The following is a 72089-nucleotide window of genomic DNA, read 5'->3' as shown; positions in this document are numbered from 1 at the left end:
CTTTTGCTGTGCAGAAGCTCTTTAGTTTAATTAGATCCCATTTCTCAATTTTGGCTTTTGTTGCTATTGCTTTTTGTGTTTTAGACATGAAGTCCTTGCCCATGCCTAGGTCCTGAATGGTATTACCTAGGTTTTCTTCTAGGGTTTTTATGGTTTTAGGTCTAACATTTAAATCTTTAATGCATCTTGAATTAATTTTAGTATAAGGTGTAAGGAAGGGATGCACTTTCAGCCTTCTACATTATGGCTAGCCAGTTTTCCCAGCACCATTTATTAAATAGGGAATCCTTTCTCCATTTCTTGTTTTTGTCAGGTTTGTCAAAGATCAGATAGTTGTAGACATGTGGCATTATTTCTAAGGGCTCTGTTCTGTTCCATTGGTCTATATCTCTGTTTTGGTACCAGTACCATGCTGTTTTGGTTACTGTAGCCTTGTAGTATAGTTTGAAATCAGGTAGCATGATGCCTCCAGCTTTGTTCTTTTGGCTTAGGATTGTCTTGGCAATGCAGGCTCTTTTTTGGTTCCATATGAACTTTAAAGTAATTTTTTCCAATTCTGTGAAGAAAGTCCTTGGTAGCTTGATGGGGATGGCATTGAATCTATAAATTACTTTGGGCAGTGTGGCCATTTTCATGATATTGATTCTTCCTACCCATGAGCATGGAATGTTCTTCCATTTGTTTGTGTCTTCTTTTATTTTGTTGAGCAGTGGTTTGTAGTTCTCCTTGAAGAGGTCCTTCACATCCCTTGTTAGTTGGATTCCTAGGTATTTTATTCTCTTTGAAGCAATTGTGAATGGGAGTTCACTCATGATTTGGCTCTCTGTTTGTCTGTTATTGGTGTATAAGAATGCTTGTGATATTTGCACAATGATTTTGTATCCTGAGACTTTGCTGAAGTTGCTTATCAGCTTAAGGAGATTTTGGGCTGAGACAATGGGGTTTTCTAGATATACAATCATGTCATCTGCAAACAGGGACAATTTGACTTCCTCTTTTCCTAATTGAATACCCTTTATTTCCTTCTCCTGCCTAATTGCCCTGGCCAGAACTTCCAACACTATGTTGAATAGGAGTGGTGAGAGAGGGCATCCCTGTCTTGTGCCAGTTTTCAAAGGGAATGCTTCCAGTTTTTGCCCATTCAGTATGATATTGGCTGTGGGTATGTCATAAATACCTCTTATGATTTTGAGATAGGTCCCATCAATACCTAATTTATTGAGAGTTTTTAGCATGAAGGGCTGTTGAATTTTGTCAAAGGTGTTTTCTGCATGTATTGAGATAATCATGTGGTTTTTGTCTTTGGTTCTGTTTATACGCTGGATTATGTTTATTGATTTTCATATGTTGAACCAGCCTTGCATCCCAGGGATGAAGCCCACTTGATCATGGTGGATAAGCTTTTTGATGTGCTGCTGGATTCGGTTTGCCAGTATTTTATTGAGGATTTTTGCATCAATGTTCATCAAGGATATTGGTCTAAAATTCTCTTTTTTTTTGTTGTGTCTCTACCAGGCTTTGGTATCAGGATGATGCTGGCCTCATAAAATGAGTTAGGGAGGATTCCCTCTTTTTCTATTGATTGGAATAGTTTCAGAAGGAATGGTACCAGCTCCTCCTTGTATCTCTGGTAGAATTCGGCTGTGAATCCATCCGGTCCTGGACTTTTTTTGGTTGGTAAGCTATTAATTATTGCCTCAATTTCAGAGCCTGTTATTGGTCTATTCAGAGATTCAACTTCTTCCTGGTTTAGTTTTGGGAGAGTGTATGTGTCGAGGAGTTTATCCATTTCTTCCAGATTTTCTAGTTTATTTGCGTAGAGGTGTTTATAGTATTCTCTGATGCTAGTTTGTATTTCTGTGGGATCGGTGGTGATATCCCCTTTGTCATTTTTCATTGCGTCTATTTGATTCTTCTGTCTTTTCTTCTTTATTAGTCTTGCTAGTGGTCTATCAATTTTGTTGATCTTTTAAAAAAAACCAGCTCCTGGATTCACTGATTTTTTGAAGGGTTTTTTGTGTCTCTATTTCCTTTAGTTCTGCTCTGATCTTAGTTATTTCTTGCCGTCTGCTAGTTTTTGAATGTGTTTGCTCTTGCTTCTCTAGTTCTTTTAATTGTGATGTTAGGGTGTCAATTTTAGACTTTCCTGCTTTCTCTTGCGGGCATTTAGTGCTATAAATGTCCCTCTATGCACTGCTTTGAATGTGTCCCAGAGATTCTGGTATGTTGTGTCTTTGTTCTCGTTGGTTTCAAAGAACATCTTTATTTCTGCCTTCATTTCGTTATGTAGCCAGTAGTCATTCAGGAGCAGGTTGTTCAGTTTCCATGTAGTTGAGTGGTTTTGAGTGAGTTTCTTAATCCTGAGTTCTAGTTTGATTGCACTGTGGTCTGAGAGACTGTTTGTTATAATTTCTGTTCTTTTAATTTGCTGAGGAGTGCTTTACTTCCAACTATGTGGTCAATTTTGGAATATGTGTGGTGTGGTGCTGAAAAGAATGTATATTCTGTTGATTTGGGGTGGAGAGTTCTGTAGATGTCTATTAGGTCCACTTGGTGCAGAGCTGAGTTCAATTCCTGGATATCCTTGTGAACTTTCTGTCTCGTTGATCTGTCTAATGTTGACAGTGGGGTGTTAAAGTCTCCCATTATTATTATGTGGGAGTCTAAGTCTCTTTGTAGGTTTCTAAGGGCTTGCTTTATGAATCTGGGTGCTCCTGTATTGGGTGCATATATATTTAGGATAGTTATCTCTTCTTTTTGAATTGATCCCTTTACCATTATGTAATGGCCTTCTTTGTCTCTTTTGATCTTTGTTGGTTTAAAGTCTGTTTTATCAGAGACTAGGATTGCAACCCCTGCCTGTTTTTGTTTTCCATTTGCTTGGTAGATCTTCCTCCATCCCTTTATTTTGAGCCTATGTGTGTCTCTGCACGTGAGATGGGTGTCCTGAATACAGCACACTGATGGGTCTTGCCTCTTTATCCAATTTGCCAGTCTGTGTCTTTTACTTGGAGCATTTAGCCCATTTACATTTAAGGTTAGTATTGTTATGTGTGAATTTGATCCTGTCATTATGATGTTAGCTGATTCTTTTGCTCGTTAGTTGATGCAGTTTCTTCCTAGCCTTGATGGTCTTTACAATTTGGCATGTTTTTGCAGTGGCTGGTACTGGTTGTTCCTTTCCATGTTTAGTGCTTCCTTCAGGAGCTCTTTTAGGGCAGGCCTGGTGGTGACAAAATCGCTCAGCATTTGCTTGTCTGTAAAGGATTTGTTTTCTCCTTCACTTATGAATCTTAGTTTGGCTGGACATGAAATTCTGGGTTAAAAATTCTTTTCTTTAAGAATGTTGAATATTGGCCCCAACTCTCTTCTGGCTTGTAGAGTTTCTGCCAAGAGATCAGCTGTTAGTCTGATGGGCTTCCCTTTGTGGGTAACGCAACCTTTCTCTCTGGCTGCCGTTAACATTTTTCCCTTCATTTCAACTTTGGTGAATCTGATAATTATGTGTCTTGGAGTTGCTCTTCTCGAGGAGTATCTTTGTGGCATTCTCTTTATTTCTTGAATTTGAATGTTGGCCTGCCTTGCTAGATTGAGGAAGTTCTCCTGGATGATATCCTGCAGAGTGTTTTCCAACTTGGTTCCATTCCCCCCATCACTTTCAGGTACACCAATCTGACGTGGATTTGTTCTTTTCACATAGTCCCATATTTCTTGGAGGCTTTGTTCATTTCTTTTTATTCTTTTTTCTCTGAACTTCTCCTCTCGCTTCATTTCATTCATTTCGTCTTCCATCGCTGATAACCTTTCTTCCAGTAGATCGCATCGGCTACTGAGACTTGTGCATTCATCACGTAGTTCTCGTGCCATGGTTTTCAGCTCCATCAGGTCCTTTAAGGACTTCTCTGCATTGGTTATTCTAGTTAGCCATTTGTCTAAGCTTTTTTCAAGGTTTTTAACTTCTTTGCCATGGGTTCGAACTTCCTCCTTTAGCTCATAGTAGTTTGATTGTCTGAAGTCATTCTCTGTCCAGCTTTGTTCCATTGCTGGTGAGGAGCTGCGTTCCTTTGGAGGAGGAGAGGCACTCTGATTTTTAGAATTTTCAGTTTTTCTGCTCTGTTTTTTCCCCATCTTTGTGGTTTTATCTACCTTTGGTCTTTGATGATGGTGATGTACAGATGGGGTTTTGGTGTGGTTGTCCTTTCTGTTTGCTGGTTTTCCTTCTAACAGTCAGGACCCTCAGCTGCAGGTCTGTTGGAGTTTGGTGGAGGTCCACTCCAGACCCTGTTTGCCTGGGTATCAGCAGCGGAGGCTGCAGATCAGTGGATATTGGTGAACAGCAAATGTTGTTGCCTAATCGTTCCTCTGGAAGTTTTGTCTCAGAGGAGTACCTGGCCATGTGAGGTGTCACTCTGCCCCTACTGGGGGGTGCCTCCCAGTTAGGCTACTTGGGGGTCTGGGACCCACTTGATCAGGCAGTCTGTCCGTTCTCAGATCTCAAGCTGCATGCTGGGAGAACCACTACTCTCTTCCAAGCTGTCAGACAGGGACATTTAAGTCTGCAGAGGTTTCTGCTGCCTTTTGTTTGGCTATGCCCTGCCCCCAGAGGTGGAGTCTACAGAGGCAGGCAGGCCTCCTTGAACTGCGGTTGGCTCCACCCAGTTCGAGGTTCCAGGCCGCTTTGTTTACCTACTGAAGCCTCAGCAATGGCGGGCGCCCCGCCCCCAGCCTCACTGCCACCTTGCAGTTCGATCTCAGACTGCTGTGCTAGCAATGAGTGAGGCTCTGTGGGCGTAGGACCCTCCTAGCCAGGCACGGGACATAATCTCCTGGTGTGCTGCTTGCTCAGTTGGAAATGCAGAAATCATTCGTCTTCTGCGTCGCTCACCCTGGGAGCTGTAGACTGGAGCTGTTCCTATTCGGGCATCTTGGCTCCACCAAAAATAAATTTTCTTTAACAGTTAGGTATCGCAGAAGTAGCTGCATATTGTATACCTTTCAGTGGTGTGTTGCAGATTAGTTACTAGCACTCTTACATTTAACTATAGGGAACAATGGTCTGGTTTATGTACAATGGCTGATATTTTAAAATAGGCAGTAATGATTTGTATATAAACAGATATTTTCAATATAGTCATACAGAATCATTGTCTGAATTGTCTTTCTGTTCTGTAATATTTAGAGAATAGTAAATAAGTCCATTTTCCGTTTTTAAAACTCACTTGAATCTAGAGTAGAAAACAAAACAATTAAAGTGACGATAATGAAGCCTTCACTCAAATAAAAAATGGTTACTATAGTAACAAAATTAGAGCATTACAATAAAAATGGAATGAAAAGATAATTTCAAATGCTATATTAATCTTTTGAAATATGGAAAGAAGAGTTGCTGTTTGATATTTAGAAGACAGTCGGCTGCTGTTGAACCTTCCAAGGTGACTGATTTTTCTTTGTTTCTTCTTTTTAAAAAAATTTTTTTTTTTGAGACAGTGCTCACTATGTTGCCCGGATTGGTCTTGAACTCCTGGCCTCAAGCAATCCTCCCGCCTCAGCCTCCCAAAGTTCTGGGAAAAAAGATGTGAGCCACCAAACCCGGCCTCTCTCCTCTCTTACATATAAATGTGAAAGCCTCTGACTGCAGATATTAACTAGAAGAGAAGGGAACTGTTAGTTTTGTTTGTATTAATCTTCCTAAGACTGATTACAATCACTTTATTAAAGCAACTTATGGAATGGAGGGCAGATTGAATGAAGCGATGCATTTACAAATGACCTAAAGAATCTCATTTTCGTGTTTATTTTCTACTTTCTCCATCTCATGGAGATGGCTCATCTCATGCAGTCATAATATAATAGATTTTACTAAAGAGGGAAAAAGGGGAAAATCTAGAGTTTGGGATGAGTACGGAACTGCATATTCAGTAGGTTCCATATTAAAACCACTGAGATTATATTATATTGAGGTCACTTTAAAATTTTATGCTAGTGGTATAGTGATTGTCAGAAAGCGATTGGTATTAGCACATCTTCTTGGATCTGGAAACTGAAGATACAAGTTTTTAGTCATAAAGGGAGTGAATTTTAAAAAAGAAATTAAGACTATATGATATTTAGATATTTTAATTCTTTAAGCTTTGCTCCTATTGTATTATTTTTAATATGATAATTGGAATACATGTGGTCAGATATTTTAATAAAATATGAAAAAATTACAATTGACATAATTAACCATCCCAGGGTTATGAGACAATAACCAATACACTATTGTCTAACAAATAGTATCTCAGCTCTAATTGCAGCTAAACTGTCCAGCATAAAGAAAGCATTTTAGAAATTCTAGCCCTGCAAAGCCATATTATACAGAGGAATCTTGGACCCTCATCTGAATTCCTATAGCTGTTACTATCTGTTACGTTCATTTGACACAGAGGTACCATCATATGTTGAGCATTTTGTGTGTATATATCTCATCTTGTCCACTAGACCACAAGTCCTTTAAGAGAAAGGCCTTAGACTTTATATCTCCAACAATTCTTTGTGTAGATGGTGCTAATTTAGTCTTATTACAAGGTGCATAACATGCAGATTTTTTTTTTTTTTTGAGATGGAGTCTTGCTCTGTTACCAGGCTGGAGTACAGTGGCACAATCTCGGCTCACTGCAACCTCCGCCTCCTGGGTTCAAGCGATTCTCCTGCCTCAGCCTCCCGAGTACCTGGGATTACAGGCATGTGCCACCACGCCCAGTTAATTTTTGTATTTTTAGTAGAGACAGGCTTTCACCATGTTGGCCAGGATGGTCTTGATCTCTTGACATGTTGATCCGCCCACCTCGGCCTCCCAAAGTGCTGGAATTACAGGCGTGAGCCACTGCACCCGGCCAACATGCAGATTTTATATTAAATTTTTTTTGCTTGTAATGCCTAACAATAATGAAGAGTACCTGGGTAATAGTACTCTATGAACCTAAGAATAGTTTAAAATTAAAGCTACTAAAAACGAAATAGAAATGACTATTTTAGCTTTGGCATGGGACATTTTTGGTGTGTAATTTTGATAACAATGTGTTGTTGATAATCTCACACTGGAAAGGCTAAATATAATGCATGTGCCATAATATATAAGTATGCTTAAAGTTCTTGTATCTGTTACCAAGGTTTTTGTTTATAATCCTTGAAATACTGTCATAGTCAAATTGCATTGGAAGAGAAAAGTCATGGAAACATTTTCATTTTAATCTGTTTACTGAATTTTAGAGTTGCTTTTTGTTGGCCCAGGTTTTCAAAGAAATGACATTTGGTACTGTAGTCAGTGCTTGCTATTTGTTTTTTAACTACAGTAATACAAGATCATCTTATTTCTCTATATAAAGGGAATTCTGCTCTGTATAATTCCTGAAGAATTAATTCAGCCATTATTTGAGACAATGTGAAAGAAACAATCACTGTAAAGTGACACAAAAATAATTTCAATTAGATTCACAGTGTTCAGTTTGCAGGCTCTATCATGACATTTAGATGCTAGAGTTAAACTATGTGATCCATTAACAATTAGACATTAACACCCTTTTCTTCTGTCTCTCTTCATGCAAATGGAGTGTCAGGAGTATAAATGCTGTCTGAACCTCAAGGAATTATAGAGGTAACTTTCTGCCCTCATTGTATGTCAAATTACTAGACTATTAGATTAACAAAAGAAATACTTATGACCTGCTGGCCAGATTTTTGGCATCCCCTCAGCCTTCCAAATCCTGTGGTGATATTCAGTGCCTCTTAATTTACACGACAAAGCAAATGTTGTATGAAAGCAAGGTGGTTATTGAGCCTTGGAGGTTGCTAATAGCTTTGCAATTATCCCTTGCACTTTCATGGTGGCGGAGTATAGATGGCATCTTTGGTTCCTTCCAATTCTAATATTTGAATAATTTTAACAGTTATGAGAAATAGTTGAGCTGCTCTCAGTGGCTACTGTGGTCAAATGCCAGGATTCCCGCTAAATATGTACACGTGTAGCTATGCACAAAACGAAAAACACTTGGTCCATGCAAATTAATTTTCAAAAATAAGCATAGTGACCCTCTGTGTCTTTGTGCATACCCTCTGCTCTAATCTGAAATGTCCTTTGGACCCTCTCTCAGGTCATGAGTCAAAGGTCACTTCCACTGTAAGATCATTTTCGGCTGCTCCAGAAGGATTAGGAACTTTGTCCATGATTCCCGTTTCTCCAGGCCTCACCAGCCTTTGAGTTTCACGTAAATAATAATACCTCAAATAAGTTGTACATGCCCCCATCTGTTTGACCATGACTACAGGTTTCTTTAAAGATCCTTCCCCCAAGAATTTCTGGAACGTTTCAAGGGTTCCCTTATGTGTATTTGTTACAGGTAGTTAGACAGATATGAGTGGGGCAGGAGAGGGCTCTTCCCCCACCCACCAGTTAATGTCAGGTGATGGTTCAACAATTATCACATTGCCTCTCTAAAAATGATAATTCGGCAACCGTGCCAGGGAGAGACAATCTCCTGATGGTCCACAGCTGTTACATTAGAGTGTTAATTGAATGCAGGCACCAGGGAGAAGCAAAAAGAGCTTCCAATAAAATCGCAGGTACTGGGTGAGTGAGCCTGGGCATGTACATTAAGAGACAAAATGGTGGAGTATGACCTTCTGGGGGCACTCCACTGGAAAAGGGAAGAAACCCTCAGATGGGCATGCATGCAACTTCTAAACACACTGCGCGTGCTCACCTCCCAAGCGTAAGGAGGGCACTGCGCATGTGGGCAGCCCACACTAAGGGAAGAAGCATGGGAAAGGGGTGCAATACATCAGAAGTGGGTCAGCCTATAAAGTCCTAAGATCAAAGTTAAATGCCACACTTGACCTTGGTGCCCACCTGGGTCTCTTCCAAGTGTACTTTCCTTTCTTTCCTGCTCTAAAGCTTTTTAATACAATTTCACTCCTGCTCTGAAACTTGCCTTGGTCTTTTTTTCTGCCTTATTCCCCTCAGTTGGATTGTTTCTTCTGAGGAGGCAAGAACTAAGGTTGCTGCAGACGCATGTGATTCTCTGCCAGTAACTCAGATACTTTCTACCAGTAACATATTTATGAACAAATCAGTCCACTGAGTGCAACAGCACCTTTACCAGGCTGTCTACTTCTTTTACTTGCTCTTGTTTGTCTCTAGTATTACCCTCTATTGATGAGGGATCCCATGGAATGATGCCTATAACCCCAAGTACTTTGTAACTGCCCATCGGGTTTACCTCACCTGCTGCCTAGACAAAGCCAATTTATCAAGACAAGGGAATTGCAATGGAGAAAGAGTACTTCATAGAGCTGGCTGTGTGGGAGACTGCAGTTTTATTACTCAAATCCGTCTCATGGAGAATTTGGGGATTGGCGTTTTAAACAGATATTTTGGCGGCTAGGGGCTAGGAAAGTGGGAAGTGCTGATTGGTCAGGTTGGAGGTGGAATCATAGGGGATCGAAGTGAGGTTTTCTTGCTGTCTTCTGTTCCTGGGTGGGAAGGCAGAACTGGTTGAGCCAGATTACCAGTCTGGGTTATGTCAGCTGATCTATCCAGTGCAGGATCTGCAAATATCTCAAGCACTGATCTCAGGTTTTACAATAGTGATGTTATCCCCAAGCAATTTGGGAAGTTCAGACTTTTGCAGACAGAGGCTGCATGACCCCTAAACCATAATTTCTAATCTTGTAGCTAATTTGTCAGTCCTACAAAGGCAGACTGGTCCCCAGGCAAGAAGGGGTCTTTTCAGCAAAGGGCTATTATCAATTTTGTTTCAGAGTGAAACCATAAACTGCACTTCTTCCCAAGGTTACTTCGGCCTATGCTCAGGAATGAACAAGTACAGCTTAAAACTTAGACGCAAGATGGAGTCAATTAGGTCTAATCTCTTTCACTGTCATAATTTCCTCAGTTTAAAATTTTTGCAAAGGCTGTTTCAACTTAAGAGTTTAGGACTTATTTGAGGCTGGATCAAGAGGCTAATACAAATGACATACATCATGCTCTACCCAATATCACTGCACCCCTAGAGGACTGACTGTACTCCTGGACCCTTCTTTTCTCAGGAAGAGTGATTCCAAGATGCTCCTTAGCACATGGACTTTAACTGGGTTTATTCAACCAGTTTGCAAGATATGTCTATTCTTGTCTGATCATGCACAGACTCAAATTGAGACTCCCATAATTTTATTTTAAAATGATAAGCTGCATCTTTAAGATGATTTGATGTAAGACCTGGTAGGTGTAAGATCCACTGAAAGAGAGAAAATCATTTTCTGCAATTAGATAACCCAGTGATTCCCATCCTTAGTTATCTCGGTTGTTTCTCTTAGTTTGTGTACACTGATTCCCCCATCCTCACCTCATCCCACTACTTGTACTAACTCGGTTCATGGCAACTCCCAGAAATCTTTCCATACAAACCTTGATTATTGTCTTCTGTGACCCTGACTCATGGATGAGATAGGAACCCTGAATACCTTTTTCTCAATCTTCCTATCCAGCCTCATCTTATTGGATACAGCTAGTATAGCCCTTCTCCCACTCTACTGTAATAATTCAATATTGCCAACTCTGTCCCAAGTTCAGATAATTTTGGTAATGGGTATTGCCAGGTGCTCTTTTCATGAGCAGTTTTCCCAGGCCTATATCCAGCTTCTCTGCTTTCTGTATTAGGATGGTAGGCACAAACAGGCTGGCAAGTGTTGTCAGAGAAATGGCTGTCAAATATGCTGATGAAAAGTCTGTTTTGCTTGAGAGATATTAAGAAAATAGAAAAATCTATATAAACCTCATTTTTATATTTTTTAAGAAATTAGATTGTTTTAAATTAACAGCTTAAGATATAATTCACATATAACACATTTCACCCTTTTAAAGTGTACATGTTAATATTGTTTAGCATATTTACACATATGTGCAATCATTATCACAGTCAATTTTACAACATTTTCATCACCTCAAAAACAAAACAAAACAAAACAAAACTGTGCACCCTTTAACTATCACCTTCATCCCATAAACCTTCCCAGACCTAAGTAAACACTATCTACTGTCTCTATGGATTTGCTTATTCCGGATATTTCATATAAATAAAATCATCTAGTATGTGATCTGTTGTGACTGTCTTCTTTCAATTAGCATAATGTTTTCAAAGTTCATCTCTCTGGTAGCATGCATCAGTATCTCGTTCTTTTCTATGACTAAATAATGTTTCATTGTACAGTTATGCCATAATTTGTTTATCCAGTCATTCGTTGATGGACATAGGACTGTTTCCATTCTTTGGCTATTGTGAATAGTGCTGCAGTGAGTCACATGCGTACACGTACTTCTTTGAATACTTGTTTTCAATCTTTTGGGTATATACCTAAGAGTGAACTTGCAGGGTAATAAGGTAATTCTATGCTTTTTATTTTTATTTTTATTTAGGCAGGATCTCACTATATCACCCAGGCTAGAGTGAATTGGCATGATCACGGCTCACTGCAGCCTCGACCTCCCAGGCTCAAGTGATCTTTCCACCTCAGCCTCCAGAGTAGCTGGGACTACAGGCATGTGCCATCATGCCCAGCTAATTTTTAAATTTTTTTTAGAGACGAGGTCTCATTACGTTGCCCAAGCTTGTCTTGAACTTTTGGGCTCAAATGATTCTTCCACCTCAGCCTCCCAAAGTGCTAGCATTACAGGTGTGAGGCACTGTGTCTGGTCTTATGTTTGACTTTTTGAGAAACCCCCAAACTGTTTTCCATAGTGGCTGAACCATTTTCCATTCCTACCAGCAATGTTTAAGGATTCCAATTTCTCCATGTCTTTACAAACACTTGTTCTTTTCTGTATTTTCAATGATAGCCATCCTAGTGGTTGTGCATTGTTGCAGTTGTGATTTGCATTTCCCTAGTATCTAACGATGTTAAATATCTTTTCCTGTGCTTATTGGCCATTTATATACTTTCTCTGGAGAAATCTCTAAGTGATTTGCTCATTTTAAATTGGGTTATATGTCTCTTTGTTGTTGAGTTGTAAGAGTTCTATATATAGTCTGGATAGTAGGCCATTTTCAGATACATGATTTTTAAATATTTTCTTCCCTTCTGTAGGTCATCATAACTTTCTTGATAATGTTCCTTCATGCAGAAAATATTTAAGAAATTTTTGATGATGTCTAACTTATCCATTTTTTCCATTCTTATCCATTGTTGAACATTCTTATCCATTGTTCATGCTTCGAGTGTCATATCTAAGAATCCACTGCCAAATCCTAGGTCATCAAGATTTACCTTTATGTTTTCTTCTAAGAGTTCTATGGTTTTGGCTCTTATTTTTAGGTTGATCATCCATTTTGAATTAATTTTTGAATATGGTATGAGGTAGGGGTCCAACTTTATTCTTTGCATGTGGATATCCAGTTGTCCTAGCACAATCTGTATAATAGACTATGTTCCCCCATTAAATGGTCTTGGCTCCCTTGTTGAAAATCAGTTGACTATAGACACATAGATGTATTTCTGGACTCTCAATTCCATTCCAGTGATCTATTATGTCTCTCCTTATGCCAGTACAACACTGTTTTGATTACTGTCATTTTGTAGTAAGTTTTAAAATCAGGAATTGTGAGTCCTCCAACTTTTGTTCTTTTTCAAGATAGTTTTGGCTATTCTGAGTTTCTTGCAATTCCATATGAATTTTAGAATCATCTTGTGAATTTCTACAAATAAGCCAGCTGGAGTTCTGATAGAGATTGTGTTGAATGTGTCAATTAATTTGGGGAATATTGCATCTTAACAATATTAGATCTTCTGATACATAAAAAAAGATATTTTTCCAATTGTGTAATCTTCTTTAGTTTCTTTCAACAGTTTTATAGATTTCAAAGTATACGTTTTGAACTTATTTTGTTAAATTAACAAAATTGTCTTGTTTAATTGCCCTGGCTAGAACCTCCAGTACTCTGTTATGAACAAATGGCAAGAATGGAATCCTTGTCTTGCTCTTAATCTCAGGGAAAATGCATCCAGTCTTTCACCATTAAGTATGACATTAGATGTGAGTTTTTCATAGATGTCCATTACCAGTTTAAGAAAATTTCTTTCTATTCCTAGTAAGAAATTATGTCTTTTAAATCAAAACATATGCAATTAAATTTAGGCATTAAAAATTATTATTTTTCCATTACTAAAGGGTTTCATTTTTCTGACAAATATTTCAGAGTTTAGGAATCTCCTGGTCTTTAAAAAGCAATATTTCATTAAACATTACCCTGTAGCTAAACTCTGGCCAAATTTATATTTTTGTCTCCAAATCTTTCAATCTCCCTCTCCCTATGTTACCTACTGGTTTTATTACACAAAAAATGTACTCAAATGTCAAGTGTTGTAATTAGATATTGCAGAGAGTGGGGATTTAAAATACTAAGTGATGTTCTTTACTACTCCCAAACTATAGAATAGATTAGAATGAAACCAATACTCTTGATACAATCTGTCCCTAAAATAGAAGCACACAGGAGCTAATCTTTATTCCTGGGTCTTTTCTCTTGCACCTTCACCTTCACTGTGTTGTGTACCTTGTGTCCAAGGTCTCTGGTGCCATGCCTTTGGCAATGCCTTGGAATTGTTTCTGAGTCAACCCTCTTGAGACAAGCAGCTTCTCTACTTAACCTGATGCAGCAGTAATGCAAAGGAAGACTTTCTAAATACTACACCGATGGAAATGAGTAGAATTACTGCTCAATAACTAGTAATTTAAGATTCGTATTCTAGAAATTAAATCATGGGAAATATTTCAAAACTAGATAGATTTTATGCAGTCTGAGGGTTGCTTAGCATTGCTTCAATACGTGGAGAAGCATAACCCTCATGGATCAGCAAGGGAAAAGCCACAGGACTTTGAAGTATGAATTATCTCTGTCTCCACACAAGAAGAGACTCAACTCAAATAGATAAATAGCTTTTTTTTTTTTTTGCCACAATCATTAAGTGGAAGCATGGATGTTTTGAATACCAAGGAATACTCAAGAATATATTATGCTGCATCTATCAGGAATGCTTTTAGTTGCAAATAACAGAAAATCTGAGTAAGAGTGGATTAAACAAATAAGAATTTATTTTTCTCACTTAAGTCTAAATGTGGTTTTCAAAGTGTGATCCACGGACCCCTGTGGGTCCTCAAGATCTTTTTAACAATAATTATAAGATTTTATTTGCCTTTTTTCCTGTTAACATTTGTATAGATGATGCTAAAGCAACAGAGGCTAAAACTGCTGGCATCTTAGCAAAGGGGTGACACCAAACTGTGCTGGCAGTAGTCATTGGTATCCTTCACTGCCATGAATTTGTGGAAAAAAAAAAAAAGCAAGTTCTACTTTAGAACATTCTTGAAGAAACAGTAAAATGTTAATTTTATTAAATCTCAACCCTCGAGTACACACTTTCTTAACATTCTGTGGGATAAAATGGAAAGTTTTAATAAGGTACTTCTGCTGCACCCTGGAGTTTGATGGTTGTCTCAAGGAAAGAACTTGCAGAATTGAGTAACGAGCTGAATTGTCTGCTTTCCTCATGAAACATCATTTTTACTGTGGTGATACAGACTTGGGTATTTGGCAGATATTTTCTTGAAAATGAACAAAATAAGTCTGTCATTTTTAAGGAAAACAATTTAAAGTATTTGTTGCTGATAATAACATTCAAGCTTTCAAGTGAAAATTAGAGTTCTGGAAAAACTTACATCTGCCACCATGAGCTTGTCAGCTTCCCAACTTAAAGACTTGGTGGAATCAATGGTGGTATTAACAAATGTGATTTTTCGATATTTCATTATAAAATGGGTCATTAATTAGAAGTCCTGCATCACTCAGTGGACCAGTATTTTCCAAATAATAAATTAATACCTCATGGTATGAACTAATAAGTGGATAGAAGACCCATTCAAAATGAAAGATTGACAAATAGCTTTTAATATAATACAATATGAAAAGCTCATTGATATGACTTCAGCTTCCATATTGCAATTGATCTTTTAAAAAAACTATCGCTTGTTAAATTTCAGTGTAGTATCAAGCAGAAATATCTACGTTATCTGAAAAGGCCATTAACATACTCCTTTTTCAAACTAAATACCTGTGTAAGGCTAGAATTTCTTCATATAATTGAACCAGAACAACATATTACAACAGATTGAATTCAGAAGGAGATGAGTCCAGCTGTCTTCTATTATTCCAGACTTTGAAGAAATTTGCAGAAATGTCAAACAGTACTACTCCTTTCCCTAAATTTATTTTTTGAAAATATGATTTTCATGAAAATGTTTCTTATGTTAACATGTAATAGATATTCTTTTTATGTTTAAATAAATTAATAAATAAAATTTTTAAAAATCTCTCCATTTTTAATTATACTATGGTAAACATCAGTGGATATGTTCCATATTAGAGAAAGGTTTTAGGCAATCCTCAATAATTTTAAAAAACTCTTTACTTTGAAATAATTTTAGATTTACAGAAGAGTTACAGAGATAACAGCTTCTACATATCCTTTATTCAGCTTCCTCTGTTAACGTTTTATATAAACATTACACATTTATCAAAGCTGAGAAATTAATATTCCTCAATAATAAGTGTGATTATAAAGAGTTCTGAGACCAAAAAGTTTGAGATCTGCTGTTCTACAGGTAAGCAGTTGCTAATATTGGTTCAGCTGCTCAACAGCACCATCAAAGACCCAGAAATTATGTCTTTTATTTCCTTTCTATTGTCTTTTTGTCTTATGATTATCATCTCATGGTTGTAAGATGGCTCAGAGGTCCAAATTTCTCTTCTTAGTCTAAGGCTGAAATAAGAGGGAAGACAGTGTCAGCAAGCTCTCCTTTTATGCCCTGTCCCTTTTACCAGGAAGCAAAATGTTTTCTAGCAAGAGCCCACCACGCTCTCTTTAATATCTTATTGGTCAGAACTCACCAAGCTATAGCTTGGCCTAGAGGCCCAACCCTAGATAAATTGCTAGGGGAAGAAAATGGAACTAAAATGACTAGAACAATTAGCTTACCAACTGGGGCTGGGTTAGAGCTCTGTCCACCCTGAGATTAAGGGATATCTACCTACTCCTTGAAAAAAGTCAGGTTCTAGTATTAAGGAAGAAGAGTGGAGACAATTGCTTTTAGGTGGAGAATTGGTATTTTAACTGTCAGGCTGGAATTTCTATAAGAGATTATAGGATTGAAAAGTGAACGGGCTACTGAATACATCCTGATTTTACAAGTGTGGAGGGAGTGGTGGCATTATTTGGGACTACATCTAGCCACTTGAAACACCTGGCACACAAATACTAGCACTAGACCTTGAATTGCTATTTATCAGCAACTCCCTCTACACATTTCATAGTAATGTATAAGAAGATGGCAAATAAGAGAGTAACTCTCAATTCCAATTTATTCCATTGACAATAATTCCAGGAAATCTCAAAATGTGAATGAAAATGACTTTCATTTGAAGGGCTTGCCAGGATGTAGGGTAGAAGGTGAGGTTGAAGAGGAAATTTAGGGCTAGGACTTAGGTGTTTCTCTATTCACATAACATGTGGAGTGAGCACAAAAGGAGCAGCACATCATAAAACTGAATGACTCAAAGCCATTCTGGGAATAATGTAGGAGGAAAACTGTGCCAGAGACCCATAAAGAAAGAACTCTTAGAGAATAGAATTGTCATTAAACCCCACTGTCAATATGCTTGTAATCATAGTAGTACAAAATCTGGAAAGATTCCAATACATATAGATTAATATGCTTTTAACCTGCACACTAAGAGTATACAGAACCTTAAATATAAAGTGCTTTGCACTGTTTGGTAAGCAGCCAGTATTTTATCATACTAAATTTATAAAAGAATATTATTAAGTTGGTGCAAAAATAATTGCGGTTTTTGCCATTTGGCAAAACCAGACAGGAATAGTAGCAACTATTTGGCAAATGTCACGGGCCAGCAAACAGGAATAGTAGCAATCATTTGGCAAAAACTGCAATTACTTTTGCACAAATCTAATATCGTATATCTGACTCATGAGCATAACAAAGTATGTATGTATACAAGGAAGTAACTCAAGGGAAATTCACTTTATCTTGGTCTATGTCATTTCCTAATGTAGTGACCTGGACATTGGATTTCTTTTACCTAAGTCTCAATGCAAGCAGCTGTTCTATACCTCTTATTCCTTGGAATCTTCTTACAAAGTATGAAGAGTAGTATAAGCCTCTTCTTCTAGCTTAGTATATGTAGTGTTAAATCCAGATGTAAATTTTGTGATTGCTACATATTATAAGCAAGGACAATCCTTTCAACTTGGTCACTGTATAACAGAAAGCATTCATAGCAGCAACTCCCACCCCACCCAGAGACAGAATGCATAAATCTGCCTTTGGGATTCCAGTGTATTAAAACACTGGAACTGATTATTTAACCTACTATCCCAGGTGTATTCTACAGTTGGAATTCATGTGTTTTCTTGAATCTTATTGGGAATCACTTCTATGTATAGGTTACTCTATTCCCTCTAATTAGCAGGGTAGCCCACAGTAGTAACAGACCACTTTCAAAATAGTCTATTACCTTGTATGGTGATAATCCCCAGCTTTCTTTATGTATCTCTCCCAAGATCCCAAGGTATTTTTATCCATAGGACACAAAAGCTACTGATTCCTGTTCTGGAATTCTACGCTAACAACTGATTTATTTACACTGACTGGTTACTACAGAAATGGGAGAAACGTAAGCACATAGGCTAGGTTTGTCATATTATACAATAACTAAAACACCCCTCCCCTTTGAAAATGTTCCTCATTACCCAATATTCTGTCCAGTAGTTCCTCTGGTGCTGTCCCACAGTGTTATCCATCCAAGATCATAGTAGGCCTGTATTTCTGGGTGCTAGAGAGGACACCCCCAACTCTGGGGTCAGAATGTTCCTAAGGCAACAGTTAAGAGTTAGGGAACTGCCTATACTTCTGCTGTGTTTAGGGGAATGACTGCATTTAATGGTGGAATTTTACAGAATTTTAAATGGGATTTTTTCATCACAATTTCTGCTAAACTCCTAAAGCTGAAGAGAGTAAGTGTGAAGTACCCACCCCTCATTCTAAAATAAGCAACAAGTAGCTGTAAGACACCCACTCTAAGCCTTTCTACCAAATATTTAAACTGGTTCTGTTAACCACACTCCCATATGCTTCCCAGCCAAGCTATATAGGAAGAGAAGTGTGTTGAATTAAATTAATTCATAACGATAAGTAAGTGAGTGGTGGAGAGAATGGGATATTTCCTACAGTCTTGATATTTCCTTTAGATTGGAGAAGGAAGAAATAGAAAGAAATATGTAGATCATAAGAACAAAGAAGACAAGGATCCTTCACCCTGAAGCTTTGCAGTGCAGATGGTGAGATCTCATGACCCCAGACAGGAAATGGCTGTGGTATGTGTTGTCTAAGATGGGACCAAAAGAAACCTAATAAATTATACCCATGTCCCAAATGTGGCACTGAACAATAAAAAGATTACCATGGTCTAAGTAGGCACTGAACAGTAGCTCTCTGCTGGACCCCATGGGACACCAGACAGCAATAGTAGTAACTACCGCTGGCAACCTACGTGAACTGATAGGCAGGAACTAGAGGCAGGAACTAGATAGCTCCACCTTTTTCCCCCATGCCTTAGCATTGTATAAGACTTACATGAAGGACTGTCAATTTCTCCGTCTTTCTAAGAAGGGCTCATTATAGGATAGCCTTAGACTCTTAAAAAACACAACAAAAGTTGTATTCAGGGGTGATGGAGCTGGAAGGAATATGGCAGGCCTGTCAGGCACATTTTGAGCATTTTCAGGAGAATTGGTGGGATTAGAAAGCAAGGGATCCATGTGTATTGCACTAGAGGCTAATGTTTCTTCTAGAAAAGAATTTAGGGGAAGAATCAAGATGAATGAATTCCACTCTGGAAAAAGACCAGTGCTTAAGGACAGAAGGGAAGTGGACTCTAAGTATAATATGGTGTATATCAGATTGTATTCTAGGCCAGGCTCAACAAACTCAAGTCTGGATCCTTTAGCAAGGAGCCTGCAGCAAAAAGGGTAAATCTAATTGAGACATTCAAAGCCAAATAACCTGCAGCATTGGCACCAACAGTTTTGGCACTAATATGATACGGTATCTATGGTGCCATATGTGTTTAGCTTCCTAAGTAGGTACTAAATGATAGCTCTCTGCTAGACCCCATGGGCCATCACACATGGATAGTAACAAATTCCTGTGATAATAACAAATTACCAAAATCTTGGTGGCTATTCCAGCTTCTGGTGGCTCTTGGCATTCCTTGGTTTATGGCAGCATAACTCCAATTTCTACTTCTGTCTTCACATGGCCTTCTCCTCTGTGTGACACTGTGTGTTCTTTTTTGTCTCTTATAAAGATACTTCTATCAGATTTAGAGTCTACCCTAATCATAGTATGATCTCATCTCAACTCTTAATTACATCTTTAAAGGCCCTATTTCAAGTAAGGTCACATTTTGAGGTTCCAGGTGGATATGAATTTTGGGGGAGGTATTATTTAACCCATTAAAATCAGCAATCTCAGTGCAGGCATCTGCAGCATTATCACAGGAGGGAGTCAGCATCTGTAATATTGCCTTGGTGCAGCAAAGATATTAGGCATTGATGTTCTTGCTAAAGGTATTCGCATCCTGAAGCCATCTGTGTAGAGCGGCAATGGAACATGTTTTAGCAGTAGATGGGGACAAGAAATGACTGAGATCTTATAGAAGGAGACTGCTGTAAGGGCTGCAAGCTGGGTAAATTAGTCAAAAAGCTCATATTGGCCAGGCTCCATGGCTCATGCTTGTAATCCCAGCACTTTGAAGCGGTGGATCACTTGAGGCCAGGAGTTTGAGATCAGCCTGGCCAACATGGTGAAACACCATCTCTACTAAAAATACAAAAGTTAACCAGGTGTGGTGGCACTCTCCTGTAGTCCAGCTACTCGGGAGGCTGAGGCACAAGAATTGCTTGAACCTGGGAGGCAGAGGTTGCAGTGAGCTGAGATTGCGCCACTGCACTCCAGCCTGGGTGACAAAGTGAGACTCCATCTCGGGGAAAAAAAAAAAAAAAAAAAAAGCTCATATTAAGAACCTGCTTAGCTGAATCCCAGTGCATTACAACTAAATCTCATCATATTAGTCAGGGCAAGCAAAAGTGGAACAAAGATGATAAAATGGTTATTGACTGGACAATTGCAAGGAAGTTTCAAGTACCAAGAGAGAAGGATGGACTTAGCAGTGACAGGAAAAGCAAAGAGGGCTTAGCTAGATGTAATAAACTTTATATGAGATTCTAAAGTTGACTGCAGAATTTCTTCAAATTTATGGATGGGACTGGTTGTGTATGCAGTTTGCTGGGGTTCTGGCCACCAACATGGGGAGATAAACATTAACTCCATATGTTACCCCTGGTTAACAGGAAGGAAGACAGAGAAAAGTAATCAAGAAAGCCAACCAATCAATGAGCATAAATGATGTCAGCTATGACAGTGTCACAGTTAAAGAGCAGGAACACTGGAAAACTTAAAGGACAATAAGAAGGGAGTTGGCCAAGGGATATTTTTACTACTTCTATGAGGAAAGAGAGACCAAGAAAATGATATGCTTCCTATCATTACCATGTTGTCTAGTATTACCTTAAGTTGGGTGTAACTGCAGAAAATATTCAGAAACACTGATCAATTTCCACTTCAGAAAGGGAGTCTATGGACAAATAACAACTGTGCTTATTTTCCAGGTTGATGGTACCTTCAGTTCCACAAGCCTAAAATTTATTAGAAATAATACTAGCAAGAATCAGAAACCTACATCGACACTGCTTTACATGAGTGATAAAGTCTCTATTCTTTCCCATCTCTAGTAACCACTTTGATCATAACACATAGTATACATGTATTGAGATATTACACTGTGCTCCACAAATATGTACAATCCGCATGTGTCAATTGAAAATAATAATTAAAAAAATTAGAAAGTCTCAAAGGGTCTTTTTCTCAGGCACTGTTTTTATTGACATTATTGCAACACAACAAAACAAAAGTGTACTTTTTATGGTCTGGCCAAAGACATAGAGATATTTCCATCCAAATAAAAAATTGGGATAGTCTGTCAACACTATTTTTTTTTATGATTTGCTTGTTTACTTCTACAGAAGAATTAGAATTAAAACACCTTTAGCCGCACATTTTAATTTTTTAGTAGAAAATAAAATAGTATATAATTGGACTGTCCCAGAAATTCTGGGGTGTATTTTTGTCTTATTTGTACAGTTAACATTTTGCTAACTATTTCAACTTCATGCCACCTAACGTCTAGAATCTCTCATCCTCTTGACCTTACATTCCACCTACTTTGCTGATATACAGCAATGGATAAACCCAAACATCTATTTTGTTTGCTTGTGCTGAGTTCTGCTACAGAAAGTTGTAGAAAAGTGCCAATTGGCTCCACTACAAATTTATGCCATTTAATCTCAATTGGGCCTTCAATACCGCTTGGCAATTCTTCATTCATCCCTGTGATGTTGCCCCCAGCAGCTGTTCGAAATCTTTTTTACTTTCTCCAGGCTCTCAATCTCCAAAGAAGAAAATCGTAGGAAGGAAACAAAACCGTTTCTAAAAAGTATAATACAATATAAACTTCCCTGAAACAGGATTTGAAACTGCATATTAAAAGAGCACAACCAAATACCTGCGGAAATGGACGTAGGTCAATAGAGAGATATATTCTAGTAAAATACTGGACTTTAAAGGGGATGAAAAATCACTCACAAAGGAGAGGAAATAAGATTATCATTAGACCGACAGCAAAGCTTTATGCTAGCAGAAAAAGAAGTAGCATATTAATACAGCCAAGGAACGAAAATGTGAGCCACGGATTTTATATCTAGCCTGACTTTCAAATAAAAAGCCACAGGACAATTTATCAACAATTTGTTGATTCAAGAACTCAGGGAATATTGTTCCCATGAGGCCTTTCTCTTTTTAGAGAATATGCTTCTGACAACTAAAATGTCTGGAGAGACACCCTCAACCTCAAGCCTGATGGCACTGATTACTAAAAGCAGTTATCATAGGAACAGATGCAGCCAAATATTTTCTACATCCAGACAGAAGAACATACCACCACCCGGGAAGGCAAAAGAAGGCAAATCAACTAAAATCTGATCAAGCCTGTAGAACCAACCCAATTTACAGGAAATGCAAGACAGGAAAATCAAGACTGGGGAAAATTAGAAGACAAAACACACAGTTCTTCAACAAATAAATTGCAAGAAAAAAAAGGAATGGAGGGGAATCTCTAGATTAAAAGAGACTTAAGAATAATGAGGGGAGACCTAACTAGTGTTCACGAATGAACACTTGGGTAATAAATTTGTAAAGGAAGTAAAGAATTGATCACCATAAAGGTCAGGGTAGAGATTACGTGTGAGGAGATGGAGAGAGCTGTGATTAGGATGGCGCTTTGGGGTGGCTGGCAAAATTCTGATTTTTAACTTTGGTGGTTGTTTATAAGGATGTTTGTTTCAAAATAATCGCTTAAGCTATCCATTTGTTTTATTTAGTTTTCTGTTATATTTTACAATAAAAATGTTTAAGCTGGGTGTGGTGGCATGCCCCTGCAGTCCCAACTACTCGGGAGGCTGTGGCAGGAGGATCACTTGAGTCCAGGACTTCAAGGCTGCAATGTGCTATAATCATGCTTATGAATAGCCACTGGACTCCAGTCTGGGCAACATAGTGAGATTCCATTTCTAAAAAAAGAAAAAAAAAAAAAAGTAACTCCCCTCCCCTCCCCTCCCTTCCTCTTCTTTTCAGACAAGTTCTTGCTCTGTAGCCCAGGCTGGAGTGTAGTGGTGTGATCACAGCTCACCGCAGCTTCAAACTCCTGGGCTCAAGTGATCCTCCTGCCTCAGCCCCCTGAGTAACTGGGACTACAGGCATGAACAACCATGCCTGACTAATTTTTAAAAAAATTATTTTCTAGAGGTGTGGTCTTGCTTTGTTGCCCAGGCTGGTCTTGAATTTCTGGCCTCAAGTGATACTCCTGCTTTAGCCTCCCAAAGTGTTGGGATTACAGGCATGAGCCACCACATCTGGCCTAAAAAGCTTAAATAAAAAGAAAAAACATTATATGTTGTTTTGCAGCAGTGAGGCATTAACACCTCTGCTTTTGTCCACTACAAGTCTCACCACTTTCATTATTTATTTTATCAATGTGGGTTCCTCCCTAGTAATTAAAGTTGTGAATAAAAATGACAGTAAATTTTATACTCATAGATCAATGAGTAAAAATGGAAACTGGAATTTTCACATAAAATCTGCAATTTCCTCTCACTTTAACTCAGATCAGAAAGGTACTTATTATATTTATCACTATTTCTTCAATTTCATACACAAGTCACCAAAATAAGTCTAAGTATGTTCACATATACTAAAATAGAAGAAAGACAATGGAGAAGAAGGTAAAACCTACCAGATGCATCACTTGCCCTTAGCTTTGTTACTTCATTATTATCTAGCATCTGTTACCTATCAGCCTTGTCTAAGTAATAATTTTATATTTATACTTTTGATAATGGTCAGTTTTAGGGCATATACAGAAGTAGTTATAGTAGTATAATGAACCTCCATGTACTCATCATGCAGCCTCAACAATTATCAACAGATGACCAATCTTGTTTTATCCATACACATATCCAATATCCCTTGTCACTGGATTACTTGAAGCAAATCCTAGACATGTTATTTTCATCCCACAACATGCTTTCTCAGAAAGTAAGCAACAAGAGAACTCGTTAAGAAAACAGCATGCCCAAAGACTTAGCCAAATACTACCAGTTAACATCAGTGCCTACGAGAGACCGAAGCTAACAAAATCCTGCAGCTCCACCCAGAAAATTTCCAATATTTTGCTAAAGTTTAAGTTTTCAACTTTGTAGTTGTAGTTTTACTACCGGTTATCACCCATGCTTGCAGGATACTAAAGCCAACAAAAGCAACAGTGCTATTCAGGAAATTCTTAGTATTTTGCTTAAGTGTAAGTTTGCAATGTTTTAGTCATAAAGTTCAATCAGCATGGATAATGAAAAGAGAATTAATCTGGAATAGAGATTTGAGTTAGTCTCAGCTCTGCTAATTTACTTTACCACATCCTTAAGCAAACCACTTAAAACTTTTGGTCTGTTCCTTTAGAGGATGAGTGATAGCTCAATTTTCTTCAAGCTCTCTATATATCTCTAAATCTTTAACAAATTGATTTTGAGTAGCATGATCTCTTTTTGGAGTTAGATGATCAGGCTTAAATGCTCTTCACAAAGAGTTAACTGTAGTTGAAAAATTCTCTAAGAATGAGGTTAAAATCATGTAGCCCTCTAAGAAATACTTTAAAATATAAATTTTAAAGCCAGGCATGGTGGCTTACATCTGTAATCCTAGCACTTTGGGAGGCCAAGGCTAGAGGATTGCTTAAGGCCAGGAGTTTGAGACCAGCCTGGGAAATGTAGTGAGACTCTGTCTCTACAAAAAATTTTTAAAAAATTAGCTGGGCATGGTGGTGCGCACTTGTAGTCTTGGCTACTCAGGAGGATGAGGCAGGAGGATGGCTTGAGCCTAGGAGTTCGAGATTACAGTGAACCATGATTGCACCACTGCATTCCAGCCTGAGTGACAGAGCGAGACTGTGTCTCTTAAAAAAATTACATATATATATACACATATATATATATGCTAAACATATATATATGCTAAACATATATATGCTAAACATATATATATGCTAAACATATATATATGCTAAACATATATATATATATGCTAAACATACAATCACTGCTATTCCAAGAAATTTCTGTCCATGAGATATTTTTCTAGCATAGGTGTGTAGACAAAGAAGAGATTGCTCTCTAAAGAACCGGGAAAGCATTAACTTACTGTATAATGAAATGCTCAACTAAGAAGTGGGTTAAACCAGAATTCACTTTCAGATAGATTTCAGGACCAGATTTTCACCCTGGTTTTAACAAGGCACCTTAGGAAATAATAATGTTTACATTCAAAATACGCTTAGCAATGCAATGTCATTTCTAAAAAAATTATAGAATGCAAAAACGCATCCTAGTAAGAAAAAAATTCTATGGATTGAAGATGCTTACTAACTGTTAGTTTGCATTAGTAATGTTCTAAACTCCAACTTCCTACCACCATGAGAAAAGCCTAGTGAATGGTATGATTGAGCTGCATATTGCAACTGCCATCTTACAGGGAGCATGCTGCTCAGAACAATGAAACGCAATTCTTAATTCCCTCCAACTACTAACTAAGATCACTGGAATAAAAGCAACTTACATTTTGGTGTCTTGTTCATCTGCACAGTCTTCAGCTTTCACTTTGGCTTCCGATCCTGTTGCTGTTTTCACCTGGCTTTTGGAGGTTCCAAAAGTTGAAAGTCCAATAGTCTAAGTCTTTAAGATCTCTGCCTCTATATTGTTGACTGATATGGTTTGACTGTGTCCCCATTCAAAATTTCATCTTGAATTGTAATTCCCATATTCCCCACGTATCAAGGGAGAGACCAAGTGGAGGAAATTCAATCATGGGGGCAGTTTTCCCCATGCTGTTCTCGTGATAGTGAGTGAGTCTCACGAGATCTGATGGTTTTATAAGGGGCCCTTCCCCCTTCGCTCCGCCACTCTTCTCCTTGCCACCTTGTGAAGAAGGTGCCTTACTTCTCCTTCACCTTCCACCATGATTGCAAGTTTCCTGAGGCCTCCCCAGCCATGCTGAACTGTGAGTCAATTATATGTCTTTCCTTTATAAATCACTCCATCTCGGGAAGTTCTTTTTTGTTTGTTTGTTTGTTTGTTTGTTTGAGACGGAGTCTCACTCTCTCACGCAGGCTGGAGTGCAATGGCGCGGGTCTCGGCTCACTACAACCTCCGCCTCCCAGATTCAAGTGATTCTTCTGCCTCAGCCTCCTGAGTAGCTGGGACTACAGGAGCGTGCCACCACACCCAGCTAATTTTTGTATTTTTAGAAGAGACTGGGTTTCACTATGTTGGCCAGGCTGGTCTCGTACTCCTGACTTCGTGATCCGCCCACCTCGGCCTCCCAAAATGCTAGGATTATAGGCGTGAGCCACCGCACCTGGCCGGGAAGTTCTTTATAGCAACGTGAGAACTGACTAATACACTGACCTTGCAGATTCTGATTGGTTGGCCATTTACTACACGCATTTCAATCCACTTCAATACCTGTTCAATGATTTCTGACTACCTGGAATTCCCTGCCCTTTCCTAGCTGCCCTCATTCCTTTCCACAGTGAAATTTCTGGGTGCTTTTCCATAATCCGGATTCCCTGGCTGTACAGTTGTCCACTTTCCTTTCCACTAAGACAGGGGATTTGCTTTCTATTGCAGTTGAACCTTGGTACCTACTGACCGATTTCTTGTTTGCTAACCACTATATTTTCAGTTTCCTGCCCACTGTAGTTGCCTACTTTCTTTTCCACTCTGACCCAGAGTAACTGTTTTGTCAGCCACCGTTCTGTAGTGTCCTTCCCGCTCTGTGACAAGAGCTGTACCACTTGTTTCTATGATAGCTCGCTTCTATTCTACCCTGGTATTTTCCTCATACTAGGAGACTCTCTCACACTCTTACTCATTTTTCTTCACCAAAATTGCACTTTGGGACAAAACCCAGTGCCAGTGATATCCACATAGTCTTTTCAATAAACATGTGGTCTTTTCTCTGTACTCCTTCAAAGATGCACTTACTTACATGGATCAGACAACACACATACCTAGTCTAGAAACAAACATCTTTGGATTTAATGTTAGGGGTGACTTTCTCCCTCCTTCGGAGACGTGATCACTTTTATGGACCAGATCACGTGACTAACTCATCAGGAATTTAATATCTCTGGAATTAATTTGGTGGTAGCACTTTTTGCCTCCTCCCTCAGATAAGCATTTGGTTATGTTGATCAGACCTCATGACTAATTTGTCCAGCATCCAGTATCGCTAGAATTAATTTTGCTTGTGCGTTTGCCTTCCTCCTGCTTCAGGTAAATCAGGTAAATAAAGATTAGACGGCCAGGCAGGGTGGCTCATGCTTGTAATTCCAGCACTTTGGGAGGCCGAGGTAGGTGGATCACCTGAGGTCTGGAGTTCGAGACCAGCCTGGCCAATGTGGTGAAACCACGTCTCTACTAAAAATACAAAAATTAGCTGGGGGTGGTGGCGCATGCCTGTAATCCCAACTACTCAGGAGGCTGAGGCAGGGAGAATTGCTTCAACCTGGGAGGTGGAGGTTGCAGTGAGCCGAGATCACGTCACTACACTCCAGCCTGGGTGACAGAGAGAGACTATGTCTTAAAAAAAAAAAAAAAAAAAAAAAAAAACTAGACAACACAAATATCTAGTTTGTGTTATTTGAATATAAATTTGGGGTGAATTTTTTCCTCTTCTCCTTCAGAGAAGTGTTCCTGTATTTGGATTACACCCTAAGACTAACTTATTCAGAATCCAATATCACTGTAATTAGTTTGGATTTTTCTCCCTCTCCTCCTTTGGATAAGCCTATCTTTATATGGTTCAGACCACTAATTCTTTCAGGATCCAATGTTACAGGAATTAATTATAGTGGTGACACTTTTCCTTGTTATCCTTCAGATATATGTTAACTTGTATGCATCAGACCCTCATGAGTATCTTGCCCAGGATCAAATACCAGCAAATACCAGTGCAGTTAATTCTGGTGTTCATCTGGAGCCTAAGCTTTCCCCTAGAGTTTGTTTTTTGACAGTTTCTTTGTCCAAACCCAAACTCAAGCTTTCCCCTAATAATAATTCTATTCTCATTTTACTTTTTACCACCACATTTCCCTATTTCCATTTCCATCCCTCCAGAAATACCTTCTTGGATGTGGCCTCCATAAGTCCCTTGGCCCTCTAGTTTATAGTGTCTGAACCCTAGATACTTTATCCTGGAGGTTCAATGTACATAATCCATATGTAAAAGCTATGACGACAGAAAATAGAAGCATAAGGGGAGCAAAAGGGTGCATTGGAACTCGTCCCGTAATGTGGCTTAAAATCAGAAGTAGGAGAAGAGTGCCAGCTTTGAAATAATAGGCAAAGAAAACCCACAAAATAAAAGAAGTTAGGCGCAGTGGCTCATGCCTGTAATCCCAGCACTTTGGGAGGCTGAGGCAGGCAGATCACCTGAGGTCGGGAGTTCAAAACCAGCCTGGCCAACATGGTGAAACCCCATCTCCACTAAAAAAATACAAAAATTAGCCGAGTGTGGTGGCGCACTCCTGTAGTCCCAGCTACTCAGGAGGCAGAGGCAGGCGAATCATTTGAACCTGGGAGACGAAGGTTGCAATGAGCCAAGATTGTGCCTCTGTACTCCACCTGGGCAACAGAGTGAGACTCCATCTCAATAAATAAATAAATGAAGTTGGTCTATTTGTTACTTGCTATTTATAAGCTCATTATCATATATAATAAGTCTGTCCCCATGAAGTAACAGCTTCTGATTAGTTCTGTCTTCCATTATATAGCTCTTTTATAGAAAGATCTGTTCTTATCCCCCAACCCTCACATAAATCCCCAAAGCAACTGACTTAGTTCTTCTTTATCCAGTCATGTAGTGAGCCCACTCTTGACTACTTTTTCAAGAAAGTTCTGTTCTTACACCCCCTTCCCCACAGATGCATGAAAACCCTAATAGAAGCCCCCACGAGAGAGACTTTAGTTCAAGTTCTCCTTCAACTCAACGTGTTCAGATCCACTTCAAGACCTTTATTTTCCCCAGAATATTCTGTCCTTAAACCTACCCTCACAGAAACACCCAGGGCTGGTATGGGCTTATTCAGTTCTTCCTCATCAAACCACATTTTGAGCCAACCCCCTGATTTTCACTTCTTTCAGAAAGTTTTGTCGTCATAGCCTCACTATATCACAAAACCCAGGGGATGTCAACATCATATTTCTGGAATTTAAAGAAACATTTTGCAGAGTATAACTTGAGAGTCTTCAGTTTTCTTCATATAATACTCACATCTCAAACACACAAAGACAGATTAGAACCTGTATAGATGGATGGATTTATTAATTTTATGAGTGTTGTATGTTTGCACTTTATGTTTAGAAAGAGGATTCATTCAGAAAATCACCATGGAAAGTCTTCCATTAATTGTTTTTAAGGACAATATAAATTGAAATTTAAAGGATGTTGAAGAAAAAGAGTTGTCGAATACAAGTGACTTATATTTTCCATTAATTCTAGGGTCCTTGTCATTTTATCACATAACCCTTTATTATCACCAAGAGTAACAGAAATAAGTTTCACTTTTATGACTGAAAAAGCTTAATAAAATGTCACAGAATATGAATAGTTTATTATGTGGTAAAAAGAGAAAAAGCAGTTTAAAAAATCAGTTTCAGATGAGTAATGACCATGATCATAAAAACTTAGCAAAGCAAGTTGTCCTATGGTACTGTGTATTTTTTTTTTAACAATTACAATGATCTAAGCCTTTTTCTTATAATTAAACAAGTTTTCTCTTATTTTAATATTAGAACATGTTGTACTTTTAAGCATCTATTCTACAATTTTAGTTAATAAATCACTGACGAATTTAGACTGAACAGAACTTAAATCATATTTAGATAGATGCAGCATTAAAAATAAATATTTTCAGATAAGAGAGTGTTTTGGGTTGGAATTTTCCCAAAAATAAAATAATGTGATTAAAGAAGTTTGGGCTGCTTATTACTTTAAAAGTTATTTTCACTGCATTGTCCTTGATTGAATACTGTTTATGGCAAACTAGCTATAAATTACATTTTTCATTCAATTGGGGGAAAATTTTAATGTGGTTTGGGCATCAGATGAGCTGAAATCTTACTTAAAGGCAAAGGTGCAGATCATTGACTTCAGAAAACAAGTTCTAAACAATATAATCTTATTTTGGTCAAAATATATAAAACCACATATTATGTATAATACATGCATAACAAAGTTAAGAAACATATTTACTATAGACTTGTCTTAGGGGATCTCTGATGGTGACAATGTGGAGGCTTCATTTTTAAGTTTTTGCTTACTTGTATTTTCTAATTTTCTATGATGCACATATACTATTCTACTGTAATAAATGGTATTTTAATGGATTGCAAATGGAAATGTTTTCTGGAACATAATATGCCACTTAGCTGTGATTTAGCTTTTAACCAACAATGAAAAAAGAAATGCAAAAATCTCAAATTAAAAAAAGTGTTTTTATGAGTTTAGCAAATGCATTGGTTTTCATGAATTTATCACTTTTATGGCTAACATTTGAACAGCCCATTTTCATGTGCTCATTTGCAGGGTAGACTTCTAGAAGTTCTATTTTATTATGACATTTTTGTGTGCTGGTTTACATTTTATTCTGTCCTTAAACCTGGTGGTGGATTTGCCTTGTGCATACCATAAAGCTTGTTGAATGTAATACAATATACCGGTACAGTTTGGATATACCTATACTAGCTTTGAACAAATTCTGAGGGTGGTGGAGTGGTGGGCAGGTAGTGGTGGTGGTATTTGCCGACCCGAGCCAGCAGCTAATCATGGACCTGAGTTATCTTGAAGTATTGCTTTAAGTACCACTGGATAGATTGTATTTAACCTGAGGCCAGTTTATCGCTGTTCCACATGAGAATCTCCTATCTAGTTCAACAGTCATGTATTGATTGAGTGCTAACTCTGTGCTAGGTATTCTTCTAGCTTCTTCGGATACACCAGCATACAAAACAGACAGACAAAAAGTCCTGCCTTTGTAGAGTTAACATTCTAGTGAAGGGAGACAGACAATAAACATAAAACACGTCAGAAAATTGTATGTTCCAAAGCTAAGGGCTTCAGAAAAATAAATAAAACAGGGAAATGGGATCTGGAGTGTTGGGGGAGGGTGTGATTTAAAAAGGATGATTGGGATGTACCTCACTGAGGTGACATATAAACAAAGACTTGAAGGAGGTGAGGAGTGAGCCATACAGGTGTGGGGGAGGAAAAGTGCAGGCAGAACACAGTCCTTAAGTGAGGAGCATTCCTCGTGAGTTATAGGTGCAGCGCAGAGGCCAGGGTGGCTGGAGTGCAGTGAGAGTGAAAGGGACAGAGACTCAGGGGATGTGGTCAGGGAGATAATAGGATTGGCAGGAGGTAGATCCTGTAAACCATTGTAAGGTCTTTGTCTTTTACTCCGAGTGAGGTGGGAGCCATTGAAGTGAGCAAGGGAATGACATGATTGGACTTAAATTATTAAGGGGATGGCTCTGGCTGCTGAAAAGAGGCCAAGGCAGAAACAGGAAAACATGTTCTGGCAGTAATCTACAAGATTGTTGGCAGCGGCTTGGACTAAGGTGGTGGTAGTGGGAGTAGTGAGAAGTGGTCAGATTCTGCAAAGATTGTCAAGCTAAAGTCATCAGAATTAATCGAGGCCAGAAAGGCTGAAATTGGGGTGTGTTTGGGGAATAAAATAAAGAGTGCTTGTTATGAGTGAACTATCTATTAGGCATTGAATTTAATTCTTATTTCCATCATCAGTACCAATTATCTGTAAGCACTGAATATGGGGGAGATAAATAGTAGGTAAAGAGCTATAGAAAACACTTCTTGATAGCCAGTATACTTGGAATCTAAGAGAATCTGGGTATACACGTACAATTACAACCTTTTCTAACATTGAATATTTATTTATTCATTCACTGGGAAAATATTTATTGGTGCACTAATAGATGCTCAATATTAGTGCTAGAGAAATTGGAGACCAACTGCTTAGTTTTGAATCCTGGCTTCACCACATGCTGGTTACTTAGCCTTGAGATGCCTCAGATTACGATCTGGAAAATAAAGATAATAATAATATATACCTCACAGGGATGCTGAGAAGATTAAATAAGGATAATCACATGCAAAGAATTTAGAACAGCACATGATAAACACTATTATGTGTCACTCATTATCCTTATCAAGTCCTCTTTTTTCCTTTCTAGCATATCCTCTCCCTTAGCCAACCTTAATATCAACAAAAAAGAATATCTGTAAAAAGAAAGGCCACTACATGAGATGTTGTGTATGTTCATTTGTTTAACTGTAGTAATCTCTATGTATACGTATTTCAAGATAAGTATATCAAAATGTCATGTTGGACACTTTAACTATATGTTATACAATTAAAATAAGATAAAATCAAGAGCAAGATCAAAATGCAGATAGTCTAGAACCTCACGCCAGTTCCTACTGCTGTTCTTGATCAACACACTGGCTAGATATCTATAAGTTAATTTTTCAGACTCATATACACATAAAAATGGGTAAAGATTTTTTTAGAACTCTTAAGACTCCCTGGGGATCAAGAATCTCTTCTGTAGTCACCAGAACCTGGAGAACATTGCCTCATTCAACAATACTGCATATTCCTATTAGTCCTTAATCACTCACACTCACAAAGGTGTTTTAGTCCAGAACAGAGAGCAACCTGTCAGACAGGTACTTTTTGTGTCCTACCCCAGCTATACTTCTGTTCTCCTTTTCCTCTCTCCAGGCCTAAATTCTATTTCCTTATTTAAACCCAGTTTGAACCTCAAAGCTCAAGTGCTGATCTGTGACCATCTGATCAGATTTGCCCCCATTTATGCCTGACCACCTGCTCCCACTAATGTAGAATTCAAAGCTGGGTTGTTATTCAATTCGGCCTGACTCTATAAACTGAGACTTTGACTTCTCTTTCAAGAAAATGAAAACCACATGTGTTTCTTCCCTTTTGAACCAGCTTCCTTACCATGATCACTTTCTCAATTTTGAATTTCTTTTCTTTCTTTTTTTTTTTTTTGAGACAGAGTCTCTTTCTGTCACCCAAACTGGACTGCAGTGGTGCAATCATAGCTCAATGCAACCTCAAATTCTTGGGCTTAAGCAATCCTTCTGCCTCAGCTTCCTGAGTAGCTGGGACTACAGGTGCAAGCCACTACACCTAGCTATTTGTGTGTGTGTGTGGAGACAGGGTCTCACTGTGTTGCCCAGGCTAGTCTCAAAATCCTAGCCTCAAGTTATCCTCTTGCCTTGGCCTCCCAAGGTGTTGGGATTACAGGCATGAGCCACTTGCTGGGCCTCCATTTTCATACTTTCTTTAGCTATTCTACAAGACAATTCTGAGGATTTAGGGTGTTAAGATATAGTGCGATTGTGGTTTGAAAAGTGTAAGAGCACTCGTCTCTTGAATAATGTCTAGGTTCTTAGGAATAAGGATAATATTATCAATGATAAAGATAATCAACGTTTATTCAGTGCTTACCATGTGTCATATATTGTGCTGATATGTTAACTCCTTTACATTCATTATTATCTCAATTAATATGGTAAATAACCTATAAGGAAATTTTATTATTTTCTTCATTTTATAGGTGAGGAAACGAACGCTTAAAGAGTTGCATTAGTCAAAGAGTAAGTGGCAGAACTTAGACCAGGCTTTTCTGTGTCAAAGCAAGTACTTTTAACTACTAAAGTATATCACAAGACTACGGTGCTTCCTAGGTCTGTTCTCTCATGCAGTTTTTGTTGTGTGTACAATTTATTACCTCATAGTTATTCTTCAAAACTTGATAAACATGGGAAGACAAAAAAGCCCCTTTAGAAATGTTCAGCAGTCCCTGCCCTTTACTTTTAAGAAGTCCTTGTATTTGTACAGAGTTCTACAACCTGAAAATTCTTTTACACCTTATCACTTTTGATCATCATAACATCTTTTGTGGTGATCAAGACAGGGCTTATTATCCCTTTTTATGTAAATAAACCAAGGTTCAAAGAGGTTAAGTGAGCTGCACAAGGTTATACCAGGTTTCCTATAAGTCGACTCTCTAAAACTTTCAGCTGTAACTAAGTGTTTGAAAATCATCGTTCAAATATATCATTCTTAACACAAATTGTAGAGGCTCATGATGGAAAGCATCAAATACCAAGAACAAGATATTAACAAAGTGTCAAAGATCATCCTCTTTTCTCTTTGTTCTTCAAGGGAGAGGTTGTAACCTTAAAGGGGCTATATTAGTTTGCTAGGGCTATCATAAAAAAGTACCACAAAATGGGTGGCTTAAAACCACAGAATCTTATTCTCTTATAGTCTGGAGGCTGGAAGTCCAAGATCAAGGTGTTGGTAGGGTTGGTTTCTCCTGAGGCCTTCCTCCTTGGCTTACCAATGGCTGCCTTTTTGCCTTTTCTGTGTGTTTGTGGGTCCTGGTGTCTCGTCCTCTTTGTATAAGGGCACCAGTCATATTGTATTAAGGCTCACCCATATGACTTGATTTAATCTTTTTTTTTTTTTTTGAGACAAGGTCTCACTCTGTTGCCCAGGCTGGAGTGCAGTGGCACAATCTTGGCTCACTGCAACCTCTGCCCCATGGGCTCAAACGATCCTCCCACCTCAGCCCCCAAGTAGCTGGGACCACAGGTGTGTGCCACCATGCCTGGCTATTTTTTTGTGTTTTCAGTAGAAACAGGGTTTCACCATGGTGCCCAGGCTGGTCTCAAACTCCTGGGCTCAATTAATCCACCCATCTTGGCCTTCCAAAGTGCTGGGATTATAGGCGTGAGCCACCATGTCCAGCCAAATCTTAATTACCTCTTTAAAGATTCTATTTCTGAATATAGTCACATGTGAGATACTAGGGGTTAGGACTTAAACATATGAAATTTGAGGGACATGATTTAGTCCATAACAGGGGATTTCCTGTTAAGCAAGTGCTCCTTCATCTGATGGATATGAGAACTATAATCAATTTTTTAAAAGTTTCCAACATCAGTGTGAAATGCTGTATAAAATCAGAGCCATCTCATAAAGACTTAAGCTTGACACAGTTTTTAAAATGAAGAATCCTAATAAATAGACAAACACAAGCTTTATCTCATAACCATTGCTAGAAGGAGGAAAAAGAAAGAAGGAAATTAATGAGCATCCAGACCAGCTAGGGAGAAATAGTAATTCCAAACCTTCAAAATATGCAATATAAATAACAGTAGACAATTTCATAAGTATCCCTGTTAATCTCTGAATCAAATTAGTATGTGACTACACTTAATATTTCTATGGGGTGCTTATGTTTTGACTGACTACTTATTTAGGTTACCAAGTTTAAGAAATTATTATCCCAAATCATAAACTGGAGTTTAGAATGGATCAGAAGGTGGACTGGAACCCATATGTTACTGATTACCAGAAGGAATGTGGGATATGATATGAGATTTTAGAAGTCTGCCACTAAGACCTGTTAGGCTATTCAGACATGAACAGTAGCCACAGGCACCAGGTAGAACTTCAATGGGCATCAGGAAGCCAGCAATAGGAACTAGGATTTAGGATGGATCTGAGGTTCTGTCAAGACTCGGTGATCAGTCATAATGCTAGACTTGGAGGAATGGTGTCAAAACCACGGCAGAGATGTAGGTACTATGGCAGAAGGCCAATATCTAGTTGTAGGAATTAGGTCACATATTAGAATATAATACACAAAAAGCAGTATAGGTCAGCATGGAAACACCAGTAAAGTAGCTTGATTTTGAGCAGGTCACCTACTTACTGGCTTAGGGCTTCCAAGCTTCCTCCTGCCCGGAGGCATAACTGAGTTCAGTAGCATTGAATGAAGATTTGAGAGTTAAAAGGCCCAGAAAGACTTAGGTGCAAAAGACCCTGTACACTATTCCTCCCCATGGGGTAGTAGATGTCATAGACGTGCTCATTTCGTTTTGAATTTAAGTTATCAGATCTAACAGCAAAATATACCCAAAGTGTTTCCAGAAAAGTTTTGTTCTGGTGGTGTTGCATTGACTCATTTTCCTTTAAAAGAGTGTATCACTGGCCTGTAATAGAGCTTGTCCTAGCATTGTACTTTCCTTAAGATACCCCTACACAATCCTGTCACTGTGACTGGTTGTCATTCCACAGTTGGTGCAGTGATATCACTGATCCAACATCAGCATCCACACAAATATTAGAATCTCATCAAATAATAGAAATTATGTACTCACTTTTCCCCAGGACAAATTTAAGGAGAAGAAGGAAAGCAATTAAGAAGTACCTAGATCTCCTGGTGGAAAACTTTTAAAAAGTCGATTTCTGTGATATATGTTACCCTGCGGCTAGATTGAAGCAATGCAGTCTCCTCCCTGAGGCTTCTCTTGTACACCACCTGGAAGTGTCAGTTGGTACAGATTGTAGCAGACTGTCTGCTTAAAGGCATTGACCACATGGAGCCTGTGACATCTGTGGTTTTGGTCTTCAATGACTGTGTACTTGATTCTAGTTCTGAGATATGTATTTATCCTGTGTGGGATCTGGAAGATACTTAAAAAGTGTTATAAAACATCAGCAAAGTAAACTGAATCTCTATGCTTGCATTTATTGAATATTACATTTAGTTAGCGTTTTACAAATAATATATCAAAATTAATAATATAAAACATAATTGGATTTCTTATTCAAAATTTGAATAGGAGAGCTAAGAAAAGACAGAGCCTAAAGGGCCATTCAGACATTATTATGCCCAGTGATATGGGTTGAATTGTGTCACCCAAAAAGATATATTATGTCCCAGTCCCCAGTACCTGTGAATGTGACCTTATTTAGAAATTGGTATTTGCAGATGCAATCAGATTAAGATGAGGTCATATTTGTTAAGGGTGGCTCCTAATCTAATATTACTAGTGTCCTCATAAGAAGGGGACAGTTTAAACACAGGCAGACACAGAGGGAAGTTGGCGGAGATTCTCTGCCTTGGAGTTATGCTGCCACAAGTCAAGAAAAGCCTGGGGCTACCAGAAGTTGGAAGAAGGTTCCACCCCCATAGGCTTTGGAGGGAGCAAAGCCCTGCCAATGCCTTGACTTCAGACTTCTACTCTCTCTAGAGAATAAGATTCTGTGGTTTTAAGCCACCCAGTTTCTGATATATAGCAGCCCTAGGGAACGGACACACCTAGTTTTGTATCTCTTGTCAGGGTTGTACTTAAATAGGATCAATTAGATTTTAGAGCATGCCAGGTGATATGATTTGGCTGTGTCCCCACGCAAATCTCATCTTGAATTGTAGCTCCCATAATTTCCATGTGTTGTGGGAGGGACTCTCTGGGAGATAACTGAATCATGGGGTGGTTTCCCCCATACTGTTCTCATGGTAGTGAATAAATCTCATGAGCCCTGATGGTTTTATAAGGGGTTTCACCTTTCACTTGGCTCTCAATCTCTTTTGTCTGGCACCATGTAAGACATGACTTTCACCTTCCACCATGATTATGAGGCCTCCCCAGTCACGTAGAACTATGAGTCCATTAAACCTCTTTTTTTTTGGTAATAAATTACACACTCTTGGGTATGTCTTTATCAGCAGGAGACCTCTTTTTCTTTGTAAATTACCCAGTCTTGGGTATGTCTTTTTCTTTATAAATTACCCAGTCATGGTGTATGAAAATGGACTAATACACCAGGGAACTTTTAGGATATTTGGCTACTGGTGAGTTCTGGGGTTTGATTTCTGGGAGGGGGGATGCCACAGAGACCTAAGCTACCACATAAAATTAATCTCTTCTCAGGAAAACTGTACTTGAATAACTCAGGGCAACTACTAATGTTTTCTGGGTGAATGGGTTTTCAGAGCTGCTGGATTGTGTGTGTGTGTGTGTGTGTGTGTGTGTGTGTGTATGTGTATCTCAGAAACATTTAAAGTGTTGAAAGAGGGAAGTCAGACTCTTTCAATCATTCTGGTTATGTTCATTATTAACTGCAATGAACTGAATATTTTTGTCCCACCCCCCAAATTAATATATTAAAACCCTTATACCAATATGGTAGTTTTGGGAATTGGGTCCTTTTGGGGGGAAATTACATCATAAGGATGGAGACCTCATGAATGGGATTAGCACCCTTATAAAAAGAAGAGGAGACACAGGGCCTGTCTCCCTGTCTGCTCTCTCCCATGTGAGAATATAGCAAGAAAATAGCTATTCGTAAACAAGGAAGTGGGCCCTCACCAGAACTGACAGTGCTGGCACCCTGATCTTGTACTTCCCAGCCTCCAGAACTGTGAGAAATAAATGTTTGTTGCTTAACTCATCCAGTCTCTGGTACTAGACTGGGTGAGTTAATTTTTAGCTCAGTGAGTTAATTTTTAGTCCAAATTAAACATTAACGGAACTGAAACATTAGCAGATTCAAAATGTGTGAATAATGGTACGTGTGGAATTAGTCAGATGGTTTGCTTTTTAGACAGGTTTCAAATTATCTTGTGGCAATCTAGGTCATATCTTTCCCCTAGCAAGGTTTTTTAACTATAAGCTGTTACATACTCTAGTATAAATTCTGTTTAAATCTTAGTAGTAGCAAACAAACATCATTATTTTCATCCATGATATATTTATTACGATGCTGATATCAGTGATAAATTCTTCACCATTCTTTTAGAGAGGTCAGCTATGGTAATATTTATAATAGCAGTAGAGATAAACAGTTGAGGAGCTTGCATTACAAATGTTAAGACCACTTAGGATAGTAGTAGGGAACAAGGTAGTTAATCTCATAATTCCATTTTTTGGCAGACACAAAGAGACAGAAACACAATGCCTTATCCTACAGAAATATTGTCTTCTTGCCATATCCTGACTTTCAGCCTTATGCTCTGAAATAGCAACAGTGTTTTGGCGTAGGACATATACAAGGCTTTTAAAAAATTTCTTTTTGGCCCGGTGTGGTGGCTCACGCCTCTAATCCCAGCACTTTGGGAGGCTGAGGTGGGTGGATCATGAGGTCAGGAGTTCGAGACCAGCCTGACCAACATGGTGAAACCTCGTCTCTACTGAAAATACAAAAATTAGCCAGGCATGGGGGTATGTGCCTGTCATCCCAGCTACTCAGGAGGCTGAGGCAGGAGAATTGCTTGAACCTGGGAGGCGGAGGTTGCAGTGAGCGGAGATTGCACCACTGCGCTACAGCCTGGGCAACAGAGCGAGACTCAGTCTCAAAAAAAAATTTTTTTTTTCTTTTTGGCCATTTCCATTGCTCTGCTTCTATGGCCATTAGTGCTCATGACACCAGATGTTCCCACAGATCCACACAGGTGAGCAGTTCACTCGGTCAGAAATGATAAATGGTTGGAACTTTCAGAAAGTCAAAGACTGAGAATTTGTTGGAAATTTACAGAAAGGTACCATAATTAGTCATGGAAATTATGCAAGTTGCAAGTAGAACATTTACATTCATTTGTGTAGGGAATCAATTTATCCAATAAATACACGTAGGACTATAAGTAGATAATTTATCAGGATTTTGCAGAAATAAGTGAAAACTTTATGTGTTTTGCATGCCTGCAAATCTGATGCCCAGTGTTCCCAGATATAGATATTTCCTGTTCAACATTATTGGTAATTGGATAAGAAAACCTATATTTTCAAGCTGCAATGGTATAGTCATATTAGTAGATGTTATTACAATATGAGTATTTACTCATTTTTTCTTACTTAGAATATTACTGAAATAACCAAGTATTGTTAGAGAAGACATGAGCTTTTGCGATTTATATTTAAGAAAAAGTGAAAACCAGGGGAGTGGAGACAGTCAGAAGCCCAGAAGTGGGTATGAGATTATTTAAATTCTCTGAAAGCAAGAGACAAGTAGTGGAAGTGGGGCAAGAAATTCAGTGTACAAGGCTTGACAGTATCTGTAAATAATAGAATACATTCTCTTTCTCTTGTTATTATTTAAAGCCAGCTGGTAGACAGGAGCTATAAAAACAGCTGACCAGGACAACTTTTTTTCCCACTTCTAAAAATTTATCAAACATTTTTAATGCCAACGTCCAGAATCTCAGTGAGTATATACAAATATTACTTATCGAAGGAACACACACACACACACACACACACACACCCCCACACCCTTTAGTCTCTAGTCTTTTTCATTTTATTTAATTAAAAATACTGTGCTAAGAGTTGGCATATATTTTCTCACTGAGGAAATGGAAAAACAGGCCAGAGACATCAGCCAACAGGCAAGATTGGTCTTAAGTCCAATTTTGCCTGTGTTGAAATTAACGAATTTAGGCTTGGTCTACAATTATAGAGTATTAGACTTGGAAAGGGCCAAAGAAATAATCAATCTTAGCCCTTTCTTTTTACATTTTCATTAACTCTTTCAACAAATTATCGAATACTTACTATGTGCTGGGTTCAATAACAGATGTTAGGGTATACAATGGTGAATAAAATGTAGTCTCTGTCCTCAAAAGTCTCATAGTCCAGGGAATTGCTAATCAAATTTGAATATATATACAAGTCAGCTGAGAGATTCTGTTAAAATGTAGGATCTAATTCAGTAGGTCTAGGGTGGGGCCTGAGATTCTGCATTTCTAATAAGCTCCTCGCTGATGCCCATACTGCTGGTCCATGGACCAAACTTTAAGAAGCAAGGATTGAGATGGTGAACATATGAGAAAACAAGTTTAAAGTGGCCAAGTGACCTGTCCAATATCACATGACAAACTCATGAAAGAGCCCAGATTCCTGGCTTAGTCCAGTGACCCTTTGATTCACATTGCTCTGATGATCAGAGTTTAATTATCATTTGGCTCAGATGTCACCCACACATTTGAAGTGCTAATAATTATTGTACCTAAATGCTGCTAATTCAGTGGTAGAAGCTGCACATTTCTGTTTACACTAGAAGATGTATGATTGGAAAGGAGACCCTTCCACAGAAATTCTGGAGATCAGGGGAAAGATACCCAAATCCAAGAAGGATCCACAGTGTGACTAAACACAATCCATTACTGCATTTATTCGTTTGTACAAGAAACATTTATTCACAATCTATGCATAGACAAGAATCCTTACCCACTTCTTCTATACTCATAATGCACTGTACAGTCCTAAGAGCACAAGGAGATGCTCCATTTGTCCTTTTGGCTGAATGATAGTACTGCTATAATAGATACGGAAGATCAGATGCATTGTTGAAGTTCTCTCCTCAAGGAATTTGAGATCTAGTTGTGAAAAGAGGATTTATTTTATTTTATTGTTTTTGAGATGGAGTCTCTCTCTGTTGCCCAAGTTGCAGCGCTGTGGCGCCATCTTGGCTCACTGCAACCTCCGCCTCCTGGCTTCAAGTGATTCTTGCAACTCAGCCTCCCGAGTAGCTGGGATTACAAGTGCCCACCACCACACCTGGCTATTTTTTATTATTATTATTTTTAGTAGAGAGGGGTTTCACCATGTTGGCCAGGCTCGTCTTGAACTCTTGACCTCAAGAGATCCACCTGCCTCGGCCTGGGATTACAGGCATGAGCCACTGCGCCCGGCCCAACTTATTATATATTTTTTTACATAATTACCGAGAATAATTCCTACATATGAACAAGAATATAATCCTGTGATATAAACTATTGATAAGTGTTAGAGGAATTCAAAGTTGTGGAAAGTTAAGTATAAGCTGAGACTAGTCAGAAGTCTTTATTTTTTGAGACAGAGTCTCACTTTCGCCCAGGCTGGAGTGCAGTGATGTGATCTCAGCTCACTGCAGCCTCCGTCTCCCGGGTTCAAGCGATTCTCCTGCCTCACCCTCCTGAGTAGCTGGGATTACAAGCGCCTGCCACCACGCCCAGCTAATTTTTATATATACGTATTTCTAGTAGAGATGAGGTTTCACCATGTTGGCCAGGCTGGTCTTGAACTCCTGACCTCAAGTGATCCACCCACCTCGGCCTCCCAAAGTGCTGGGATTACATGTGTGAGCCACCGTGCCCAGCCAGAAGTCTTGATAAAGTACATGACAAGTGAGCTGAGGTATAAAGGAACTGGGGGATTTGAGGATTTGTTGAGGAGGCACTGTGAGAATATTTAAAGTAGGGAGACCTCATGTGTGAAGGTACAGAGTTGCGTATGAGAAGCTTCGGTGATAGTAGTCGATTAACCTGGCTGTGGAGGATGGTAGAGTGTGGAGGACCTAATATGATAGAAACTGTTACATAGATATAGGATGAACATCTCTAAGACACATTCCCTATAAACCCACAATATAAATGTATAGCACAAAGATTTTTATCTTGTTCTGACTTCTTATTGGATGAATATCTTACTGTTAACATATAACTACCATCCAATTAAGATTATTGCTCAACTCATGTAGTTAGTTAGTAGTCCAGATTTACCCAACATTAAGATGTAGCAAGTAATATGAACTATATTGGAACTTAAAAAATATTTATATGTTTTGTTGACTTCAAGGAGTGTGGCCTTAAGCAAGCTCTCTAATGTCCAGTTATCTGGCATTTTTGACAAGAAAACAATCTTTAACATGCACAGCCGTTATCATCACTGTCTTGTAATACACTAGAAGACAGTGACAGCTATCCAGTGCATCTTAGATTTATAACTCCTCAGAGAATAAATGCATTGAACATTCTATACATTATTTCTACAGTATGTCTAAAGTTACTGCTAAATACCTAATGATGGAAAGATAATCAACATGGATTTACATTTTATTGTGACAATTTTCCACATCAATCTTGGGAAATTTCCACTTAACATATATTTGGCCTACGAATGGCTTAGAAGATTATAAGAAAGAGGAGTGAGAGAGGATAAATCACTTGGCTAATAAAAATTGAGGCAAAAATAACCCATTGATAATAGTTGATGTCTTTTTAAATTCCTGAATGCAGTTTTCTGAATTTATTGTGAACTTGACTCAAATGTATGTCAATTTTTAACAGCATTAATTACTTGGAATTCTCCACATTGCCTGTTTCATTTGTTTGTTTGTTTTGAGATGGAGTCTTGCTTTGTTGCCCAGACTGGAGTGCGATGGCGCAATCTTGGCTCACTGCAACCTCCGCCTCCCGGGTTCAAGTGATTCTCCTGTCTCAGCCTCCTGAGTAGCTGGGATTACAGGCATGCACCACCACACCTGATTAACTTTTGTATTTTTAGTAAAGACGGGGTTTCACCATGTTGGCCAGTCTGGTCTTGAACTCTCTACCTCTGGTGATCTGCCTGCCTCTGCCTCCCAAAGTACTGGGATTACAGGCGTGAGCCACTGGGCCCAGTCCATATTGTCTTTTTTGATTTTCCACTCAGAGTTTCTATTTTGTTTTGAACATGCTTTTTTTTTTTTTTTTTTTTTTTTTTTTTTTTTTTTGAGACAGAGTCTCACTCTGTTGCTCAGGCTGGAGTGCAGTAGCAAGCTCATAACTCAATGTGACCTTGAAGTGGGCTCAAGTGATCCTCCCGGTTCAGCTTCCAGAGTAGCTGGGACCACAGACTCGTGCCACCATGCCCAGCTAATTTTTGTATTGTTATTCTTTGTAGAGATGAAGTCTCCATGTGTTGTGCAAGCTGGTCTTGAACTCCTGGCCTCAAGCGATCCTCCCGCTTTGGTATCCCAAAGTGCTGGGATTACAGGTGTGAGACACAATGCCCAGCCTGAGCATGCACTTTTTAACCTTTCCGCTCAGCTCCTGATTTATTAGCATGTGTTGAAATTCAGTTTTATGCCATCTAAAGTTGCTACTTTGAAGTTACTCTTTGGGAATCACTGTAATGAGCCCTTTGCACAATATGGAATATATCTTCTTGTTTGTGTACAGACTGTGCTATCATGTATGGCACTACCCATCCCATTTCTTCATATATTCCTCTGCTTAGGAGGTTACTGCCTAGCTATACCCCAGTGTATTTCCTTACTCTCAGTCTATGAGATAGAGATAGAAATCCCTTAGATCCTTCCACCCTTTATTTGATTCCTTTAACTCTTGGTAGCTCCAATTCTGTCTCTGGCAGCTGTAGGGGAAACCTCTTGTTTAACCTTCCCTGACAGGCCCTGGGATAATTCTGGGAAGCTTTACTAACTTTCCCTTCTACCCCCCTAGTGTTTTCTTTCCTTTGCTGATGTTTTTCTGTGCTTTTCATAACCATAAATGTATTTCAGATGAACCACTGTAGTTTACAGTTGTTGCAGTTTTTCTCATGCTAAGGTTCCAAACAAATTTTAACAGCTGCTAAGGAGGCTGGCAAAAAGCCTTGATTGCTAATTCTGTGTTAAACTACTTTTCACAATGGGACATTCTATAATATTTGGTATAGTCTCTAAAGCAAATGATTTCTATCTTATATTATTACTGTTTGTATCATACTCATTCCTAGTTTAAAAAAGATTCCAAGTCCATGCTTTCCAAAATGGGCTTGATTTTATTTAAAACTTTATAGAAAAGTTAGGGGTTCCCAATGTAATAGGGTTGTTATGATGGAGAAACAGGTAAGAGTGGTGTCAGTAAAGTCAAGTGAGTTAACACACAAATATAGTAAACTGTACCTTCTGGAAACATTACTCTATAAAGGTGAACATTTGTTCTCTTGGCTATAATTTGTAAATAGGTGGAAGGGAAGCTGCTTGTTAAAATTGGAACCGAGAGATTCACATGTCCTTAGTGTGTTTCCAAGTATGCTGGGGTCAGGGAAGCTGGTTGGCAGTCTGGTGTGAAGTGAAGATGTGCTCAGAATCTCACAAATAAATCCATACTGCAGTAAATCCCCTGCCAGATAATAAAGCGCGCATCGTATGTGTAACAGGGAGATGGCGTATTAATGAGGAAGTCATTGAAAACATAATTTGATCTGTAACTGCTGAAAGTTGCTTCAAAAGCCACATCTGATCTGCTAGTACCTCCAAATTATTTCACAACTAGTTATGAAACAATTTTTTTAAAACAATCTAACAGAAATACTGTGCTGTGCTGTATTTTCATCTGGTTTTGTTTGTTTGTTTGTTTGTTTGTTTTTTGAGACAGGGTCTCGCTCTGTCACCCAGGCTGGAGTGCAATAGCACGATCTCGGCTCACTGCAACCTCCGCCTCCTGGGTTCAAGTGATTCTCCTGCCTCAGCCTCCCGAGCAGCTGGGATTACAGGTGCCCACCACAACACCCAGCTAATTTTTGTATTTTTGGTAGAGACGAGGTTTCACCATGTTGGCCAGGCTGGTCTCAAACTCCTGACCTCAAGCAGTCCGCCCACCTCGGCCTCTCAAAGTGCTGGGATTACAGGCGTGAGCCACTGCACCTGGCCTTTTCCTCTGTTTTATGACTCAATTTGTCAACTAAGTATTGATGGTGGATTTCTTATTATAAAGACATTTGATAATAAATAATAACATTTCAATCTGGGCAACATGGCAAAACCCTGTCTCTACAAAAAATACAAAAATTAGCCCAGCGTGGTGATGTGCACCTGTAGTCCCAGCTACCCAAGAGGCTGAGGTGGGAGGATGACCTGAGCCCGGGAAGGTCGAGGCTGCAGTGAACTGTAATCATATCACTGCACTCCAGCCTGGGCGACAGAGTGAGACCTTGTCTCAAAAAAAAAAAAAAAGTTAATTAATAATAGCATTAATAAACTGAACAGTTTCTTGAAAAACACCCACATGGAATCTACACGTATTTTTGTTGGTTCTCAGTTTTTTTTTTTTTTACTCTTTATCACAATCAGTTGTTCTGTTGCATATATTTCTGATTTGTAAAAAAAAAAAATAATAAAATAGAAATGGAAAAATAATTCAATAATCTGATAAATAAATGCCAACTCCATATTTAATAGTGAAACATTAGAGCCCAGATTTCCATTACTGCTACTAATGTACTCATTCCATATGAGTACATGAATAGGGTCATTAAAATAAAGGGTTTCATACTCAAGTAAGTTTGAGAAATGCTGAGGTAAACAAGATTTTTTAGGCCGGGCGCAGTGGCTCACGCCTGTAATCCCAGCACTTTGGGAGGCTGAGGTGGGCAGATCACGAGGTCAGGAGATCGAGACCATCCTGGCTAACACGGTGAAACCTCATCTCTACTAAAAATACAAAAACTTAGCCGGGTGTTGTGGCAGGCGCCTGTAGTCCCAGCTACTCGGGAGGCTGAGGCAGGAGAACGGCATGAACCCAGGAGGCGGCGGAGCTTGCAGTGAGCTGAGATTGCGCCACTGCACTCCAGCCTGGGCGACAGAGCGAGACTCCGTCTAAAAAAAAAAATGATTTTTTATTTTTTTTTTTGAGACAACTTTTTCATTGCGGTGGTACAATCAAAGCTCACTGCAGTCTCAACCTCCTGGACTCAAATGATTCTCTTGCCCCAGCTTCCTGAGTAGCTGGGACCACAGGCATGCACCACCATGCTTAGATAATTTTTTTTTAATTTTTAATTTTTTTTTTTTTTTTTTTTTTTTGTAGAGATGGGGTTTTGCTATGTTGCCCAGGCTGGTCTTGAGCTCCTGGCCTCAAGCAATCCTCCCGCACCAGCATCCCAAAGTAGAGACTACAGGCATGAGCCACTGCACTTGGTGAAGTTTTCCTTTTAATGCAGGACTTTGCAGCACCTTTAATATGTTAATACTCACTGGGACTCTCTAAGAGGAATATATAACTTGGTGGTATCACAGAAGTATTTGACCAGAGAAATATTTTTTTAGAGCATCCCCAGCAAGCAGGGCTCTGAGGAATATGCCTTGGCAAACACTGACACAGCACTTAGCCAGGTGTGAGACACTATGCACTAAACTTCTGCCAGCAGTTACTCTTGTGTAACTCACCACAGACAGGTGTCATGTTAGTGAAATGGCTGGACTTCACTGTGGATGTGAATCAGCTGGAGGTGTCTGTCAAAATGCAGATTCTTAGGCTCTACTCTAATTCAGTGATATGACTTGAATTCCAAGAATCTACGTTTAAATGCATCAAGTGAGATTTCTGATATGTGTCTATAGTTTATGCTTTGAAAAACACCATGTTAGAAAGTTTGGGTCATTAATCATAAAAGATGAATGTAATTAATACATATAAATTTGAACGTACAGGTTTAATAAAACTGATGTTACATGTTGAAACTGGGACATTCTGAAAGTTTGTAGGCTAGGCACAGTGGCTCATGCATGTAATCCCAGCACTTTGGGAGGCTGAAGTGGGAGAATCACTTGAGCCCAGGAGTTCAAGGCTGCAGTGAGCTTTGATGGCGCCATTGCACTCCAGTCTGGGTGACAGAGTGAGACGCTGTCTCTAAAATAAAAATTTAAAAAAGGAAAGTTTATTGATGAAAGGGCAATTAGGTATGGATAAAACTTCACATTCATTTAACTTATACATCAGTCATCTGTAATACTCATGTGCCGAGGTGCCAAGCTTGGACTTATTGACTCACTGTTACCATAAAATATTCATGTAATCTGCATGTTTGCTCATGTGGCATGTAACTGAAATCAATAAAGATGCCCCTTCCCTTGACGAACCTCAATTTGCACTTCTGGCAATGATTGTAGCTCTCTGCACATAGCTTGATATTTTCTGCTTCATGACTTTGCTCTTGCTAGTCCCCTTGTCTGAAATGTCCCTTTTCTTGTTTTCTTCTCTGGCTAGTTTGTTCTCTGCTGAGTGTGAATATGTATAGGTGGTTTGAAATGGGCATAACATATTCATTTAGTTAAATGAGTGATGATTGAAGCTGGTGAAATATGCGTGGGTGTGTAGTTGTTGGAGCAGGAATAATATCTGTTAGCTTGAAACAGGTACCAGGTAGCCTAAAATTCCAAGGCAGGCTCACAAGGACTCAGGTGATCCAAAAAGCTATAGAAATATAGAAATTCAGGAAGGCATTATTATGAGGAAGAGAAGCAGTTTAAATTGTACTCAGTTTGCAAAAGATAATTTTCACCTCATTGAATTTTGCTGATAATTGAATCAGGTTCGATTGTTTGTTAATAATAATTTCATTCCTTTTTGACTAATTTTCTCACCTACATGGATCTGTCTCAGCAATAGCAATTTACTATGCATTAATAATGATTACTGGTTACTGATTGGTAGAATGGTTCTTCCTACCAGGTAGATATACATCTTCAGATAGCATTCAAAGCACTTATTTTTAATTATTCTGAAAATAAAAACAAATACTAATACGCTCATATCTAGTTTTTTTAAAATCTTCAGCTAAAAGAAGCAGTATATCTTGCCGTGTTCCTCGTTCACATTTGATGCCTCACTTTTTGTCAAAATGCCAAGTATCTGCCATGGTAGACATATACTGGTAGAGGTATTGTGATTGTAATGTTTGATAAGGGAGAAGAATTCTATTCAAGTCTTTTAGATAGTTAGGCTTCTCTACCTTCTAGTATGAGACGTGCTTCCAGTGAAAAGAAAAGAAAGGATATTGCATTTAGTTATGATTCATGAATGTCAGGATTTAAGTGTTGCAGGACTTTGTGGAAGTGGAAGAAGTAGTGGGAAACAGGAAGCCGGGCTGCCATAAGCACATACATAACAAGTAATTAATTGACTACAGACGTGAGGGAACCTACAGAGAACATTAGAAAACACTATTGTACATGAAATGCATTAACGCTAATTTTGTGAACAGCTGGATGGCTGAATGTTTGATAACGAAGCAAGCCATTTTAATTTGATCTAAGCTTCAGCTTTTAATTGAATTTATAAGAACATGGGAAAAATTAAGAGGCAGCTTCTGGCAATTCAAAAACATTATTTTGCTTTAGAGTCTAAGCTTCTTTCTAAATTTGGGAAATCTGGCCCTGGATAAAGATGGAGCAAAGAAAAATCGTTCTGTAATACCAAGAACAGCAGATTTATGTCTCCGATTTCAAATAAATGCAGATTGTCATTGTTTGTCAGAAAGGCAACTATTCCTTTGGACATAATCATATCTTATAGTGACTAACAGGTCAGCTCTAATTATTAGATGGTTGGTTGAAGCAGATAGGTGACTTTTTCCTCTGTGAAAAGGCAAGAATATCATATAGAATAATTTTTCAAATGCTTTCAAAGTAGAGCAGTGTGTGAGGCCAGAGATGAATCTTCTTTGTTAATAGACCCCAGAAGAGCTGGGCAAGAAACAAGGAACTTTTTTTAAAATAATAGGACCCCGTGTCTTTTGACTAGGGCTGGCTAAGACTTACGTGCTCAAAACTGCTGCTTCCTACAAGAAACATAAAGGATCATCAGTTTTCTATTCCTAAAAAGGGTGCCTTGAGCCATCACATTTGTATCCCAATAACCTTAATGTATAATCTAACCTGTCACTGTTTTGCATCCTCAGATGAAATGCTTTATCATCTTACTCTATCATTTGGTAGAACAACGCAAGGCAAAACAGACTATTCCATGGTAAAAGATATGAATCATATTCTGGAGCAGGGTGTGTCTAAAGATGAAGTATAATTTTTCTTCCCCCTGCAGAGGTGATGAATGTCTTTTGTCCCTCTTTTTTCTTATAAACAAAGAGATTCAATTGTTTTCATCTAGTTCCCAAATCCCATCAAGCTGAAAGTTTACTTTTTCAAAAACTGTTGGGGCAGATTTTCTCAAATAAGTAAAACTCTAGTTCAAAAGTCATCTACTTCAAGGAATTTTCCCTAATTATGTTTATCTCAGTTGATTTCTCCCTTTGTTTGTACTCTGGCATTTTATATACAATTTGGAATGTATTATCAGACAGTTTTATTCTTCTCTTTTACATGTGTCTATCTTAGATCTCATTCTAAATAATAAGCTCATGTAGAGAAGGAATTCTCTGTCTTATTTTTATGTTTTGCATCTTCCATAGTGTCTGAAAAACTCCTATGTGCATAATAGGTGCTTAGTAGAAGTGATTAGTACAACATGTTCATAAATGTTCTTGGGTAGCCCCTGTATTGGCTAAGTGGATTTGAACAACTATTTATTTTATGTTTAATAAAAAGCGTTAAAGTCTTTTTTGCTGCTTTTCCTTGGTAGAGACATTGTATAGGAACTCTGGGACTTGCACAACTTGATATTTTTATTATGTAAATCATAGTTTGGAATTGATGGATTAACACATGGAGATAATAATTCATTTTTAAGCAACTTTGAAAATGCAGCAGTGAAGGCGTCAAGCCTTAGAAGTATTATTATTTTTAAAAGATCAAGTCCAAAATGTGGTAAATAATCTGTAACTAAGAGGTTATGACCAAGCTTGGTGCAGATATTTCAGATAATTGGTGATGGTATCTCCGGAAGCAAGTGAAGGGCTATGATAATTGCTTTGGTTGACTGGGGTTGGCAGTACAGAGCAGAGAAGGATATAGAAATACACAGCTGCTGTGTAAGCCCAGGAATGAAAGGAATTTTGGAAGATACAGTCAGCTTCTGATTATCTATGTATAGATAATTCACACCCCGTGATGTATTTTAAATTTCATCACTGACTAGCTTTCCCTTGTTACCTAGTCTCACCTTTCCCTCTATCTATTTTGTGGTCTTTGGAAACTTCCACTTAGTTGACTATCTAGATTAGACAAAATGTAACCAGAAAGGTAAATTTTTGGAGGAAATAACTACATAGAATCAAAAACAAAACACAGAGCTATACTATAGTAGATGCTAGGATGTGGGTGAATGTGGTCATGTAGGACTGTTAAAGCATTGTGAAAATTGCTCTCCAAACAAAGATTTTTAAAACAATCCTATTTGCATCAGTCTTCAGTTCTCAGTTGGGTGGACCAATTGGTAATTCTTTGTGAAGAATATTGAATGTTGTTCACTGTTACTACAGATATTCTTAAGACAGAATTTGGACCTCCTGGGACATTGTATGTTTTCAATGTATTTAATCTGTTGCTGAGCAATGTGTAGAAAAAAGGTCTTGAAAATTAATGCAGCAATACTGAGAGATTAAAAATTCCTGAAAGTGTGTGTTACTAAATTTTCTTCTCCGCTGTGGGCTCTGTGCAGAATTCACACAAAGTAGAGGGAAAGATAACCTCATGGGAATTTGACATGCAATAGCTGAGGAGATCGATGCTGACTGTAACCCCCTCCACAAATGCATGTATCCATCTTTTTCTAAAGTACAGTTTTAATGGAGTATCTTTAAAACATGGGTTATCTGACTAAACGTTTGTTTAGAGCTAGACAACTTAGAATTGTGCCTTATTAGAACTATTTTTTTCTTACATTTGTCAATCCTTGTTGTGTGTTTGTCTTGTCTCTATAATTAGAGTATAGGCACATTAAGGACTGAGACTATAGCTCACTTATCTTTTGCATTCCCCTTAGGCTGTGCAGAGTGGTTGGCACACAGTAGGTACTTGATACATGTTGTTTGCCTGAATGTATTAGTTTTCTTCATGTGCATCTGCGTGTATTTCATTCAAGACAGATAGATGTCTAAATGAAATCAGGAGACAGAGGCTTCCATGGTCCACTCTAAGATTTGTCACTCTCAATATTGAAGGAATTCCTCTAATACGTGACTTCAATACCATTTCTCTTTTTCTCTCATTCTCATTTTATATGTATATGGATGTATATATGTATGTTATTTTAATCTTCTTTTTCTAGGACTTATTTTCTATCTTTTGTTATGTTTGTACTTCATCATAAAATTAAAAAATTTAGGTCTCTAAGGGACATCCTCCAATTTCTCCTTATATTTCCAAAATGGGTTACCAATACTGCATACTTTGCTATCATACAGTAGCAATTTTATTTTAAAATATATATATATTGGAGACAGGGTCTTGCTATGTTGCCCAGGCTGCAGTACTATGGTGTAATAATAGCTCACTGCAGCTTTGATCTCCTGGGCTCAAGCGATCCTTCCACCTCAGCTGGGACTACAGATGTGTACCACCATGCATGGCTAATTTTAAAAATATATACAGAGACATGGTCTTGCTATGTTGCCAAGGCTGTATGTTTTGTTTTTTTTTTTTGGTAAGTGTCTTTAAACATTTTAGTAGCCTGTGACTGTTGAATGTGTAATTTAATGAATGAATGGAACTTGAATTTGACTTGTAAACATTGGAACAAGGTTCATGGAAGTATCTGGCTTTCCTACCTTCTAGAAATCCAAATGCTAAGTATACTTTTTCCTCTTTTCTAATTTAAGTAGAAGAAAGGATATCTTTACTGTTTCTGCTAGCTCCATGAAGGCAGAGACTATGGTTGTCATCTCAGTTCTCCAGAACAGTGCCTGAAACATAACAGATGATAAATGAATATTTTTAGAAGGAATGAACGTAAATAAAGTCAATAGGATCAAATAGCCCCACTGACCTTCTAGCTGTTCCTCCAACCTGCCAAGTAATTTCCCACCTCAAGGCCTTTACACTTGCTGTTTCCTCTGTTCTGAATGTTCTAGATACCCATATGATTAATTCCATCATTTTATTCAAATCTGTGTTAAAATGTTACTTCTTTAGATACATTTCCATTCTACTATCTGTTAAAATAGTTTATCTCCACCTCTCCCACCCCAATTACTCTTATCCATCTTCACTGTTTCTTCTTAGCACATATTGCTATAATATTTCATTATACATTGTATACTTGACGTTATCTCTTTCTTCCCCCTAGAAGGAGGGGAGAATAAAATTTGAGATATGTAAATTCAGAGACTGTATAATGTCAGGGTTTTTGGAGGAAACAGAAATCATTTTAGATAGTTCAAATAAAGAGATTTTAAAGAATTACTTACAGTAGTAAGTTTGGGCAGGGTTAAGGAAATAAGGTATATTGAAACTAGACTTGATAGGGAGAGAGGAAGAAAGAATGTTACTGAAGCCCAGTGAGAGCTGGAGCTGGGAAGGATGGATTGCCTGATAGAAGATGTCTTGCTAAAGGGACTCTACTGCTGACAGAGAAAGACATGGCGCTGGCAGTAAGGAGAAGCGGGAGAAGAAATGGCCGACTCTTCTCATTTATGCCATTCTCCTACCGATGCCTCCTGTTATGAAAACCCAGGGAGAAACCAGCTGGCAAGGAGCCCAGGTGAACCAGTTCTTAGGGGTCAGCCTCTTAGGCAACAGTGGACAGAGGAGTGAGAATGAGTCTTGCCAAGAAAACAGAATAAAAAGCACAGTGTATTGTTTAGCTCACGACTGAATCTTTCATGCTCAGAACAGTACCTAACACAGTGCAAGTGCTCAATAAATACTTGTTAAATAAAATAACCAATGATGATAATTTGTTAGAGCAAAGCAACATTGATCCAGGATATTATCATACAGGGTCTCTGATCTTATATTGGGGGGGATGGTAGTTGTCCAAGGCATATATTTGGAGAAATTCACAGATTACAACTACCCTAAAGAGGAGAATCAGTGCCTTTTATTATTTCAATCCACTATCACTTATTTGTAATTTATGAGTTATATCTTAGTATTCAAAGATCTTGGAAGAAATTTTCTAGTAAGAAATTTTGGTAACTATATGGTTTTTTTCAGGGAAAACGGTACTAGAAGATAGCTACTGGATTGCTTTATTATTACACAGGTAAGTAAAAAGTATGTAATGACATCACTGATTAATTAGCTTTAACTCCCACCTTGATTATGGGGATTCATGAGGATTAACAGCAAAGATAAGGGATAGAAATATATCTATGATCTCAACTCTAAGTCAGCTGCGTACCTGTAATTCCTTCACTCTGCTTTATTCCAAAAAAACACTCTGGCATCAATGTGGATAATGGACTAGAAAAGGGTGTTATTCACTGATACAGGAAAATCAGGAGATTTATTCGGAGACTACATTAAAGAAGATGATGGTGGGTACAGCAATGAACAGGTTTTTTGGTATTGAGATGGGAAGTTGAGGGAGCTGACATTTCAAGTCTCTCTAAAGAGAAAAGCAAGACTGAGATCAAAGAGTTTTGGTGGTGGTGGTGGGATATAGATTGCTTTGAGAAAGGTAGTAAAGGTTTATAATAGTAAGAGACTTTAGAGCTAGAAGGGCCCTTACAAATCTCTTAATTCCATGTTTTACAAACTTTGATTTTTCAATCAGTGGAATTATTTATTTCTCCAAATGAATTCTTTTGCAGTAGTCTAGAATATGTAAATCAGATCAAAGTTCAATGACTCAGATAGAAGGGGAGAGAAGCCCTGAGCCTCAAATGTTATGTGTCCTTTATGCCTCCCACCTGCTCATCCTCCGATTGCCCAGCGTGGTTCCAGATGCATCTCTGAAGAATGCCTAGTCTCCTTTGAAGACAGTTTCAAAGCCATCAATCTCCTCATTTTGTAGATGAAGAAACAGATCCAGAGAAATGAATTGACTTTTCCACAGTAAGGTCAGGACTAGGATCCACCTCTCCTAATTCCTAGCCAGAACTTTTTTTTTTTTTTAACTGTATTATCCTATCCCACTGCTTGTAGACATAAAACTAATTGGCATCAACAAAAGTCTCCAAGAATCTTGGATTTTAGGCTTTATTTTTCCAACGACATTTACCCTCAGATAATTTCTTTCTGTACTTCACAGTTCTATTTTATTACAAAAATTAGGAAATGTCTTTTCTTACCAACCTCCCAACTTTAGATTAAATAAGAAGGTGTGTTGTGCTTAGAGATCCTTGGAAGGAAGTTGTGAAGCACATTCAATTTCCTACCTGTGAAAAGCATAAAGGCTTTCTGGGGAAGTCATCAAGCAGAACTGGGAATGAAAAGCATTGAAACATTAAAAAATGCTCATGTACTACATGTAGTCTTCAGTAACTTGTTTTTTTTTTTTTACCTGAAATTATGTTTCTGAGATTCATCATGTTATTGTGTGTAGCTGTAGTTCATTCCTTTTCGCTGCGGTCTGAATATACCTCCATTTATTTATCATAGTTTAGGGAGACATACACATGACAAAATTAGGGTTTTTGAAAAAGCAAGGAAATGATCTTTAAAATAAGCATAGTAATGGCCTCTCAAGGGGAGAAAGAAACATGGGATTGGGAAGAAACCCCCGGTAGTTTTAACATTTTTAGTAATACTTTAGTACAGTGATATTCTAAGTGTGGTCCCAAGGCCACCGGCATCAGCATCACCTGAGATCTTGTTCAAAATACACATTTTGGGGTTCCCCTGAGACCTACTGAATCAGAAACTTTGGGGATGAGCTCAGTAGTCTTTGTTGTAACATGTTTTCCAGATGATTCTGATGTATGCTGAAGTTTGAGAACCACTGTTGTACTGTTATGCTTTATAATTTATAATTTACTTCTCTCTCTCTCTCTCTCTTGCTCTCTGTGTGTCATTCTCTCTCTGTCTCTCTCTGTGACATTCTCTTTCTTTCTGTCTCATATTACACAACAAAAAAAATAAAAGCATCTGATCAGTGACTAACCAGAAATAAAGAGCTGTAGGGATATTAGAGCCATTTGATAGCTATTCCTTTTGCAGGCTATTTGGTCAGAAGGATAAGTGGTGGGAAGAAAGGAAAGAAGAAGAATGGAACCATGGAGTAATTCAGGAGGAAGGTGAAGATTAAATAAGAGAGGGTCCTTCTGGCAGTATATGATGACAAAAGTGTAGCTGAAAATATAGAATATACTTTGAAACACATGTATATATGTTTGAATCTCTCTGTGTGTGTGTGTGTGTGTGTGTATGCTTTGAATGATACCTTGCTTGGAAAACTTAACATGCCCCCATCAGTAGAGATAATGACTCTGCCTCTCTACTTACCCCTGCTTCTGAATAATTTAGACTCAGCAGGGAGTAACGTACTTTCACCACAGGATACAACTGCTGTTGTTAAAGTAGATCTTGCTGCCTTGGCCAGGCGTTCTAAAATGAAATGAATGTGTATCATTACTACTTTGACTTCCTTTTTTGTGATTTTGGAGCTGCAGTTGCCTTTGCAAGCTATCTCTTTTTCCTGCTGCTAGCATCACATATCATCATACTGAAAGTGAACACTACAAAAGGGGTAAAAAAGCTTAGTCTTTATTTATTTTGAAAGAAACTGGTTATTAACTGAACATTTATTCTTAAATGGCTAACCAGTGTTCAGACTGCAAAAGGGTAGTCCACTCTGAAAGGTACCACACAGTCTAACTGTTAAAGATGTCATTGTTGCACACAGAGGACACAAAGGACTTTAACCTGCCAACTGCCTGGGGACAGTCAGGGAAGAATCTGTTAGAAGATATTAATTGTGCAACATACGCACCCTAGGGAAAACATCTCTAGCAGACAGAAAATAGCACCAATGAGTTTTATACCTCTTTCGGGTTTGTCATTTGCAACATGCTTTGGACCAATAAGATATGAGTTTATCCTCTTTGCCAGACTTCTGTTAAGATAAACTAAATGCTGTAAGAAAGTTTCCTGTCATCACCCTTGTGAAGGTTCTTGCTATTGTAATAACTTTCTGAACAGTCTACCCTTCTCTTACCTTGTCCACACTCCAGTTCCTCCTCCCTGCCACTGCCAGATTGACTTTCATGAAGTACAGTTTTGATTGTGTCATTAGTCCACATACTACATCTCCGTCTGTGCTTTGGTGAATTAGAAACTCAGAGCTGACTGTATGCTTTACTGCTAATAATTGTGCAGGATCTTCTTTAAAAATTTTTGTACACAACCTACTCCTGATGTCATTTGACTATTTTATTATTATTTTAACCATTCATCTTGGACTCTTTACATATTTTTATTCTATTACATTGTATTTTTGTTAGTTGCCTCAAATTCCTTTTGAAATGTGGAGAGGTGAAAATAAACAGATGCAGAAATAAATACAGTCAGTAAGTCATTCTCCTTCTTGGAGGCTTTTATTACCTCCCCATTGTGCACTAAATAAACCCTGAACTTCTCAGTCTAGCTGAGGTCCTCCATGATATGGCCTCAACCCACTCTTACAGTTTTATATTGTCTACCACCAAAGCATGTACATTCTATGGTCGATCAGACTGAATCCCTTGCCTTTCTCCAATCTTGCCATGTGTTTTCTTGCCTCCATGCCTATGTGTATGCTATTTCCTTTACCTAGATCATTTCGTCTCTTATCTCTGCCTGTTGAGATGCTCTCCATTAAACTCCATAGTTCCACTGCTACTTCTTCCTGAATCCTTTTCTGATCTAGCCACCATTTATGATCTGCCCTCCTCTAGAACATTTTCTTAATTGTCCTCATCATATTCTACCTTGTGTTATAGTTACTTGTACGCTCACCTTATACTATCACCCACTTCATGCTCTAAAAATTAGAAGTTTCTTGAGAGCAGGGGCCGTGCCCCATGCATCATTGTATCCTCTCTACAGTATGCCTATCAATCTGTTGTATTCAGTAGGTGCTCAGCAAATGTTTGTTGAATAAATTTATATGACTAAAAATAATAAATGCAATTGTATTTCTGTTTGGATAAGAGATCGCATGTTTTAGCATTTGGACATATGTGCAAAATTTCTTGAGGCATACGGGACCACCAAGTACAACCGATTCCCACTACTGGAAAACCCAACAAAAAGGGTAGGCCTTGTTGTCACAGAGGCAGTGCCCTTGATCTGTTATGAAGGATATCTGGCTTCTTTTTATATAAAAAGAGCATTAACCCTGGGAATTTAATAATTTGGGGGAACAGTTCTAATGAACATTGAAAATATAGTTAAACATCCACAGAAGAAAATATGGACATAGTAATATGGCAATGCTAACCTCCAGACAGAAAATAAGGATATGACTTGTTTTTTGTTCTATAGCACGGTTAATGGAATGATTGTGTCCTATTGAGTCGCTCAAACTGTCTGAGAAATCACCAGACACCCTGAGTCAGTTTGAAGAATTTGATAATATGCCCTTAGAGATGGAGAACAGGATACAGATGCCAAAAATAGATCTGATGAGTGAGTGCAGCAGAATTCCTAGTATGACAAAATCAGGAAGCTGGAATTTGTTGAGCTGAAAACCATAACAGGAAAGCAAAAGACAATGATAATGTTTGATTCTTAAAGTGGATGCCATTAAATAAACATACTAAGATGCCAGAAGTTTAAAACGATGCTATTTTTCTCTCCTTACTCTTTATTTTTATATACCATGTTGCCTGTTCAATGATCACTTCTAAGAACTACATTCTGAAAATATATTCTGTTGACTAATCATATACTTCATATTTACCTAATTGGTAAGGACAAAAAAAATGAAAATGAAAAAAAGACATCAGCTGAGGAGCAAAAGGGAAAAGGGAAAAAGACAACTTCAAAGTAATTATTTGTGATATTTTTGTTTAGGCCTGAAAAAAATGGCATCCAGCATGCTGCTACTGACATATGGTTCCCTCTGTGACCCTCAGAGCCAAACAGTATGAATAATCCAAAGCTTGCCGGAATCCAAGACTTTTATATTAAAGTCATTCTTTTTTTTTCCTTCAGCATCGTGTAGCTGCTTTGCTGAACAACAATGGAAATACATTTCCTGCCTCTCTTTTTTCTTTTTCATTTCATTTTTTTTTAATTCAAGAGCAAGCTTTAGAGTTTAGCTAAAATGCCTCCATCAAATAAAGTGGGACAGCAGTACTTAGGACTATTTTTCTGTTTTTATTCATGACCTGAGTCATAGAAGAATGCTAGCTTTGAAGTCTGAAATTTTTTTTTTATGTTTGGAAGATACCACATGTGTCTTTTACATAGTCTAGTAAAGATGCTTGATTTTGGTTTTTTATATGCCCTCTGTTATTGACGATCCAAGCAGTAAAACATATACAATAAAATTGTGCTTTTTATGAATTTGATTGATCTCTTTTGTATTCTAAAGAATAACCTGCAAAGCATTATGTTTTTGATTTAGGTCTTCATAAGTCATCTACATAGAGGATACTAAATAGGAAGAGGTGATAGTGACATTTGCATGTTAGGAGTTCAGGTTCTACTTTAATTGCTGTGGGATTACATTTCAATTTTTTTTCCATGATATTTTCTCTGCAACGACAACCAGGTAGTAGTCTTCCTGCCTTAGTCTTCATTAAACTCCCATCACCCTCCACATCACTACCAGATACATCTTCTAATTCATTAAACGAATATCACTCTCCTCCTCAAAAGCCTTTGGTGTCTCCCCATTGTCTGCCAACTCTCTTTAATCTAGCATTCAAAGCCCTCCATGATTTGGCTGCAGTTCATCATTTGAGTTTCACCTGTCCCTAACAACTCCCTTGCTAGTACTTATGTTTCAGCTAAACACACACACATTTAATATACCCCTCATCCCATCCCCTCCTCACCCCCACACAGGTGTTCCTATCTGTCCTTTTCCACTGCCATTGCTTTTATAATACTCTCTACCAGGACCATCCAACCTCTTATTTTTACCTATGTTTTGAGGCAGAACTCCTACCCGTATTTTGAGGCCCAGTTTAAATGCAACATGTTTCAAGTCTTACTCGTCCCATTTATAATAGTTTTTGTATCTTATTTCCCCTCATCATTATCTTTCCTCTGGTTATTTTCCCTCACAACTCCTTAATTGCGGGAACTTACCATAGCACAGCAGCAGCCTTCCTTGTGCATGACAGTTGCCAATAATCCTTTGTTGAACAATGGGAATGAGACCTAATGTCCACCCCCATATCTCTGAACTTTTCTATCTTAATTATATTTAAATGTGCACGCTATTCTGGTTATTGGAACTAGCATCCTAGCAACCTTTCTTTCCATAAACGAGGGAACTTTGTGATTTATAGAGATGCTGTTGTTCATAATCAGATATGTAATGTTTATTATGTATGGAAATAACACAAATTCATTAATGGAAAACAATAGTTTGGAAGAGTTAAGTATCTGAATCAATATTTAAAGCTGCCATAGCACAGCAGGACTTAGTCCCCTCAGACATTTGAATGAATGACCGAGCCATCAATTTAACCTGTTGAGTATGTGACTGAACAGACAAAACCTTAGATGCGTCAATATAACCACACTGGCTGACCTGAAATAAGAGTCTCTTTAGCTTCAAGCAGAATTTGCAAAACTCCCAGAATTCAAGCCTCAGGTGCCAACAACACTCAAAATAATCTTTACAATTTTCTGAGACTTTAGCTATGTTCCGCTAATAAAAGGTATTATTTAGTATTTCTTGACTCATCATTTAAAAGCCAATGTCCTGGCTACATGTATAAAGGCTTGAGAGATTCCCTTCCTGTTTATTTGGTGAGTTAAGTTGGCAGGCAACCACTAGAGAGACACTGATGTCTGTTAGTGCCACAGGTGTGAGTTTTGTAATCTCTCTTTCTGGAAAATGTCCAGGATGTTACTGTTTTGAAGGCTGGCTTCCCCTTAAAAAAAAAAAGTAAATGTATCCTGTGCACTATTGTCACTTAGAGCTGTGGAGCAGCCATGACTAAAAGCCTCTTGAGAAATAAACACAAGTGACAAAAGATTAATTCTTTTGGCATTCTTATGGAAAAACCATGATCCTTTCCAAAGAGAAAACTCCTTGAAGTCCGTGTGGGTTCATTAGAAGTCCCTCTCTGGGAAAACTAAAGAGCAGGCAAATGATCAGTTTGTGTGTCTGACAGTGACATCTGTCACCCATTGGCCTCAGATGTGACACTATTGATTTGGCTGCCTTCCTTCGTCATGGCTCCATGCATGTCCCTCTAAAACTGTGCTAAATCATTGGAAATTTTAAAAACCACTCCTTGTCTCCAATGACTTTGATTGAAGAGCTGCAAACTAGGTGTGAAGAAATTCAAACACATTAGGTTTCTAGGCAGTTTGGTTGGGGGCGAGGGTGGTGGCTAAAGAGCTAGAATATTGTTCTAGAAATCTGGATAATGGTAAGTACCTTGTAAAATGAATGACCCATTGTTCCTTCACTGAAGGTTCACATTCTTGTACAGTCTTACTGAACTTGTGCACTAGTTAGCTGTCCCACTAAGAGTTTGTCACTAAACAAAACAAGCATACAAGTCAATGCTGTGGACCATGAACTTGCTTTTCCTACAGTATTTTGCTCACATGGATGGGTCAAAATTGGGAAACATGGCTTAACCAAATTCAAAGCCTTTTTGATATAGGACTTCTCAAAACCTTCATTCTGTTCCCATGTGTTTTGTGCATCTCTAAGAGGAAACTGGAATGTAAGGTTGACCATGAGACCTGTTCCTCCTGCTCACCCAGAGGAATTAACTCTTCCCTTTCATGAATGGGTATAGACTGAATACCTGTTAACAACAAAATCTGTCAGCAGCATCACTATTGAAGAAGACATAGTGAACCGGCTTTGTTTTCTTCAGCGGATGGAACTCATTCCACTCTGTAACATTTTGTTCTTGGCTTAACAAGCAACAGTGCAAGTGGCATAACCCTGCATATTTTTTGTTTTAGGTCACTCTGAGAAGTTGGTTTACTTATATTTAGATAATTAGTACAAAGCAACACTGCATTTATGGAACATTCTTTAGTTTCCTTTTAGAGTCTTCACACAACTAGGATTAAAGAGGACTAAAATTATATTACTTCTGGAGGGAAAGCTGGATCTCTACTAGTTTGGTAGGCATGAAAACTAGAGAGACTTTCACTCTCCATGGAGCAGTGATATGAAGTCTGATGCAAATGGCTCCTTTCTGGATTATTCATTCATTTGATAAATATTTATTGAATGCTTACTATATTCCTAGTGGTCTTTTGGGTGTTTGGATTAGAGTTACTTAAAAAAGAACTTCCAACCTTGTGGAGCTTACATTCTATGGGGGAAGAAAACAAGCAAGCAAATACATTTATGAAAAAAATGATATATTTACAGATCAGATAATTGATATGAGGGAACTAAAATAAGGTGATAAGCTGGAATGGGGGGTTCTTTTTATAAAAAGTGTGATTTATAATTAAAGTTTCTAATCTCAAATATGTTTTCGCCATAATGAATTTCTGTGGTAATAAAATGTAATACCTCTTCTTGTTTTTCTTCATAAATATACATACTTATAAAGAAGAGGTGATTGTTGAAAGAGGAGGTGAGCCAGCCATGTGAAGATCTAAGAGAGCAGATTTCCAAGTGTAAATTTTAGAAATTATAGGAACTGTGAGGTAGAGTCTTTAGCTGGTTTTAAGAACAGAAAAAAGCCATTGTGGCTGGAACATAGTGAGGAAGGGAACAAATAGTGCGATTTACTAGATCGGTGGTTCTCAAAGTGTGGTCAGGTACGTTGGTAGTCATACACAGGCTAGCAAGCTGTACTGTTGAGTCAAGGAATAAGAGATGGTGTCCTCGGGCACCCAATTTATGCAGGTCCTCATAGTTCTCTGACTATGAGAAATCAGGGAGATTTTATTTAGCGCAGTAGTTCTCAAAGTATGATTCCTGGGCCACCAATATCAACAACACTTGGAAACTTGTTGGAAATGCAAATTTTCTACCCCATCCCAGACCTACTAAATCAGTAGGACTGAGACCAGCAACCTTTGTTGTAACAAGCCATTCGGGTGATTCTGGTGTTAGATAGAGTTAGTGATTCACCTTGCTGGAAAATAACTGGGGGTGTGAGTGTGGAGTAAAATAGTGTCACTTTAGGAGGAAGTGTCTTCTTTGTTTAAAAGCCTTATTATTCTATTTGTGTTCTTGAACACATCTGCTACTGGAAAGTACCTAGCTTCATTAATTCATTAACTCTTCCTGCATGTATTAGGAATAAACAGACGGTGCTCTTAGGGTTGTACATAGATAATTTCAGTTAATCCTTATAATAACCCTGTGGGATAGGTACTGTTATTATTCCCATTTTATAGAAAAGGAAATGAGGGTACAGAAAAGAAATTTGACCCTGGTCACAAAGGTAATAAGAGGAAGTCTGGTTCCAGAAGCACATTAATAAGTACTTTTCTACAGTGCCTCTCACATATCTGGGATCAGCTGGGGTGATTTGATCTAAGATAACATTGTTCAAACAATTGCCTTTGCTTTTGACTTTGACTTCAAGTCTCTGAATGGTGCTCATAGAGGTCACCTAGTGACTATTCTAGTCTAAAACCCTGAGAGGTAAAACAGCTTGCCTAAGATTATAGAGCCAGTTAGTGTCAGAGCCATGACTTAAAACCCAGGTCCCTAACTTTCAACTCAGTGTTAACACGTTTCCATTGAAAACAAAACAGTGGATGTGACATACTGAAAACAACAAAGCCAGGCCACATATCCAGCAGCTCATGTATTTACCAGTCTTCCTTTATCTTGCTATTGTTAGCACAATGAGTTCTTTTCCTGATTCTGGTGCCCATGTAGGGCCAGAGGACAGGGCCCCCTAGGGAGAATACTGCCATAGCTGGCAATAAGAGCAAACACTAGTCTTGCACATGGAATTTGAGTCTAGGGTGCCAGAAGGGAACATTAGGTTCTATTAGTAGTATCTTTCATTGTCAAACGCATGAAGACAACAATGCATCAAAAAAAAGTAACTTTTCACTGGGTTCTTTTTTATGTTTCCTAGATTTTCTCTTTGTTTGCTTGCTTGGTTTTGTTTTTAACTGCTTTTCTCATTTTATCTGCAGTGAAATTTTACCAAGGGAATGTACAGAAGTTGACATTCTGATCACTTCTTGGCCTTTTGGCTAACATCAAGTGCAGAAGTTAACATTCTGTAGAGCCTTAAAATAGCCACCCCTGTACGTTTAAGGCTTAATCACAAAACCTCAGCAATATTAAACATAAAATCTCCATTTCGGCATATGAATCTGAAATGAACTAGCTTTTCTGTCTCTATCTTCTGTTTTACATTTACAAAAGTGTGATGTATAATTTAAGTTTTAATCTCAAATCTGTTTGCTCTAGAATAAAATTCTGTAATAATAAAATGTTCTATCTCAGCTTGATTTCCTCTAGAAATATACTAACTATTCTTGTCATTTTCCCATTAATACAGTCAGCAAATAAAATAAAGTATTAATTCTGATTTAAAATCTAGTTCTGACTAGCATAATATTGTTTCATTAGAGTCATTCAAGATGCTTTTTGGGGACCCTATTAGGGGATTAATAAGAAGTTGTAATGAAAAGTCACATATTGTATATTAGATGTAATTATACAATGCATCTCTATTTATTATCAGTCTCCCAAACAACTTCTATTTAAAGAAAAGGGAAGTGTTGATTATTCCTGGGCAAGATGGCCGAATAGGAGCAGCTCCAGTCTGCAGCTTCCAATGAGACCAACGCAAAAGGTCAGTGATTTGTGCATTTCCAACTAAGGTACCCGGTTCATCTCATTGAGACTGGTTAGATAGTGGGTGCAGCCCCCAGAGGGTGAGCAGAAGCAGGGTGGAGTGTCGCCTCACCTGGGAAGTGCAAGGGGTCGGGGAACTTCCTTTCCTAGCCAAGGGAAGCCATGAGGGACCATGCTGTGAGGGATGGTGCTATCCAGCTCAGACACTGTGCTTTTCCCATGGTCTTCCACAATCCGCAGACCAGGAGATTCCCTCAGGTGCCTACACCACCAAGGCCCTGGGTTTCAAGCACAAAACTGGGCGGCCATTTGGGCAGACACTGAGCTAACTGGAGGAGCTTTTTTCTTGTCCTAGTGGCACCTGGAACGCCAGTGAGACAGAACCGTTCACTCCCCTGGAAGGGGGGCTGAAGCCAGGGAGCCAAGTGGTCTTGCTCAGCAGATCCCACCCCCAAAGAGCCCAGCAAGCTAAGATCCACTGGCTTGAAATTCTTGCTGCCAGCACAGTCAGACTTCACAGTCTGAAGTCAACCTGAGATGCTCGAGCTTGGTGGGGGAAGGGGCGCCCGCCATTACTGAGGCTTGAGTAGGCGGTTTTCCTCACACAGTGTAAACAAAGCCGCCTGGAAGTTCAGACCCACCGCAGCTCAGCAAAGCCGCTATAGCCAGACTGCCTCTCTAGATTCCTCCTCTCTGGGCAGGACATCTCTGAAAGAAAGGCAGCAGCCCCAGTCAGGGGCTTATAGCTAAAAGTCCCATCTCTCTGGGACAGAGCACCTGGGGGAATGGGGAGCTGTGGGCGCCCTTAAGCGTTCCTGCCTGCTGGCTCTGAAGAGAGCAGTGGATCTCCCAGCACAGTGCTAGAGCTCTGCTAAGGGTCAGACTGCCTCCTCAAGTGGGTCCCTGAACCCCGTGCCTCCCGAAAAGGAGACACCTCCCAGCAGGGGTGGACAGACACGTCATACAGGAAAGCACTGGCTGGCATCTGGCAGGTGCCCCTCTGGGACGAAGCTTCCAGAGGAAGGAACAGACAGCAATCTTTGCTGTTTTGCAGCCTCCACTGGTGATACCCAGGCAAACAGGGTCTGGAGTGGAACCCCAGCAAACTCCAGCAGACCTACAGAAGAGGGGCCTGACAGAAGGAAAACTAACAAAAAGTAAGCAATAGCATCAACATTAACAAAAAGGATGACCATGCAAAAACTCCATCCAAAGGTCACCAACAGCAAAGACCAAAGGTAGATAAATCCATGGAGATGAGGAAAAACCAGCACAAAAAGGCTGAAAATTCCAAAAACCAGAATGCCTCTTCTCTTCCAGAGGATCACAACACCTGGCCAGCAAGGGAACAAAACTGGATGGAGAATAAGTTTGATGAATTGACAGAAGTAGGCTTCAGAAGGTGGGAAATAACAAACTTCTCCAAGCTAAAGGAGCATGTTATAACCCAATGCAAGGAAGCTAAGAACCTTGATAAAAGGTTAGAGGAATTGCTAACTAGAATAACTAGTTTAGAAAAGAACATAAATGACCTGATGGAGCTGAAAAACACAGCACGAGAACTTCGTGAAGCATACGCAAGTATCAATAGCCGAATCAATCAAGCAGAACAAAGAATATCAGAGATTGACGATCAACTTAATGAAATAAAGCATGAAGACAAGATTAGAGAAAAAAGAATAAAAAGGAACGAACCAAGCCTCCAAGAAATATGGGACTATATGAAAAGACCAAACCTACGTTTGATTGGTGTACCTGAAAGTGATGGGGAGAAAGGAACCAAGTTGGAAAACACACTTCAGGATGTAATCCAGGAGAACTTCCCGAACCTAGCAAGAGAGGCCAACATTCAAATTCAGGAAATACAGAGACCACCACAAAGATACTCCTTAGAAGAGCAACCCCAAGACACGTAATTGTCAGATTCACCAAGGTTGAAATGAAGGAAAAACTGTTAAGGGCAGCCAGAGAGAAAGGTCGGGTTACCCACAAAGGGAAGCCCATCAGACTAACAGCTGATCTCTCTGCAGAAACCCTACAAGCCAGAAGAGAGTGATGGTCAATATTCAACATTCTTAAAGAAAAGAATTTTCAACCCAAATTTCATATCCAGCCAAACTAAGCTTCATAAGTGAAGGAGAAATAAAATCCTTTACAGACAAGCAAATGCTGAGGGATTTTGTCACCACCAGGCCTGCCTTACAAGAATTCCTGAAGGAAGCATTAAATATGGAAAGGAAAAACCGGTACCAGCCACTGCAAAAACAACCCAAAATGTAAAGACCATCGACTATGGTCAATGAAGAAACTGCATCAACTAATGGGAAACAAGAAGAGCTAACTATCCTAAACATTTTTCCTAAATATATATCCAGGTTCATAAAGCAAGTTCTTAGAGACCTACGAAGAGACTCCTACACAATAAAAGTGGGAGACTTTCACACCCCACTGTCAATATTAGACAGATTAATGAGACAGAAAATTAACAAGTATATTCAGGACTTGAACTCAGCTCTGGACCAAGTGTACCTAATAGACATCTATGCAACTCTCCACTTCAAATCAACAGAATATACATTCTTCTCAGCACTACATAGCACATAATCTAAAATCGACCACGTAATTGGAAATAAAACACTCCTCAGCAAATGCAAAAGAACGGAAATCAGTGGTACAAACCATGGCTCAAGGAAATAAGAGCACCCAAACAAATGGAAAAACATTCCATGCTCATGAATAGGAAGAATCAATATCGTGAAAATGACCATACTGCCCAAAGTAATTTATGGATTCAATGCCATCCCCATCAAGGTACCATTGACTTTCTTCACAGAATTGGAAAAAACTACTTTAAATTTTGTATGGAACCAAAAAAGAGCCAGTATAGCCAAGATGATCCTAAGCCAAAAGAACAAAGCTGGAGGCATCATGCTACCTGACTTCAAACTATGCTACAAGGCTACAGTAACCTAAACAGCATGGTACTGGTACCAAAACAGATATATAGACCAATGGAACAGAACAGAGGCCTCAGAAATAACACCACACATCTACAACCATCTGATCTTTGACAAACCTGACAAAAACAAGCAATGGGGAAAAGATTCCCTATTTAATAAATGGTATTGGGAAAACTGGCTAACCATATGCAGAAAACTGAAACTGGACCCCTTCCTTACACCTTGTACAAAAATTAACTCAAGATGGATTAAAGACTTAAATGTAAGACCTAAAACCATAAAAACCCTAGAAGAAAACCTAGGCAATACCATTCAGGACATAGGCATGGACAAAGACTTCATGACTCAAATACCTAAAGCAATGGCAACAAAAGCCGAAATTGACAAATGAGATCTAATTAAACTAAAGAGCTTCTGCACAGCAAAAGAAACTATCATCAGAGTGAACAGGCAACCTACAGAATGGGAGAAAACTTTTGCAATCTATCCATCTGACAAAGGGCTAATGCCCAGAATCTACAAGGAACTTGAACAAATTTACAAGAAAAAAACAACCCCATCAAAAAGTGGGCAAAGGATATGAACAGACACTTTTCCAAAGAAGACATTTATGTGGCCCACAAACATATGAAAAAAAGTTCATCATCACTGCTCATTAGAGAAATGCAAATCAAAACCACAATGAGATACCATGTCATTCCAGTTAGAATGGAGATCATTAAAAAGTCAGGAAACAACAGATGCTGGAGAGGATGTGGAGGAATAGTTATGCTTTTACACTGTTGGTGGGAGTGTAAATTAGTTCAACTATTGTGGAAGACAGTGTGGTGATTCCTCAAGGATCTAGAACTAGAAATACCATTTGATTCAGCAATCCCATTACTGGGTACATACCCAATGGATTATAAATCATTCTGCTGTACAGACACATGCACACGTATGTTTATTGCAGCACTATTCACAATAGCAAAGACTTGGAACCAACCCAAATGCCCATCAGTGTTAGACTGGATAAAAAAAATGTGGCACATATATACCATGGAATACTATGCAGCCATAAAAAATAATAAGCTCATGTCCTTTGCAGGGACATGGACGAAGCTAGACACCATCATTCTCAGCAAACTAACACAGGAACAGAAAACCAAATACCACATGTTCTCACTCATAAGTGGGAGTTGAACAATGAGAACATATGGGCCTAGGGAGGGGAACATCATTCACTGGGGCCTGTTGGGGGGTGGGGGGCAAAGGGGAGGGATAGCATTAGGAGAAATACCTAATGTGGATGACGGGTTGATGGATGCAGCAAAGCACCATGGCACATGTATACCTATGTGACAAACCTGCACATTCTGCACCTGTATCCCAGAACTTAAAGTATAATAATAATAAATAAATAAAAATGGAAGTGTGTTCAAAATACTTTTTGATGTTTTTAACTTAAAATTTATTTTGTCCCTGGCTGTTCCTAAAATATAGGGCCTAAGAGAGGGAAGAAAGTTTTCTCAAAGTTTTCTGAAGAGGAACTCTTGCTTTTAGATTCTTGCTCAAGTGTTTCTGAGACTACAGTGTGTGTTGAGCAATAATGCCCACCCTCTTAGCAAGGATCTTAGGAGAAGGTATTTTATTAAAATACCAGCTTCCCCTTTTTTCACTTCCTTGCTTTCAAGTAAAATTATGGCTTTTGCAAAGAATACCTCAACAGTTAATGTGACTCATTTTTCTTTAATACTAATACTGGGGTTTCTGCTGCTTTAAAATAAAAAATTTCTAAACTATTGTAGCTCCTAAAAACTGTGTCACAGGCCAGTGCACTACAATATAGAAATTCCATGTGTGCAATTAGTTTTAATTAAGAGTGGGTTAGATTTTCAGATAAATTGGTAACCTAAGTTCCCAACACAGTGTGTTAGCAGCATTACTGCAACTTGAGGAGTTACTAGGAAGTGTTTTTACTTTTATCCTTGTATATTAACAAGGTTTAGGGCAAAGGCTCACTTCTGTTCTAAGTGGAAGGAGTAGTTCTCATTCTGAGATTAAATGTCTCTTCAGGAGGCTGGCCAAGAGTTCTGCTTTTTATTCAGGTCTTAATCTTTTTGGTCACTTACACATATTTAGTGTTTTTGTGTGTAGGCACACAAACAGTTATGTAGAGACAGGCACACAGATTTTTCTCTAACAGTTTAGAAGCTGTACTAGACACTAGGGTGACCATCTCCCCTTGTTTGCCCAGAACTGAGGTCTTTTCCTGGAATGCAGTACTTTCAGTGCCTAAACCAGGAAAGTTTTGGGCAAACCAACATGGTTTGTCATCTGAGTTCAAGAAAGTAGTTCTGGTATGACAATACAAATGTTTTGTACTCCCCCATAGTTAATTCTGGCCTTAAAGTGGAGATATTTGGGAAGCTAACTTAATACTTCTAGTATATAACAAAAGTAGTGAAATAATCAAATTTAGTCAGCAACAGGCCTAAGAACTAGTCAGATGGGAAGGTTAGAGGTAATAGCAAAAGTATGAAAAGAGGAGACCATGAATAATTACAATCTTAGATTCTAGAACTTTATTCTGGGTTTTAAGATTTAATCTAAGAGTTGGATAAACAGTGGGGTTTGTATATTGAGCTGAACAATAATGGAAAGGATTATTAAAAATATCTGCACTATTTATTTTTATCTGCTTGAAGTGCAATAAAACACAACAGGCTGTGAATTATTGCGTAATAGTTACCACATTGTGTCATTAGATGTGAGACAGACGGCTGAGATCCAGTTAAATGCACTGCCGTTTTCAGCCTCTAGAATTATATTATAGTTCTGAGAGAAGAAGTGTGCACTGGTTTGTGAAGTCTAGGATTGAAACCAGGAATTTTTTGATTTTTAGTTCTCTGATGCAACACAAAGTTATGTGTTTCCAGCCAAGTTGCTTAAACATAGTGCCACAGTTTTCTGATTCTTTGACTTAAGAGAGCAAAAGTTAGCTCTCAGCTTCTGGACTGTACAATTTTGGACAGTCCGTAAAGGTAGTGGTCATTTGAAGTGAAGATGAGAATGAAGTCCACTTTAGTATCAGAGACTGCATTTCACGCCATGTTATCTGTCTGTCAAGAAAACAATATGGTTAGTCAGTATCAAGTAGAAAGTCCTGTCTGACTTTCATCATCTGCTCTCAAACTACCTATCAAGTCCCACTGGGCAGGCAGTATAGCATGGAAATCAGCACATGTGTTCTAGATCTAGACTGTCTGGGTTCAAAGCCTTGCTCTACCATTATTAACTCTGTGATCTTTGTCAAGTTACTTAACCTCACCATGCTTTAGTTTCTTCATTTGCAATGTTGGGTTGTCACTAATAACATATAACTCTTAAGGATAAATATATAGAGAACAGTTAGAATAGTGTTTGGTGCAGAGTAAGGGTTTGCTGTTATTATTACTGTTGTTCTTATTATTCCTTAATGTGTGCCTTTGCTCTGGGCTCAATTTTCTCTTTAGTATATACATGCCATGCAAACTCATGTTTCTTTATATCTTTGTTTGCACTGAACTCTCTGCATGAAACATGGTATTTTTTCCAGCTTGCCCAAAGTTTATCCATTTTTAAAAGACCATTTCTATTCCCATCTCTTATGTGAGACTTTCAGAAAACTCTCACTTTGATAAATTCCTTTATAATTACTGCCAGAAACATGCAGTTCAGCTTTCAGCCATTTGTTTGTTGTTTGCTGTTTGCTATGTGCTAATGTTATCTCGTCTGCTGATCTGTTAACTTTTTGACAGTTGGGCCAATGTCTTGTCTATTTTATTGTTTTCTACAGCCCCTAGTATGTTTCTTGAATAAAAACAAGTTGAGTATCCGTTATCCAAAATGCTTGAGATCAGAAGTGTTTCTGTTTCCAGATCTTTCCAGATTTTGGAATGTTTGCATATACATAGATATGTATATCTGTTTGCAGATACATAACGATAGCTTGTGGATGAGACCCAAGAGAGTGTAAAATTTGCATTTCATATACACCTTATACACATAGCCTGAAGGTAATTTGATACAATGTTTTAAATAATTTTGTAAAAGAAACAAAGTTTTGACTCTGTTTTGACTTTGACCTGTCACATGAGGTCAGGTATGGAATTTTCCACTTGTCGTGTCATGTTGGTGCTCAAAAGTTTTGGATTTTGAAGCATTTTGAATTTCAGATGTTTGGATTAAGGATTCTCATTGATTCATATAAGGGAAATAATGACTAAATTTGTTCCTTAAATTTTTCTACCACTTTTGAGACAATAAAGCCACTAGTTACATCACTTCAAGAATAGATCTCCCAAAAATTTTGCTGAGTTTAAACTATTTTTAAGCAGCTATGTGTACACGGTAGAATAATCGTTTACAGGTAAATTTTCTTTCATGTTTGGATTCAGAAAAGAAAAAATTTCATATACATCATTGAATCACATTTACTGAAGTGAATCCTGTGAAGATAGGATGAATTGAGATTAAAAATTTTTTTAATTTAGTACTTTGGTGCTATGGTTAAACGTTTTTCCCCTCCAAAACTCATGTTGAAACTTAATCTTTGGCTGGGCATGGTGGCTCACATCTGTAATCCCAGCACTTTGGAAGGCCTAGGAGGGTGGATCACTTGAGGTTAGGAGTTCAAGACCAGCCTGGCCAACATGGTGAATCCCCATCTCTACTAAAAATACAAAAATTAGCTGGGCTCGGTGGCGCATTCCTGTAGTCCCAGCTACTTGGGAGGCTGAGGCAGGAGAATCACTTGAACCCGGGAGGTGGAGGTTGCAGTGAGCTGAGATCGTGCCACTGCACTCCAGCCTGGGCCACAGAGCAAGACTGCATCTCAAACAAGCAAACAAACAAAAAAGAAACTTAATTCCCAATGAAACGGTATAAGGAAGTGGGGCCTTTAATTGGTGATTGGGTTATAAGGGCTTTGCCCTCCAGAATAGATTAAGAGATTCATGGATGAATGGATGAATGGGTTAACTAATT

The sequence above is a fragment of the Pan troglodytes genome, chromosome X, assembly GCF_028858775.2.
Source record: "Pan troglodytes isolate AG18354 chromosome X, NHGRI_mPanTro3-v2.0_pri, whole genome shotgun sequence".
In the NCBI taxonomy this organism is placed as follows: Eukaryota; Metazoa; Chordata; class Mammalia; order Primates; family Hominidae; genus Pan; species Pan troglodytes.
The sequence above is the reverse complement of the archived record's forward strand: the minus strand, read 5'-3'. Positions refer to the sequence as shown.